At 36.4% G+C, this 72,089-nt stretch overlaps 2 protein-coding genes and 1 non-coding gene across 14 annotated transcripts; all 3 read left to right on the forward strand.

Annotated features, from left to right (window-relative positions):
• Positions 1-10,661: 10,661 nt before the first annotated feature.
• LOC133529548 (octopamine receptor beta-3R-like) lies at positions 10,662-39,812 on the forward strand. The gene is made up of 3 exons (XM_061867293.1): positions 10,662-11,859; positions 37,756-37,867; positions 39,471-39,812. The coding sequence occupies exons 1-3, from the start codon at positions 11,022-11,024 to the stop codon at positions 39,685-39,687; spliced, it is 1,167 nt and encodes a 388-aa protein (XP_061723277.1). The 5' UTR covers positions 10,662-11,021; the 3' UTR covers positions 39,688-39,812.
• Positions 17,838-17,909, forward strand: Trnaa-ggc (transfer RNA alanine (anticodon GGC)). Its single transcript has one exon. It is a non-coding gene; the product is annotated as a tRNA-Ala (tRNA).
• On the forward strand, positions 29,650-35,916 carry LOC133529540 (uncharacterized). Of its 12 annotated transcripts, none has more exons than XR_009801154.1 (4): positions 29,650-30,796; positions 31,405-31,524; positions 34,982-35,052; positions 35,491-35,916. XR_009801154.1 is itself a non-coding variant. In XM_061867276.1 (4 exons), the coding sequence occupies exons 3-4, from the start codon at positions 33,169-33,171 to the stop codon at positions 35,764-35,766; spliced, it is 2,160 nt and encodes a 719-aa protein (XP_061723260.1). In that variant the 5' UTR covers positions 30,941-31,237; positions 31,405-31,524; positions 33,137-33,168; the 3' UTR covers positions 35,767-35,916. The 12 variants fall into 12 exon arrangements, 8 of the variants coding, with proteins under 8 accessions (XP_061723265.1, XP_061723260.1, XP_061723261.1 ...); XR_009801156.1 differs by having other exon boundaries at positions 31,405-31,500; XR_009801157.1 differs by lacking the exon at positions 29,650-30,796 and adding an exon at positions 30,926-31,237 and having other exon boundaries at positions 31,405-31,500.
• Positions 39,813-72,089: the final 32,277 nt, after the last annotated feature.

Consider the following 72,089-nt stretch of genomic DNA (forward strand, 5'->3'; position numbering starts at 1 on the left):
TGCTTTTCACATCACCCATGAGGAAATTATTATGTTTAAAATATTACTTAAACAAAAAATAATAAATACAATGCAAAAAAAGCAAAAATAACAGAACTACCCATAGAACAAGAAGGCCCACTTTCATCCCTCATACGGCCGTGTAATACATGTACATATATAAAAAAAACACCTATTTTTGAGAAATCAAGGTACTTGGTAACGTTTTTGATAAACTTTTGATAATAGAGTGGCCATACTCTATTATCAATAGAAAAAAAAATAACCGTACAATACAAATATATACAATGTATTTACTGACCAAAACTTGTTTTTTTGTAATATATAGTAGCAAAAACAAGTATAAGCTGTTTTGAACACTTACAGTGTTATGTCATATAAGTAGGTACTCATGTGAAATGTTACTTATATTTTATTTACTAATACCTATATTACTAACACCTTAATTTATGAAACTAACATTCACATAATTAGTATCTCTCGTAGTTTTTAAAAAGAAATCAGGCAATAATAGTACATTTCGATGTTAGTGCGGATAGTTCCGCACGTGTAGCGAACGACGTTTTTTAATACAGTTGCGAAAAAAAAAGAAAAAAAAAAGACCTTTTTATATGCATGTTCTATATGACAGAAACAATTGTAAATATAAAATATTATAGGTACTATTATTACCTAAGTATCGTTATTTACGATTAAGTGTGGTGGCTGACGTAGCCTATTTTCGCAGTAAATGTATGACCACACTCACCGCAAGTCAGCACCCCTCCGACAAAATTGTAGCTTATGACCGCAGGTGGTCGGGCCTTTAACTCGTCATGCTCGCCTCTGCTCTTCAAAGACTCATAGTCATAGGTATAGTATGCAATTTTTGTATGTTCCAGTAGGCTGTTCTCCCAGCGCTCTTGGCCCGTTTCCAAAATGATACGAGTATGTATGCCAAATGAGGGTCAGATTTGACCTTCACAGGCGGGTCGATAAGGAATTTTCACCGGCTGGCTGGCAAATTAAGTTTCTGAAATCTGTTCAATTATGGAATATCACTTGATGCCTATTTAAGCTTAAACTGCAGTAAGTTAAAGAGCATATATGCAGTGAGTTTAGATCCTTGCTCGCTGAGTACTTTGACTTAGCTACGGATGGCCGTGCGTGCCCGGAATTGCGGTTATCAATATTATAAATAAATAACTGCATATGAAGCCGAAGGCCCCGGGTTCAAATCCTGGCAAGAGCATTTATTTGTGTGATGAGCCTAGATATTTGTTCCTGAGTCATGGGTGTTTACTATGTATTTAAGTCTTTTTTCTTCTCTGTATTTATAAATATGTATATATTGTATATATCGTTGTCTAAGTACCCACAACACAAGCCTTATTGAGCATACTGTGTAACTTAGTCAATTTTAAAGAAAAATATACATTAACTATTACAACTTTTTAATATTGTATGTACAAACTTTTATTTATTTAATTATTGCACAAAATATTTACAAGAAGGTACAAATAGCGGCCTTAATGCCAAAACGGCATTCTCTACCATAGGGCCAAACAGAGACACAATTGGTGCAGAGTGAGAGAAAACAAAATCAATGAATTAAAAGGAAATCAAACGAATATACTTATAAACTACATATATTACACACTATTATACATATACACACTTTTCAATACATTGTATCGATATAATATGTGTATCGGAAGTCAACAAACGAGAACTTCAAAAATGCCACACTAATTTTGGTCTCTCCTGATAATAAATATACGTCTTAGTATTTCATGAAAAATAACTCAAAAGTCAGCGCTCTATAATATTTTTCAAGGCCGAAATTATTTACTGGGTGTTGCCAGAAATTTATGTCATTTTCGGCAGTAGGGCATAAATTAGGGGTGATTACAGCCGTGGCCGTCAGACAGCAATTTTGGGGGAGATTTATTAGATATTACGAAGGTTTTTACAAGCTTCTGTTTTTTATCAGTTTCCGGGTTTCCTCTATAAACTTTGTTTATGGACTTTTTATTATATTTGGTTCCTTTCATGGATATAGGTACTTAACAAGCTATTGATTTAGAGTTATTTTATAAGTAGAAACATGTTTAAAGGGTCTAATATTTTTTAGGGTTTCGTAGTCACCTAGAAACCGCGGCTTTGCTCCGTGATATTTAGTGCTAGAAAGCTGCAATTTGGCATGAATACATTAATCACGCATGTCGACAGAACGGTAAAATGAAAAGTACAAACAAAATGTTTTAGAGTACCTCCCATACAAAATGTTTTATTTTTCTTTGACCCAAAAGTGTGGCGTATCGTTGGATAATAGGTCTTACAAAACGAATAATAGGGTATATTTTCGGAAATAAAGATCTAAACAAAATGAACTTCGTCTACATAGATGATTGAACGAAACTATTCGATGTCTTTCCCTGGATCTTAAACTATTCCCATACCAAATTTAATCTCAATCGGTTCACTGGTTTAAGCTTCAAGAGATAACAGACAGTCATACTGAAACACACTTACCTACAGGCAAAGTAAATTATGTACCGTGACATACGCGTTTGCGTTAAGTCTTATTTTGTATGGGATTTTGAGTTTCCAAAACGTTCCGCTTGGGGCGCTGTTCCTAAATCCCATACTACATGTCACGTCACGAAATCGAATAAATGTACACTAGGGGCTCTGGAGACCTAAAGCCTTCGAATTATTTCGCAGATATACGCGTTTTATCGTAGCCTACATTTTAAACCGATTTTGAAACAAAAAGGAAGTTTTCAGGAAAAACCTTAATCTGGCCAGTTTTTTCGAACCTTTTGCATGTTACAGCCCGATTCGAACTTTAAATACGTCAATTTAATAATTAACTAATGCTCTAATAGGATACGGATCGGATATGTCAGTGTCAATACTGACGTTTTTGTTTGAAGAAACGTCACGTTTGACACTAACATATCCGATTCATATCGTATCTAGACCTAATATTTGACGTATCTTAGAGTTTCAATCGGGCCATTAGAATCGACAAGTTACAGCAAATATATCTTAAACAGACGAAATACAAAGACAAACAAGCTTGCTTGCTTGCAAAGCTTGTTGGTAGAAAGTTTACGCTTTAAGCATTTGTACGAAACTCGTCTTGTGAATCTTCCGGTCCTAAACTAACATTGAGATTATGTTGGTACTTGTTTTGGCTAATTAGTTGGCCAAAACATGTACCAACAAAGTCCAGTGGGCCAACAAAGGGCATAGAGGATTACAAAATAGTAAGTAATCCCTTAAGGCCGTCCCATATTTGGATGATCTCGCGCGTTCGAACTCCCTCGACCCCCCTTCCTCATTCTTCACCTTGACAACTTAAATTTCCACGAGCAATAGTTATTTGTGCAACAAGAGAAGAAAGTTGTTTTTTCTTGCGAGGGACTCAAAAACATGAGGTGTAAAATAACTTTGCTCTCGTGTGACACATACAACTTATCACCTCAGTAGTGAGAACATTTTAAATGTTAAAAACATACATCATCAAGTAAAGTTAACCAAATACATTTATTTACATTCATGAATGAAAGGCATCATCATTACGACGAAAGCTTCTAGAAATATTCCTGTATTCATGACCTTCACTAATTAAAAAAGCTATTTTGTCTCACTCCCTGAAGTGACGAAAGTAGGCTTGTTCGAGCTGCTGAGGTGAAAACAAATTATTGCGTCCATTCGCTCACTTAAAACACACTCGCTCACTTTAAATTTAAATAAGCATGTCCTATCACTCAAAACTCTCAAAACTCAAAATCAAAAACAAACTTTGTATTTTACTCATTAATAATGTTTAAAGAGTAACATCGATAGCTTTTTATACAGTAAACTAATGTGGTAGTGGGCAGTGAATGGAGAATTAATCTTGAAACGCGTTTAACAACCATTTTGGAATCAACGGCCGGTAGTCCACGTGCTACTTGTAAAGTCCAGCTATCGTTTTACAAGAGCTGATAAAATCACCGTACACTGTCTTGTACTAACCGTACAATTTTAGTCATATTTAAAGCTCATAATAACTTGATACTGGCGAAATAGTCCCACTAGACTGAACGTAAAAATAATAAATAATTTTAAAAGAATGAATGAATGATTGACATATACAGCGCCCGCGTTAAGGCCGCAGAAGTAATGTCACAACAGTCATGGAATATTTACCATCTGCACGGATAAGATGGTCGGCTCTTTATCATTTGTCACCATGCCTGTCACGTTCTAACAAATATGTAAGTGCGACAGTGACGGGCATAGTGACAGGCAATACAAATGGAACCATGCTGTCACCACTGAACGTCATTTTAGCATAAAAAAATGAGTTAAGTTTATATAAGGTAGAAGTACTAGTGCTCGACGCTGTACCAGTACTCGACATGGGCACTTTATGTCAAAGTGACAAGGATTAAATTCGAATCCAGAAAAATCTTCGTTGTTCTGTATTTCCGTGAAATAAAGTGCCCATGTCGGTGACTAGTGCAGCGTCGAGCTCTAGTATTATAGTGTCTAGTATATTTGAAAACTTCAATTATTAATTAATAGTGGTCAATGCCATATCGAAACATAATCTGTTTACCGTGTGATCAAAGTCTAAATATTTTTTTAACTACCTTTACCTGTTGTAAACCTGACAAGCATTTGCTTCTTACTCTGATTACCTCACGGAACATCACGTATTAGAACGGCTGTCAAAGCATTTTACGTCAAGCATTTTCACCAAATAAATTAAATCATAGCTCTGAGAGCATTTAAAACTGCTACTATTTTACTACAAATAGCAAATTTTCTCATCACAGTCAATTGACGCTCCATTTATTAGTTGATTTCTCTGTTTATCTCGTTTAATTTCTGTGACACTTATACCGTCTAATTAACTTGGGCAGAATTAGTTATTATTTCAATAAATCAAAAGACTAACTTTAGAATTCTCGGCACTTAGGTATCAAAGCTATTTGTCATAGTTTCGTTATCTTGTTCATTCCCTTGTCATATCATTAGCTAAAATGCTTCATTTGGAAATCTTTACTCAACTTTGGTGTAATCTTTTATGAATAATAATGAGGGTCCTAAAATACACCCCTGAGGTACACCACTCTCTTTTCAAACCTGCACGATTTTCCAGTTTCTTTTGATGTAAATGAAATATGACTGTTAATAAAAAGGTTTCAGTGCAAATAATTAAATATAAATATTTATTTTAGCCTATATGTTACGGCCTATGGACAGTAGCCTAGTCGGTAGTACCCTGCCTAAGAAGCTAGAGGTGAAGAGGTCTCGAGTTTGTATCCAGTTAAGGTTAAGGTGTAATCTTTTAGGAATAATAATGAGGGTCCTAAAATACACCCCTGAGGTACACGAGGGTGGTTTCAAAGCTACACGATTTTCCAGTTTCTTTTGATGTAAATGAAATAGGACTGTTAATAAAAAGGTTTCAGTGCAAATAATTAAATATAAATATTTATTTTAGCCTATATGTTACGGCCTATGGACAGTAGCCTAGTCGGTAGTACCCTGCCTAAGAAGCTAAAGGTCTCGAGTTTGTATCCAGTTAAGGGTATTTATTTGTGTGTTAATCGATATCACGAATATTTGTTCTTGAGTTATAGATATTTTCTACATATGTATTTAAGTATTTATGCATGTATCATATATTATACATATAGTCATCTAGTATTGTGCTGTGGGCAGCTGAGCACAAGTCTTATTGAGCTTACTGTGGGACTATGTCGATTTGTGTAAGACTGTCATTTTTTTTTGATCCCTTTGATTGACATAATTATTGAAAGTCATAATGTTATGATAGTCAGATTATCATCAGTCATAATTCTGAAACCGTTAACTTTCAGGATTTTCGTAAAGTTATCTCATAGATAGGTTAGGTTAGGTTAGATGTGTTTCATGCCAATCCTGAAAAGTTACGTCTCTGAGAAAAACCCAATGACTAAGGAAAATGCGCACAAACAATACATTATGACTTGAAACTTCATGGAAAACAATAGAGACCCATTTTTTTTTATTTACCAGCGACCCGCCCTGACTTAACACGGGTAAATATTAACAAATTATATACATACACTTTAACCTTCCTCAAGAATCACTGTATTGAAAGGTGAAAATCACATAAAAATCCGTTGAGTGTAGTTTCTGAGTTTATCGCGATAATACAGACATGCAGGCAGACAGACGCGGCGGGGGACTTTGTTTTATAAGGAGTAGTGTTTTTAACTGTAGAATCTAGCTAATGCTAAAATTAGATTTCTGATAAATCAATTTTATTATCTTTTACGCAAAAATACTGTTTAAGAAAGAATTCATGAAAACGCTTTGGTCTTAATATTTTCAAAGTCCGTAAACGCTAATCCATCAAACTGATTATTTTTTAAAACCTTTGTCACTGCTTTAGTAATTTTAATTCCGTCAATATTTAAGTTTTAATCGTTTTTCTTGTAAATTTAGCTAAAGTATCATCTAGCAATCTCAAGCTATATTGATACTAATCTCTTTCATGAACTTAAAATTATTCTAATTTCGAATCCTTTTATAAGTCTTGTTTTTCCAAATCACCTTTACCGAATCCTAAATCGAAGATTTAAAAACATTCGAATTTGCACGAAACGTTCATGTACAATTTTTTTTTGAGGGTCCCCGGCAAACGTAGTTCTCCATACAAACGTAGTTACGCTCTCATTTGAAAATGACTAGCTAGTTTGCTCTGAAATTTTGTTCTTACAATAGGATAAGGTATATCCAGTCCTGTAGTTTTAGTTTATGTAGCTTCAGATGCCATCGTTAAAAAAATACAGCGAATTTAAATTTTTCATACATCACTTGTTTTTGCTATATTTCGTTTGTTTTATAAACTGGAGCTATATAAACTAATTACAGGACTAGATATACCTCATTTCATTATATGTGCAACGTTTTAAAATGAGAAAGATACTCCGTTTGTATGGGAGAATGAAATTCGGCCGAGATGCCGGGGACTTTTAAGTTGTCTATAAGGAGATTGTCTTCCAAACTACCTGACAGGTTTTGCATTGTCATCATCATGGGCTTTTGCGACTATTGCAGACGATTTATGGTGTAACGCTGAAGAGACACCGTTTTTGGTGGCTGAATAGACCAATGCGAGACTGACATGGTCTGCCACAGGTCTGACAAGGGAAATTTGCGGCACTGAGACGCCTTGTCAGCGAGTGCAGAGTCAGGGAATTGTAAGGTTTGCCACTTTTCGATTCTATGTAATGGCATTAAGGTTCAAAATTGACAAACTTTCTAATGACGTTACTGTACAACAAATTTAAAACTAGGTATTCATTAATTTTTCTACTTTTCAAAGAATTCTTTCATTCATTCTTTTAAAATTATTACTTCTGTCCAGTGGGACTATTTCGCTAGTATTAAGGTTATCGGGAGCTTTTAATACGACTAACATTGTACGGTTAGTACATGACAGTGTACGGTGATTTTAATAGATCTTGTAAAGCGAAGATGAAGCTGGACCTTGCAAGTAACACGTGAACTACCGGCCGTTAACTCAAAAATGGTGGATAAACGCGTTTCTAGATTAATTCTCCATTCACTGCACACTAACACATTAGTTTACTGTTTTAGCTACCATCCATATTGTACTTTAAACAATATTAATGAGCAAAAAAAGAAGGAATTAATTATTAATTCCATTAATTCAACGAATTAAATGCTTGAGAATTTTAACTCTGGACTTTATTTTGGTAATATGTAGGGTACAAATTCGTACATATTACCAAGTCACTTTAAATCTACTGAAGCATCTCATTCTGTTTAAAAGCGACTGTGTGTCACACACTTTTCATACGTAACAATTTACTGAAATCAGTTCCTTCCATCCTTTCCTTCCTTCGCATTATTCGCGTAAACATTCTGTTTCATTTTATTTTACCCTGTATTTGGACCAATAAAGTGTTTACATACATACAATGACGAAGTCAAGTAAAAAAAGTTTTTGACAGAATTGAAAAATTTTGGTAAATTCATATTTTAAAAAGGCATCTAGATATTTAGTTTCAATTGTTCTAGTATCTATTCCATTGTGCTGTATTCAGAAAGCTAAATTAACTCAGACCCTTAGATTATGAGCTTAGGTTGAATCAGTGGCCCGGCGGTTAGGAGAATTCAGTCATTTAGAATGAATTAGGATTATACCTTAGAGTCTAGAGTAAGACATTTAAGACATACAGATGTAGCAATATCTTAAATTACCTTAAATAGTCTAGAGAAAGACATTAAAGACATATAGAGTGTATCAAAAATGATGAAGAACCGTTTAATTTTCGTATCGTATACTAATTAATAAAAAATAAAATAATTTTTTTTCACGTAAAATTTATTTTTATGATCCAGCTCGTCTAAGTCGGCCAACCCTCCTCCGGAGTTGCAGGCATACATAGGCTACGGAGACTGCTTACCATCATGCAGGCCGTATGCTTAATTGCCAACTCATGATATAAAAAATACCCTTCATATAAAGACCAAAGAAATCTTTGCCTCAATTTTTACATGAATGATTAAGACACGGTTAAGATCTTGAAAAGGTCTTTAAAAGATCGATAACTAAACGACATGTCAGAACTGATATTTATTTCGATTTCGCTTTAATCCCAAGCCTATCTACAATATTTCTAACCTCAAAGTGACAATGGTTGCCCGAATCGAGCTGCTTCTGTCAATTATACGACATATAAACGATATCCAGATGAGAACTTATCTAAACCAGAACTTATCGTTATCGTATCTCATTCTTCGAATCGGGCCGTTAACCAAGACTAAATATGCCCCTAAACGGATCCTCATTATTTTTTGCGCCTTGTATATACATAGCGCCAATTTAATACTCATTTCAGTATTTTAACGTTCTTATAAAATATTAACTTCTGTCACGACTTCGTCTACGTGAAATGATGGTAATCATTGATAAACTAGTGTTTATCAATCATATAGGGTAGTCCCTATATCATTATTTAGGTATTATTCCTTGGTAGTTCCCAAGGAATAATAGTTTAATATTATTATTCCTTGGGCCTCACAAACTATAAACTTTTATTGTAATAATATACTTTTTTTACTGAAGGTAAATTCAATCCAAATGAACGCTTTTAACTTAAAATAATTATATAATTATAAAAACCTTAATGTATATTAAAATTTAGTTAAAGATAAAATATTAAAACTTAGTTTAAGATATATAAAATTGTATGCCCGAAAAGCGTCAAACTGTTGATACTCATCAAAAAATTTACCAAAAACTGTAGTTATAGTTCTTGTATCTACACAGCTTACACAATAAATATTTCTGATTTCTGATTTAAACACTTATTATTCAAAATCATCACTTATGTATCTATTCTATCAGCTGACGTAATTTAAATTTTGTATAAAATTACTTCGTCTTGGTGTCTTGGTGGCATTTAATATTACTCTTAATTAACACACACATACAACACACACACACATTTAAATTAACACAGCGATAAAGATAATATTAAGAACGATTTTTTTATATAAAGTTGAATTCCACTTCCGTCTTCCATCGCATTCTTTTGTTCAACATGGCTGCCAACCTATTACGAGTAATTAACGATTCCTGTCAACTTTGATCCGGCTTAATTGAAATATAATTATAATTTATATCAAGGCCGGATATATCCGTGATAACGATTGCAATTCGTGGAAGGTGACATATTAAGATAAATATTGTTTGAAATTTTGATCAAATATGCTGACAAATAATAGAAGCTGAATTGATCTTATGGAATACCTGATGGTATATGGACAATGTTTCGTTTGATAATTTCCTGTTTTTCCTCTTATTACTCGTACATAAAAACCTAAAAATCTGGAATATAAAATGTAGTCTAGTGACATGTTTAATATAAAAACCGGCCAAGTGCGAGTCGGACTGGCACACGAAGGGTTTCGTACCATTACACAAAAAACGGCAGAAAATCACGTTTTTTGTGAGGAGCCCCGCTTAAATATTTATTTTATTCTGTTTTCAGTATGTGCTGTTAAAACGGCAACAGAAATACATCATGGATGCTAGGTGCTCTACTGTCCCAATTTAATTGTTTTATAATTGTTAATACTTATAATTATTAGTTAGTTTAAGTTTCGTGACGCATTGGTTCAACTGTAATGTCATGTAAACATTTTTATCAATAAAAAAAAAAAAAATATCATCTGTCAAAATATCACATGCCTAGCTGTCACGGTACATGAGATACAGCCTGGTGACAGAGAGACAGACTGACGGTGGAGTCCCGTTGTTACCCTTTGGGTACGGAACCCTAAAAATTCATTGCCAGTAAATAAGTATTCAGGCACAAGCTAATAAGCCAAAAAAGAGTACATTGTGACATTTATTTAATTTGTGTATAAAATGTGACAGAATGTTGCACGCCAATAAATGGCTGAATGTAAATTAAAATCAGAATTATCATCCTAATATCTTGTAACTATGTACCTACCTTCATCTTGCAAATAAACATTTATCTTATCTTTATCTTAAGGTCCATCAATAAAATTGGGGGTGATAATTTTTCTTCATTTTTACTGTTTTTCTATCAAACTATAGCCCAATGCCCGTGCCCAATTAGCAATTAGCAACTTGCAAAAAAAAAATCGAAAAGTTGGAAACACTTAGAAGATTGACGCTGTACACAGTAGATCAAGGGCTTATATTTATCTTTTTGTCCACAGATGGCGCGCTTCGCAGCGAGGTAGAACTGCGCGGGCGCGGCACCGAGCCAGCGTTCCTCCACGAGCTGCACTCGACGCTGGCTCCGCCCGCCGCGCCCGACCACCACTGGCACCTCACTCTCGTCCTCATTATCAAGGCCCTCATCTTCAGCACCATCATCCTCGGCGCTCTCTTCGGCAACGCACTTGTCATCATATCAGTACATCGACATCGCAAGCTCCGTGTCCTCACCAATTACTACGTCGTCAGTTTGGCTGTCGCTGATATGCTGGTCGCGTTATGCGCGATGACGTTCAACGCCAGCGCTGAGCTCACCGGTGTTTGGCTGTTTGGACCTTTAGTCTGTGATATGTTTAACTCGTTTGACGTTTACTTCTCAACCGCTTCCATATTGCATCTATGCTGCATATCAGTAGATCGCTATTACGCTATAGTGAGACCTTTGGAGTATCCAGTGACGATGACACATAGAACAGTATGTTTTATGCTAGCTAATGTCTGGGTATGGCCAGCTTTGATAAGCTTCGTCCCTATATTCATGGGATGGTATACGACGGAACAAGATCGTCAGTACAGAAGAGCGAACCCTGATGTATGCATATTTAAAGCTAACATGATCTATGCTATGGTATCCTCAAGCATTTCCTTCTGGATTCCAAGCTTAGTAATGATATCAATGTATTGTAGGATCTTCAGAGAAGCAATAAGACAAAGAGAAGCGCTGACGCGCACGTCATCAAATATACTTCTAAATTCAGTCCATTTAAGGCATACGTCCCATGCAGCACATCATTCGCACTATTTGCATCCAGATAGACGTCCGTCAGACATCAGTCCAAACTACAGTACATTTACAGAATGTCCGGAAGAGACAGAGTTTGGAGAAGCAGTGATGACTGTTGGAGATGTGTGTACGAGTAAAGAAGCAAGTCCGAGGAAGTCTGTGAACGTGAGCTGTGACACGGCAAGCTCGGGGTACTGTTCTGGAGGATCGAACAAGAGGTCGTCGAGTGGACAGCCTCCCACAGGATGGAGGCCGAGCTGTTCTTCGGCTGTTGCGTCGAAGGAGCTTGCGAAGGCTGCGACGGAGCTCAATTCACAAGGTATTTAACTTATTTATTTTAATTTACCACAGTCAGCTCCGGGGTGATCTGACCTCTTTGGATCGACTTTTGTAAACATCAGGAAAAGGGGACCAGATTTCTCTACATCTTCCGGTAGGCATACTAAGAGCTTAATCTCATAAGTATATGTTGTTCAAACCCCGCTAGTTCAGAAAAAAATGTTCCAGGAAAGGTGCAAAAATATCTCTATAAATTCGGTGTATCATACACAGTCAATATGTTTAATGTTAATTAGTTTCCTAAATATGAACCAGTTTCACCTTAAATATAGGTATATTTAAAAAAGTCCACAAATTTACTTTATTAGGATGCTCGCCCTAGGCGTCGTATGTCTAAAGACTATCTATGATCGTAGCGCTTTTACGCCGTACTGTTCTCACTGCATAACAAGTATGTAAGTATGTAAGTACGAAAGTGACGCTTGACACGATAAGCGATAGAATTCTAACCCCCATAATACGGATAATCTTCCTCGCTACAATTTTGCATAAATCACTATATCTAAGTTTTGCTTTGAAATATCATTTTCCTCTAAATAATTTTGCATAAATCTCTTGCCAGAGATACTAGTGAAATACTCCCACACACAGAATTATTCCGGCTTTTACCCTACACAGAATATGCAATTGCAGCTCAGGAATGCTTTGCAGGCAATAAACGTCAGGCAAAGTCGATCTAATTTCACAGCCAGGCAGGTTTCCGGCAGAATTCAAATATCTCCCCAATATCGGAGGTAACCTTTTACACTGATCCTTTAGGCAAATACATGGTTGCCCGAGGGCGAAACGTTGGGAGACATTCGTGAAATTGCTTACATGGCGTTTACTTGTCGTACCCGAGGAAATTCGGGTGGCGACTGCAGCGGCGTTAAGGAAAGAGGACGGCCGATTCTCCGTAGAAACGTAGTCCCCATTTTCCACTCTGGATATTGACATTTTGGAAAATATTATTATATTTTACAAATTTAACACATATCAGTGAAATAATGAGGATCAAAGTCAAATGGCGTTCAAAAAGTTTTAAGCATTTGTCTAAAGATAGCAATAAATTTACTGTGTCTACAAAATTTTCGTTGACAATCCGTAGTCGGCAGTGGCCCTGCATATGACCCGTCTTGGGCTAAATCCTGGTAAAGGCATTTGTTTTCGCGTTCTACAAGTGCACAGAGCCCAAGTTTATATCATATAAATAGCATACAAAGTTTGGATTTTTAAGCTCTGAATAGGCCTCTAGAAAAAAAACCGTAAGTAGATACAATTCATTATTAAAGCCTTTTGTTTTTGATTTTGAAAAACATACAAAGTGCAAATTCAATAACGGCAGTAAATCAAACCCGACATGTCAACAAGCGTTGGCAGTTACAAGTAAAAAGGACGTATCTCGTAACTTGTGGGTTGCTTTACATAGCGGGCCGAATTATTTGTATATTTTCAATATTTCAATATAATAATATTTTCATTGAGTTCCTAAGCAAAAGGACTGGTATCTCAATATACTTCTTAGGACCTATGGTAACCAGCGTTTCAAGATTTTCCCGTATTGAATTGATCTATATTCAGGATTTCATTCCCTACGCATTAATCACACGTCTTTATCTATTGTTTCAACTGTATCTGTTTTTGATTATCATTAATTTGGACATTAAATTATGTCACACCATATTTTTTAATTCACATTCTAAACTGAAGTTTATTTAAATGGAATACGCTCGTTTTTTGCATAGTTCGGTTATGATATTACGACCTTCATTGTAAATTCAGTTATTGCGACGATTTTAGATGATAGGCAATTATTTTTATCCATTCTTTGTAGAGTCTTCAAGCGGCTACTTGAAAGGAAGGTCACGGAATTGGAAATGGAAATCGTTTGTAAACCCAACTTTGTTTATTCACTAAATCTTGGGATGTTTTTGGGAAATAGAAATAGGTTGACTTCTTATTACTTGGCGAAAGGATTATAAAACGGGTGTGTGTGAGAGGTTCTCTGCCCGACCATACAAAAAACTTTACTGTAAGTGACATTCAAAAACTCTTTTAATAGGGATGATGACACATCATGTTGAATTTTATACACCCATGTGTATGAATGATTAACAAAACACAATACCTCAAAGATTCATATGCCAAGTTTTTGTTTATCTTCCAAAATGAGAAAAAGTTTTTTTTACATATATAAATACAATATGTTATCGTCAAAAACGCAATTATCTTGTTTCCACACTTCAAGATCACTTAAGATCACGGACGATCATTTAAGGATCGGCCACACTGTCGGAGGAGTCGAAAGAACCCCATGCAAAGTATACTTACTTACGAGTAAAGTTAATTACTGCAAAAACATCAAACCTGCATTTAAATAGTTCAGAATGTTTTTTGACAAACAGGCATGCTTTTTATGTACATATATGTTGGCGACAAAATACTAAGTTTTAGACTGGCCTGCTTTCGGTATAGCACGAATGCACTTCTTTATCTAATAAAAGCCCTAATTACGTTTATTGAATTACCCCAGACCAAGAGCCCATAGTTCAACAATGATGATGGATAGCCATGATATGCCGTGATAGAAGCTTCAGCGGAGACACTCATCCTAAGTTTTTTTATGGCAAATACGAATCTGTCCAACTTCATGCACATAAAATCCGCATGAATCAAAATTTACATTTAATTGTCTTGTTTGGGCATTGTATGACTGAAATTGAATAAAATGAGTTTTACTAAAGTTAATATTGAGATTATTGCGACTAGTCCATTGGCATATTTCAGCTAAACGGCCCGATGCGAAGAATGATTAAGACATGTTTAAGATCTTGGAAAGATCTTTAAAAGATCGATAACTAAACGACATATCAAAATTGACGTTTATTTCGATTTCGCTGTGATCCCAATAAGATCTATCTACGATATTTCTAATGTCAAAGTGACAGTCGAGCTGCTTCTGTCAATTATTCGACATACAAACGATATTTAAACCAGAACTTATCGTTATCGTATATCATTTTTCGAATCGGGCCGAAAGCCTTTACCGACCGACAGGTTACGATGCCTCACAATTTTTCTTAGCGCTTCAAAATTCCTTGCATAAAAAATAATTCGCTAAACATAAACTAACTTAAACTTCCTCAAGCGGACAACTTTCCCATTTTATCTCAACCCTTAAGAGTTGAAGTTCTTAATGTCAATTACGCTGAGATACTGAGATACTTTCCCTTAGTTTCCTACAGAAAGACCTAACCGACAACATTAGGTCGGTTACACATTTTATTTATAAATAAATATTAGACATAAAAAAAGTGCATAAAAATTTAAAAAATGAACCAACAAACCGTATAAGCAGTTTGGCGAGTAACTTTAAAATTAATTATGTACCTTTGAAAAATAAATGAAAAAAAAAAAAACATTACACAATTTGATGATCCAAGATCCCAGACACAGACGACCTTACTTATTTTCTCATGAATAAAATTTATGAGATAATATAGTGTTAGTATGTACTTTTAATGTCTGCATACTTGCTATATTGACCCGAGACGGCCATTTGTCCGGCACAATGTGCTAAAGGTAGTTAAAATAATACTAATAGAGCAAGATCCCAGAGTCGCCAGACCTTACTTATTTTCTCACAACTAAAATGTATAGGATAAATATAGTGTTAATATGTACTTTTAATGCCTGCATACTTGCTATATTGACCCGACGGCCATTTGTCCGGCACAAGGTGCTAAAGGTAGTTAAAATAATACTAATAGAGCAAGATCCCAGAGCCGCCAGACCTTACTTATTTTCTCACGACTAAAATGTATAGGATAAATGTAGTGTTACTATGTACTGTTAATGCCTGCTCACTTGCTATATTGGCCCGACGGCCATTTGTCCGGCACAAGGTGCTAAAGGTAGTTAAAATAATACTAATAGAGCAAGATCCCAGAGCCGCCAGACCTTACTTATTTTCTCACGACTAAAATGTATAGGATAAATGTAGTGTTAGTATGTACTGTTAATGCCTGCTCACTTGCTATATTGGCCCGACAGCCATTTGTCCGGCACAAGGTGCTAAAGGTAGTTAAAATAATACTAATAGAGCAAGATCCCAGAGCCGCCAGACCTTACTTATTTTCTCACAACTAAAATGTATAGGATAAATATAGTGTTAGTATGTACTGTTAATGCCTGCATACTTGCTATATTGGCCCGACGGCCATTTGTCCGGTACAAGGTGCTAAAGGTTCTTATAAAATTCTCATACCTGATTTTGATGTATGTTTGAGAAAATATTGTTAACAATTGATAATCAACATTGCCAGAGCATTTCCGCTGGCGGAAATTTTTAACAGACGCTTTAAAGCTGCCAAAAAAATATTGTAACCTTACTCATATTTGGTTGTTAATTTGTACTTTGTCCCGTTGAATAAACCAACCAGCCTAAAACTTTACACTTGCGCCCTTCCCGTATACCAGGGGTGAAACTTTCTTTAGTAAAAACGGATTAACTTTCTTATTATTATTAAGATACTTAGGTAATGCGTTCTTTTAATGTTTAGAACTTTACATATCTCGAGTATCTCGCTTAAACTTGTTGGAATGAGTTAAGGAAGTCAAATGTATGTCATTTTACTTTACACGACTTTGTTACATTTAGAAAGTTAAGATTTATGACATAACTTATTTATCTAGTTGGATTCTGAATTTAACTTTTAACATACTAACTTTTTTCCTCATCTGTTATATTTTTAAGGGCCTTATAGCTTTGCGATCATAGCGAAATAACGGTACTTTTTTATGAAATTTCCATTTCGGGAGAAGACAGTTTACACTAAATAAATCTTAATAATATTATTTTGATTATGATGTCGATCGCTTCAACATAATATATTCTAGGTTTCTATTTTATTTAGGAGTCTGCCCATTTTATTTATATTACGTCAGTGGCAAACAAGCATACGGTCGCCTAATGGTAAGCGGTCACCGTAGCCTATAGTCGCCTACAACTCCAGAAGTGTTACTGGAGCGTTTCTGACCTTAACACCCGGCACCCTCGTTGAGCTCTGGCAACGTTACTCACCGGCAGGAACACAACACTATGAGTAGAATCTAGTGTTATTTAGCTACGGTTTTGTAAGGTGAAAGTAATTCCCCAGTCAAATATAGTCTAGTTTCCTTGTGATATTTTTCATGTCACTTGTCCTTGATTTAAACATGTAAAAAACAATAGTTATAAAAAAATAAAAACCATAAATTCGCGTTAGCCCCCTTTAGATAACTAATAATTAGCCTCATCAGCATATCTGAAGGCCAACCGAACCACGTTCGACGTGTTGCCTCCCTGTCACACTTACGTACGAATTTTCAAGTGCGACAGAGAGGCAACACGTCGAACGTGGTTCGCAGTAGGTCTTCTGGCACTATCGGCCCGGCCCGCCTTCGAACGGGTTACACAAAACCTCGACAAATTATACACTTAAACATGCATGCATGCATGTTAATTATAAGATGTAATGTTTTGAAAAGATGTGTCCCGCCGAGATTCTTGCCGGTCCATATTGGGATACTCTCCTCTAATTGAGGGGGGATTTAAATCTTGGGTCAGAGGTGTAGGGTTAGAGTCGGTGTAGCTTTATTTGACGTTCATAAGCGCATTGTAATATGCCTACTTGAATAATAAACTATCTTTATCTTTTATCTTTAAAAAGTATCACTCTATTGATAAATGAATACCGCATGAAAATCCGTTCGATCGTTTTTGAATTTATCGCGAACATACAGACAGACAGACGCGGCTGGGGTCGTTTTCTATAATATGTAGTGATACATATAATAAAATAAACGTAGTTTTGTAATTTTAATAACTAATTTTTTTCACGATAAATATTTTTCCTTTTTGTTGTAAATCTTAAAGTGCAGATGTCACTAGTAAAGTTGTCGCAGTTGCAATGGTTAAATTCGCAGTGAATGACGGATGGTCAGCTGGCGCAATTGGTAACACATTGGACCGGCAATCCAAAGATGTGGGTTCGAGTCCCACGTTGGCCTTCGTTGATCATCTTTGTTTTTTTTTTCTTTGTGATTAACATCTGTAGGTATATATATATATATATAATTTATAAATTATTTCGTAAGGACCCGGGTACGTCCTTAAACTACGTCCAAAAGAGAGGTATGGGCATTGTTAATATCATCTCGCTTTGTGTGGTAGGGTACAGTACAGCGGATGTCATTCCAGTACCCCTAGTGTAAATAAATTCGATTTCCAAACGTGACGTACGCGTTTGCGTTTAGTCTCATTTTGTATTGGATTTAGAAAGAGCGCGCCAAGCGGAACGTTTTGGAAACTCAAAATCCTATACAAAATGAGATTTAACGCAAACGCGTTCGTCACGTTATGATGTCGATCAAATTTACACTAGGGGTACAGATCTAGAGCAGGGCCCAACTGGGGAAGTACCTCCACCTTACAGAAAACCGCAGCCAAATAACACTAGACCCTACTCATAGTGTTGTGTTCCTGCCGGTGAGTAAGGTTGCCAGAGCTCAGCAAGGGTGCGGAGTGTTAGGTTCGATAACGCGCATGTAACTCCTCTAGTAGGCTACGGAGACTGCTTGCCATCAGGCGGCCCGTATGCTTGTTTGCCACCGACGTAGTATTAAAAAAAAGTTGTGCACTATGTAATTTTGACAGAGATTATAACGTCTTTTCAGTCTAAGTCCCGAGCGCTGGTAAAGAGCTCAAAACTTCAGAATGTATTTTAAATCCCATTATACGCGATATAATCTATTTAAATAGTTTTTTGAATAATTATCGCGGTATCTGAATACTAAGAAAACCGTCTATTCAGTGTTAAATTTTGGACAAATTTTAATAGATTCTTTTAGTAGAAACAATTTTAATAATGTTTAGTAAGTACATTAGTAAACAGTAAACATTTAATGAAACCGCAAAACGGGTAAGGGGTTGTAAACATTTCTCGGACTTATAAAACATTACTTTTGTAATAGCGTCATTAACTGAACGTTTCGGCGATTGTCCGAGATTGTGCGGTTAAAATAGCCTTCAATTTATTTTATTCAATCAATTTGTTATTAAATATAATATTTAATTTTTATTTCGGCAAGTTAATGTTTTCTTCTTGTTTGTGTATCAGTTCACACGAGTACGAGTATCACAAATGATATTTGTGGTATTTTTTTTTCGAGTTTACTCTTAAGAATCGATTTTCATATACCTATAAGCCCGGGGTATGAAAATTTATGGGAAGTAAAATCAAACGTTACCACACGTTATGTTCCGTGCGCAAATTATCTTTTTATTCAATTTTATTAACACTTTTTATTCAATGTCAACAAATAACAACCTGTCAATTTACGGAGTTCTGATCTCTTATAATGTATTTTACAGTACATGGTGCTACTTTTCCGTACTAGTGCGTAAATGAGCACATTATGTAACTATGTCGAAAATTTAAAGGGTCATGTGTACCGTAAAACGTTGTACAATACATGTGCGAATAGGTAATTCGTGTCGATTTAAAACGCTCAGTCGTGTTTTAATGTATTGCCACTCGTTAGGAATTTCCTATTTTTCGCACTTGAATCGTAAATAACTATTATAACCGTTTGTCCTTACAAACGATTATAATAGTTATCCACGCGTGCGTCGGAGCTGACTCACATACACTTTTTTGGTTTATTATGATTATTGCTTATGTTAAATAATACAAACACTATTTTGTAGGTATCACTACTACTACTAGAATGTGGATTATTTCTGTGATATTACTCGTTAACGGTTTGGGTATTCTTATTTTGAAATTGTGATTTTAATTGCAGATCCATTAGGTCAAAAAAAATACACAGAATCGTTTAATGATAACTTTAAGACCAATCTATAGAATATATAGTTCTTGAGTCCAGAGCTGTTGTATTAAGTCATATCCTGTGCTATAATTGCGACAATTTAATACGCCTCCTGGCCTGTGCTAAAAGTAGATACAGGTAATTACACTGTTTAGTAAATGAAAAGTGATGGCAATTATTGTGTTAAATAACAATGAAAACAGTTACCGCATTGCGTAAACCGCTTAAATAAACAAATACCGCATCATCTCATACGGTTTCACGACCTTCAACCGTATTTGTCTTATCCCACAAAAGGTCCTCTATATTTTAAATTTAAATTCGCCCAAAAGTTTTAGTTTTGTACATTTAAATTGGATTTTGTTTGGGCCGCTGAATACATTATCGTTTATAAAGGAAGGCTCTTAATTGGGTAAGCAACTGGGGTGTGATTAAAATACTAAAGGTTCCTGTTTTGTTAAACAAATCACGTCACAATGGGTACTTATTCGGGAATATAATTGAATTCCAATATATCCTTACTTGGACAGACTGTGTGGCGTAGTCTGTAATGGTACTGCTTGTTCATGTTCTGAAAATGGCAAGCTATGGCTAGAGTGGTGCCGTTTTCGAGAACGTTCTCCCTTTTATAGTGAGAATGTTCTCGCTCGAGAATATTTCCCGTATAATTGAGAATGTTCTCGAAAACGGCACAGCTGCAGTGACGACCATAATGCAAAAATATTTTAATTCTGTGTGGTAGGTGTACTTATAGTTTTTCCAAGAAAAACGCAGATCTTTGATTTACTTAGTCAATTATTAGTGCGTAATGTTTGCGTATTGTCATAGTACTCTAGGGTCAGCGGGGACATGTAAAAATAATAATTTTGATGTTAATTTAATAGGTCCAAAACGGAAATCGAAAAGCGAAATCGAAGATAATACATTGTTATCCTAAAAACGTTCTATTCCTCAGCTCTCCTATTGATTCAAAAAATTTAAACGATTTTTCTAAGAATTGTACCGAAAAGCTTACCTAACTAAATTAGTTTAAAGAAACTTAGTTGAATAGAACGAAGTATAATTTAATACATTTTATCACTGAATTTGACGGATTGGATTATGTTGATTCGTTTAAAACTTTTTAATTTGTTGAAGATAAGGTTAGAGTTGTAAAAAGTTTTTAAACAATTCAATATTCGGTAAAAAAATTGCATTAAATTATCCCAATCTAATTTTGAAATAAAAAAATATAATAAGTATAAGTATTCCGCAGCGCTACTCATTATATTGATATAGCGACTTATGTTTGCCATGAAATTATTAGTAGATATTTATTTAAACTTTACTGCACAATAAAATTAAGAACCAATGGCGGAGTTAATGCCTTAAGGCATTCTCTACCAGTCAACCATAGGGCAAAACAGAAATTCTCGAATGTGGGTGCAGTGAGAAAAACAATTCAGAAAAAATTACACTTATAAGTAATTTTGTATAACTATTTACAATTTTGGACATTAATAACATTATTTTTTTATATTTCACTTATGCAAAACAAGTAAAAGTCAATTGCCGCCACAAAAAGGCTGTTTTGTTTGCCTCTGCTTGAATTTCTGTACTTTCCGTATTGTTTTTGCTTGTTGAAGTGTGCATTAAAGAGTATTACTCTTGTATTATAGACTTATGTATAATACGTATTTATTGTTATTTTTCTATTCTTAAGCTAAAATTAATGGAAGTCAGATTACATTGAAAAATTACATTCAAAACTTCAAGAACAATAAAACATCAAAGATTTACTACAAATCCTCAGCGAAACTGAAACTTAATAATGTGAACCACGGTTTCATTAAACTTGGCAACGTAACGAGGGGTTCCGTCAGCGAACTGCCAAAGTGATGGTATCTGAATAATGGATTAGTCGGTCTGTCCGTAGCAGCTGTTGAGTAACATGGCAACTCGATACTTATTTTTGGATGGAATTGGAAAAATGTTGGTGACCTCTGAAGACTTGATGACGTTCCAAAAATAAATAACGTATTGGTATAAACTGGGAAAATGTTGGTGATTCCTGACTTGATTACGTTTTTATTTTTAGATGTTTGTGATTTGCTGTATTGGATGTTTTACTTGTATTTGACCGAAGCGTAAGCGAAGGTCTACGTTTTGACTCGGGCAATCTGCTTTTTCTAACGATTCACGTGAAATTTTGTGTGCAAGGTAGATATTTATTTATTTTCATCACACTTGCTCGAAAAAGTTCTTATTTCATGCAGGTGAAGGACAAAGGCCTATTTAGTTCCCGCGGGAGTTATGGATTGTGAAAAAAAAACTATAACTCCCTAGGTTATTATAGCATTTTTTTTTTATTATGGCACTTATTCATACAAACCAAGTAGCATAAATGAGTTTCACTTTTAAAATACTTTATAATTTAATAATTTGGTTAATTTAACAGCCGTTTAAAATATTTTTACATAATTATCAATTGTGGCTGAATGTCGAATAGGTCTGTGCCCTCGATGCTAACCTGTCAAGAAATTACAAAATGGCGGACGAATGGTTGATATTATGTCACCGTATTTAAGAATTATTTCGTTTAAAATGTAGTTTTTTCTTCGCAAGTGTGATGAAAAACATTGTGTGTAACTAAGGGGGTAAGAATATTGTAAACTCGGGTCTTCAATTCACTCCAACATGCGGCTGTCGGGAATTACCCGCCTCGTATCCAAATTGTGTTTATTTTCTGCAAAGGTAGGTAATCATTAGTACCTACGTGTTACATCTGCGAAAAGTAATCTATGCGCCAAAGAAAATGGCGTACCACCGCGAGTGTTTAAAGTGACGTTTCAAAATAATCTAAATGAGCTTAAAACAAGTGTTTCTTGGAAGTGAATTGTTAATATATTGCTTTTATTAAAATTAAATTAAATTAAATTATCATTTATTTCGACCATCTGGGATTATTATGTTCTTTGATATTATTAGAATACATTTTCATAACGCACAACGGCATTTTTAATTTTTTTGTCACATGCGTGGCATCTCGCCAGTAGTCGGAGACATACTAAATGCAGTGAAGCGCCGGCACTTCAATGATGTGCGGAAACATTTTGTTAGATTTGTAGAACTAGAGTTCTATACCTCGATGTTACGACGACCAGTTTGGCCTAGTGGGTAGTGACCCTGCTTACGAAATCGGGCCCTTGCCTACGGGTTCAAATCCTAGTAAGGGCATTTATTCGTGTGATGAGCATGGATATTTGTTCCTGAGTCATGGGTGTTGTCTATGTATTTAAGTATTTATATATTATATATATCGTTGTCTAAGTACCCTCAACACAAGCTTTATTGAGCTTACTGTGGGACTTAGTCAATTTGTGTAATAATGTCCTATAATATTTATTTATTATTTATTTATTATTTAATGGACTTATCAGATGTGATTTTGAATGTCAATATTTTGTAAGGGCACACTTACTCTTGGTGTAATTAGTAGTATAGCATGATAAGAAATGCAATTTTATTTTCTCATTTACTATAATATACATATATTGAAATACTTGAGGGAATGTATTCGCGAATTCCCTACTTAAGTTTGTTGTATTCCCATGACAACTTTACAATAGTTACTTGGATGGAAAATAATTTATTATCGATTTCATTAAGACATATTATTCTGCATCACTTGACATTGATTCAGAATTAACTTTACAGTTACAGTTAGTTTTGAAATAATGTCAAGTAATGCAGAAGAATTATAAAAAAAAAACATCTAATATACAGTTTATTTATCACATTTATTATCATAAGTACGATATTTGCTCGTATATTTATACTAATAACCTGTCAGAGCGTCCTTATGGCAAGCGACAATGTGGTACCTTTTGCTTGAGAACGACACAATTGTTCTAAAGTTATAGTTTTCCCCTAATTTTCATTTTCTTATTGACTATTCTTTGACACTTGGAGAGCCTTTTCACCTCCAAATCTTATTATTAATGTCATTATTATTGTGAATTATTATCTTTCTCAGACCGTGGAGACCTTATACATCTCCAAACTTAATGTGTTAACCGTGGAGACTATACGTCTCTGTAATATTGTATAATATACTGGACTTGGTACATACTAGTTATGTATTCTGTAGCATTCATTTATGAGACTGCTAGCTTAACAGGCCGCGTAGCCAACGTTACAATCGTTCACGATCCGTAGCGTATCGTAGCTATCTCTCTCTGTTGTCTTCCATATTAGTGCGACTGTGACGGTTGCGTTTCGTTCGCCACGGAGCGTGAACGATAAGCACGTTGGCTACGCGGCCTGGCCAGACGCGAGTTATTTATTTAGTACAAATTTTATTTTGACACTTGGAGATACTTTATACTTCCAAATCTTATTAGTATTAGTACTCTGACATTGGGGACCTTTTACATCTCCAGATTTAATGTAATTTTAATCATAGAGACTATACATCTCTATTGTATTATAGTAATTATTTATTTTAAGATTATTATAATGTAATGTTTACCCAGGTATTGGCTGTTGTATTTATAAATGTTATTATGTAATTTGCATGTCACTATATGATGTTACTATAAATGTTGTATTGACTTGTAAAAGAGCCTTTGAGGCCTACTTGCAGAATAATTTATTGAATTTTGAAATTTGACTGCTATTAAATATTGCACACAACTGTTGATCCATTAAAATATGGGCTGTCTTTCGTTCCATTCCATTTTCTCGAGCGTATTTTCTTCTTTCCTAAATTTTGACGAAGAAAATTATCAAAAGAGCATTTATCATTGTCACGCCAGTCACCAGAGGCAGTTTTGACTTGTGTTTATATTAGTTTGTGACATGGCGACCAGCTGCTCACCGTTTGTTTACGTTTATTTAGAGTAAAGTTTGTCATTATCTGTGAGTTGGTAGATAAGATTTTGTAAGGCGATTTCAGTTCAAAAATTTGTTAGAATTTCTTACTCAAGATGTTTATTTGATATAAACAAAAGTGTAAAGGTTTTTCATAATGTAACAATTCAGTACGCAATCTATCACTATTTCGTTTTTAGGCTTCCGTACCCTAAGAGTAAAACGGGACCCTCTGTATTGAATTTATTTAATAATGTATTTAAAAAAAAAACAAATAATTAAAAAAATAATAGAAAGAGAACTTAAACTAACATATCATAACTATATACATGTACAACCTTAATATATATAGAGGAAATGTATGGGGACAATAAAGTATTTTTTTTTATGCTACGTCGATGGAAAACAAGCATACGACCCGCCTGATGGTAAGCAGTCTCCGTAGTCTATGGATGCCTGCGGCTCCAGAGGTGTTACATGCGCTTGCCGACCCTGACACTCCGTACCCTCGTTTCGCTCTGGCAATCTTACTCACCGGCAGGAACACAACGCTATGAGTAGGGTCTAGTGTTATTTGGCTGCGGTTTTCTGTAAGAATAAGGTACTTCCGCAGTTGGGCTCTGCTCTAGATCTAGAATATAATGGAATGTCTGGAATAGAATCGCGAAAATCAAAGTTTCGTTCTCTGCCTCTTTATCGCTCAAATATTCAAGAGTGATAGAGAGGCAAATAACGAAATTTTTCGTGTTTTGCGGTAGGCCCTCAGTATATACTACAGGCACCCCCTACGCAGAGTTTTGCGTAAATAATATCCCCTATTAAAAGTGTGTACCGATATATTTGGTTAATTTGGCCATCACTATATTTTGAATGTTGACTGTACTTTTAGAAACTGCTAATATAATTATCAAAGTTCTTACGGGTCCAATAATAAGGGTTAATTTGGCTTAATAAGATTTATAGCTGGCCATTTGTTACCAGTATCTCCAGTTTACGAGTTGGAGAGTTTGCAACTAAGCGAAATTTAAATTAGGGATTTGGAGCTTTGTGCAGTGATCAGTAATATTTAAGGTATTATCGGGGACTTGCTGTCAGCTAAATATTTGTTTTAATGGAAAGGCACGATCTTTTTTAGAATTGAATACTTTAATTCAAAGTCAAAGAATTAATGTTTTCATGGAACAATTTTACTTGGGGCTTATGCATAAATCCATAATAATTTGGATCTTTTTAAATCGAGAGTGAATAGACATCTTTTAGGTAAGCATGTTCCATCCTAGACTGCATCGGCACTTACCATTAGGTGAGATTGTGGTCAAATGCTTACCTTTTCCTAATCAAATACGTATAAAATCCCTTCATGCCCTTGTGTTTTGTATCGTTCATTCGTAGGTAATCGTAGTAATTGATAAAATTTAATATACGTGTCATAAACATTGTATTGTATGTATGTATGTATATATATATACTTTATTGTACATAGAAATAAAAACACGATAAACACAGTTACAGAGTAAATTAAATGCAACAAAGGCGAACTTATCCCTGTATGGGATCTCTTCCAGTCAACCTTGCCTAAAGGTCGGTATATATCTATAGATATTGAGCATGCCAGACACAGTAGTATTTTTTCGACTGTCGGCGTCTGTGCGGCGGTGTAGCGATAGATATGAATACGTTAATTTTTAGACACTGTATAGAAGAATATTATGACTTCTCTACACGATGGGCCATCATACTGGCCTACTAAGATGGGCCAGCGAGTAGAGAAGGTAGTGATGTCGGATGGTTTATGGCGCGGCACATCAAAGGTGCGATGGTGCGTACGCATTTACACGTGGCCCATTCTATAGTGCGTGCTTTCAACCATCGCATGGCCATATCGCCGGTCCAGCGCTGGGCCATCGCGTAGAGGAGCCATTATCTTGCCTGCCACGGCACGTGTCTGACACTCTCAGTGACTGTAGATATAAACCAGACTTAACTCGTACGCGTCTTTTCTGTAGAAATTGAAAAAATAATAGAATAAACTAATTTTTATGCTGCACCCTTAAGGAGCCTACTGTCAGTTATTTGCGATTGTCAGCATTTGCGAATAACTGACAGGCCGATATCGTCCGGCGAACTGGTAATCAGTGAGCCCCTTTACAGGTGGGATACATTTTTCTATGCTTAAGATCAAAAAAGAAAACCTTGATATAATGTAGATTGTAGGTCCCCGAGTCGTTAAATTGTACCTATTGTATTGTCCAAGGAAGTGACTTTTTATTAGATGTATTTGACACAATATACAATACATTTGATTCAGAATTTTTTATCTAAGAGGCTGGTAATGGTGATTAAAAGTTAGAACCTTTAATAACAGAAATATATATCTAGTAAGCCAAGCATTTCCTGTGGCATTTTTTTGTCATTAGAATCTAAATCAATATTGGCAAAGATAATTAATTCAGTAGAGGTGTATTGTCAAAGAAAATTTTGTAGTCAACTAAATTTATTGCCATCTTTAGGACTAAAACTCTTAAATTGACATATGGCTATCTGACCCATGTTTTTCCACTGATATGTGTTAAATATCAAACGCTGTCGCCATCTACTCGAGTATAGGCCCAAGGTATATCGCCACCTTTATGAGCATACATTTTTCTTGATTTTTTAGTGCACGATTTTTGCTGAGTATTCTTTATCTTATACAGAATATCTTATAGGATTTCAAGCGTTCGACTGCAGTAGCGAGTAAAAGTAAATATTGATGCAATTTTATAAGAACCAAGACTTTCATACCAAAAAGTAAAACTTGATGTTAAACGTTGGTTTGAAATTATACACGATAAAGTGCTTTTAAGATAGGATGTCGTAAGAAATACCCTATTTTTATACGACTTGCTTATTTCTATAGTAATTAAGTATACCTACTTGTAATATTTTCATATTTTTATGTTGGATTATCGGAAATAATATTTGTCCACGGTAGAAATAATTGAATAAAACGATAATATTGTCATTATTATTATACCTAAACCTAAACTAACTGGTTTTGCATATTTTTTTCAAAATATGAATTTTTTGATCGAATGAATCTTGGCAAAAATCCTTACGTATGGTTGCATTTAGTTTTTGAAAATTTTCAAAACGGTGGTGCCATAGGGGTCCGTGAGGTGTACCATAGCGCACAGAGCCGCTAACTCTTATAAATAAAAACAATTACAAACAGGTTTTTTACCATTTAGATAATAGGTCTAGGGCTCAACTGGGAAAGTACCTCCATCTTACAGAAAATCGCAGCCTAATAACACTAGACACTCATAGTGGTATGTTCCTGTCGGTGAGTAAGGTTGCCAGAGCTCAACGAGGGTGCGGAGTGTTAGGGTCGGCAACGCGCATGAAACTCCTCTGGAGTTACAGGCGTACATTGGCTGACGGAGACTGCTTACCATCAGACGGGCCGTATGCTTGTTTGCCACCGACGTAGTATAAAAAAAGAAAATAGTATTTGTTTATGCATGACGAAAACCCTGCAATTAAAATAAAACAGCATGATAAAAAACTTTGACAAGCTGCAGAACCTTTTCTCTGATCGCTTAACGAAAGAAAAAAGTAACTTTGAACAGATTTAACAAATTTAACTGTAATTTGGTCCTGTTTTCATTTGCAGTGACGAAAAGCCTTGATTTAAAGGGATTTGGCTTGAACCTTTCACTCGCGTTGTTTTATACTTACAGAGTACTTTGCGCATAGATGGTACATTAAAACAACTTACGTTTTTACATGTTAGCGCGAGATATAGTATGAGTATAGTTGTGACTTGTGCCGTTTCTCGAGAACGTTCTCAATTTACTATGGTAAATATTCTAGAGCGAGAACATTCCCCATACAGAAGGGTAAAACTCTGAGTATGAGAACGGGACCGCATAATTTCTGTTGCATCAACGTTTACGATTAGGGGCCGATTTCCGAATTTCGATCGCGATTCGATTCGTGTTTTCGCTTTAATAATATCTCCGCTACTAGGCATTTAAATTCTACTAATAGAATTGAAAACGAGTGACCAATACCACTTAATTCTCAATTTCTTATGCACGTATTTCAAAAATAGCATTTCGCCGTTTAACACCGATTTTCGAGAGACGAAATCGAGCGCTTGTAATACAAAAACTCACCGCGCGGGGGCCTACCCAAGATGACAATCGACGACGCCAAACGAAAAGAAAGATAGATTGATTGGGAAGATGGATGCTATGAAAAGTCACGTGACTATTTCCATACATTGTTTTCCTACACGCGAAGAAGAAATTTGAGCCTTATGCAATTTTATTTCAAGTTCAAATTTCTTCAATTTTATTTCTGGATTTATCAACTTCTTCCCGCCGTGTACCGATATATGATTGGCGTTTTGTCATCTACGATAGGCCCCCTGCACGCGTTTAAATAACAAATATCAACAAAAATTTGTTATAAACTGGCCTGTTATAGTGGGTAACTGTTTAATTATTAGTCTCTTAAGTCGCTAATGCAACCTACAAATGAGGTTGGAGCGGTAAATAACTCAAGGGTAACTATTAGTTAACGGGTGTAGGAAGCCACTGAATAGTGATGCTTGCTGATTTGTACTTTACAAATGTACTAAAAATACAAAACGCGCTTAATATTTAACCACGTGTTTTTCTAAACTAAGTTTCCTAGAAGAACTACGTAAGTATTTATAAAATTTGATGTACCTATTTTTTTTAATGCATCCTGCCTAGATTCTTACGCCGCGCCGGTCTCTTCTCGTTGCTGTGGTATAAGGTTAGAACCAATCGTGTCGTGTCGTGTCGTGTCACATTCATAAGTTCAATGTGATCAGAAAAGAATAAACAGTTTGACTTTTACTTTCACTTTTAATTTTTAGTAACGAAACGTGGACTCTATTAAATGTAGTCTATGTTTAGACTCGTACTTTAAGCAGTTTAAAGATTTCGACGTTGATTTTGCCGAAGCGTTGCGCTGTTTCTGAATTGTTGTTTTAGGGTAAAATCTGGCGAGGCCTGTTTCAGACACGGAGTTAGTGTTTCTTGCAATATTGTTATTGTTAAGACCTATCTTAACAAGTTTAGGTATTAGAATACCTAAATACCTACTTACCTAATCTAGATAGATTAAGTCTCTCTATCGTCGGTAGGTGGCACCACCTATGAAATGTACCTAATTAAGGTGACATCTACCGAAACCTTGTGTACTTGCTATCTAAGCTTAGCCATATCAATGTATGCAATAGTTCATAAACAATCCATAGTGTGGCGCTGTACGCGACTATATAAGCTTCTACATGTGTGTAGATTAAATCACTTTTCTCAACTAGCCTTCTGTTAACATTAAATATAACTATTGTAATTCTCTGCTTTGGTATTCGGTCTCCATCACCTCCAACGCTGAACATATGGTGACCCCTAGTTTAAATCGCGGTTAATCTTAGTATTCACAAGCGAATCGCTAGTAAATTTAGTATAATTTGCAAGCCGGTACGTCGAGGAATCGCCGCGTTTCCTGATTTAGGCCGGGAGAGCAACGTTACCACGTAGGCAGCGACCGCGTGGGGCTCCGCCGACCTGAAGAAGCTAAAGAGGGGACTAGGAGGCGACCACACCACTCGATCGAGCGGCCTGAGCCAACGCGAAAGGCGCCGACCGAGCCACCAAAGCGGAACCACGTGCGTGGCACGCGGCCCGCAGCAGGGAACGACGACCGCAACTACCAAAGGGACCACGTGGGTGGTACCACATCCAAGGCAGAAGGAGTGCCCAAGCGAGGGCAATCACCAAGTAACACCACGCGCACGAGCTTCAATCGAGAAGGCAAGTGAGCTGGCAATTCCTAACCTATTTACCTAATCTCCCTACCAAATTTAATTGTAATCGTTTAATCTCCCTACCAATTGTAAATTGTAATCGTTTTCTTAATCATGAGTAATGACACAGAAAAATCCAAAATAACTCTAGGGGAGTTAGAAATTAAACAGTTAAAATGTAAACGAGGTGTCTATAAGCGAAAATTAACTATATTTAAGAAATTCATAGAAAATATCGACACAAGCGCATTGACGGCCGAAATAATTTTAGACGTAAGCTTAAGACTAGATCAATTACCAAAGTTATACCATGATTTCTCTGAGACACAGGACCGGATCGAGACACTGTGCAGCGAGGAAGGTGACATCGAGGCCCAAGAGGCCGAACGTGAGTCTTTCGAGGACACATTTTACCGACTTAGCGCTAAGGGCAAGCTGCTGGCGAAAGTAAATACCGAATCACCACCAATTGACCATAGTCCGCAAGCCCCGCAGCAGCAAACCCTCGGTGAGTCGATAAAATATCCCGAAATTAGCCTCCCTAGCTTTGATGGAGACCTAACGCAGTGGCTGCAGTTTCGAGACACATTTGATGCTCTAGTCAATCAAACTAGTTTGGCACCGATCGTAAAATATAAATACCTACGCAGTTGTTTACGAGACGGTGCACTCGAGGTAATTAGTTCGCTCGATTTCTCCGAGGAAGGGTACACGCTCGCATGGCAGATGCTTTGTGAACGTTATAACAATCCTAAACGTTTAGTTTCCAACCACATGCGAGCCTTGTTCGACGTGGAACCGGTACCGTCAACTCCTTCGGGTCTTAGAGGTCTGTGCGATAATATTTCCAAACATTTGAGATCTTTGCGTTCATTAAATGTACCTACCGAAAATTGGGATCTCGCAATTATTCACTTACTAGTTAAAAAGTTAGACAGCCGATTGCAATCAAAGTGGGAGAATAGTGTTGATTTGAGAAAATTGCCTTCGTTGCAGGATTTCAAAAACTTTCTAAAGAACCGAGCTGACCGGCTGGAAGCGACCAGCCCAGCAGTACCATCGGACGCACCCAGCACTTCCAAGAAGGCCATGGTAACCACGTCCGAACCTATTAAGGTAACCTCAAAACAGTTGAAATCCAACCAGTGCCCGTATTGTTCGAGTACACATTATATTAATCAGTGTCCAAAGTTTATTGCATTAAACGTTATCGCGCGAATCCGAGCCGTGAATAAATTACGATTATGCTTTAATTGTTTGTCCGGAACGCATGTCTTAACAAACTGCAGGGCCAGTACTTGTCGAGTATGTAAGGGCAAGCATCATACGTTACTACACAAACCAAATACCAACACTCATGTAGGTAGTAACCCCATACCAACGCGATTACCAATATCAACATTAATCGACGAACAACCGAGTTCTAGTCAAATCGAGACTACCCTGTCGAATAACACTATAATCGAAAAACAAATAAACAATGCGCGAAATAGATCAGTTTTCCTCACAACAGCCCAAGTGCTCGTTAGGGATAAGCATAACAATGTGCATAAACTAAAAGCATTTTTAGACAATGGCTCCCAAGAAAATTTCATTACCAAAAATGCGGCAAAAAAGTTAAAATTAAATAAGGAACAAAATGCCTTAAACGTCATAGGTTTCAATGAAAAAGTGTCTAGCGTCGTAGAATCGTGTGACGTAACATTCCATTCCTTAGACGGTAACTTTACAACGAATTTGTTCTGTTTTATTACGCCTACAATTTGTACTACCAATATCGAAATACCAAACGTGCAACGTTGGCACATTCCGTCGCGTTATAAGTTAGCTGATGACGAGTTTAACTTAGCTCAAGATGTAGATTTGCTTATCGGTGGGGAGATATTCTTCGATTTACTACTTACCGGTAAATATTCGCTCGGGCCCGGATTACCGGTTCTGAGGCGCTCGCGACTGGGATGGTTAGTCACGGGTCCCGTACATAAAAAATCCGAGTCTGCTATTCAATGTAAAATTACAGTTGAAACGCAATTAAAAAAGTTTTGGGAAATAGAGGAGGGTTCCGCACCAAATTTACCTTATGATGAAAAACAATGTGAGGATATATTTCTGAAAACTCACACTCACAACTCTGAAGGTAATTTTGAAATTGAACTTCCATTAAAGCAACCACCTACCAAACTAGGTCGATCTAGGCACATAGCATATCGGAGGTTCAAAACTTTAGAAACCAAGTTCGAGCGGAACCCCGAATTTAAAGATAAATATGTGAATTTCATGCGCGAGTTCGAACAAGCTGGCCATATGATTAAATTACGAGATAATTATGATGGCCCATGTAATTTTCTACCCCACCAAGCGATTTTTCGCGACTCCCCCTCTACCCCTATTCGCATTGTTTTTGACTGCTCATGCCGCACCGATAACGGCGTTTCTTTGAATGATATCCAGTACAAAGGCTCAATAAAACAGGACGAACTCATAAATATACTTCTACGGTTCCGAAAGTACCAATATGTTATTAATGCCGACATACAAAAAATGTACAGATGTATTTATGTGAAACCAAATCAACAATACCTACAATGCATATTTTGGCGGGAAAATACTCACCAACGACTCCAAATTTATATGCTGACCACATTAAGTTTCGGCTTAAAGTCAGCACCACATATAGCAACCAGATGTTTGTTACAATTGTCAAACGAGAACCAACACACGTTTCCAGCAGCTGCAGAGGCCATAGCGAACCAGTTCTACATGGACGATTTTATCGCCGGCGGCGACGACGAGAATCAGGTAGCTGAAACTGCAACACAGGTGAACGAGATCCTGCAGGGCGCCAACTTCACGCTGCGGAAATGGAAGTCCAACTCCGAAGCTGTCATAAATCGGGTGAGCGGAACACACACACACCAAAACACATCTGCAATCGAATTTGGAGATAAAACACATAAGGTTCTAGGCTTAGCGTGGTCTAGTGACACAGATAAGCTTATGTATACTATTAAAGAAAACCAAATTTCACACCCAATCACCAAAAGAAAGGTACTAGGGGTAATTTCGTCCATTTTCGACCCCCTAGGCTTGACGGGACCAGTAATTGTAGTAGCCAAAATATTTATCCAAAAATTATTTAAGGCTCAATTAGATTGGGATACCGAATTAACACAAGACTTGATTCAAGAATGGAACACATTCTATCGAGACTTGTTTTTATTAAACCAATTGAAAATTTCGAGATGTACAGTCATACCTAATTATGTAACGATACAAATTCATGGGTTCTGTGATAGTAGTATTAAAGCGTATGGCGCTGCTATATATATACGGTCGAGCGATAGGGTAGGAAACATTCAAGTTCACCTACTTTACTCAAAATCCAAAATTGCCCCAATTACGTCCCAGACTATTCCAAATTTGGAACTTTGTTCAAGTCTACTACTCGCGACACATGTAGACAAAGTAAAACGAGCGTTAAAATGTGACATTTCCAGAATCAACCTGTGGTCAGATTCAAAAATAACATTATGTTGGATTAAAAATAGTAACCTTAAATTAACTTGTTTTGTTAGTAACAGAGTCACAAAAATATTGTCACTTACAAACAAGCACGACTGGTCCTGGGTCCGCTCGGAGGATAACCCCGCCGACCTTTTGTCCCGAGGAGTAGCACCAGGCAAGCTGGAAAACAACCAGTTATGGTGGTCCGGGCCGGCGTGGTTAACTCAAAGTTCGGACACATGGCCGACCCAGGATTCTGAGTCACTGGATCATGCACCCGAAGCCAAGAGCGACGTTGATGTAACACTCACCTTGGCTATTAACACAAAATCTAACGATACGATACAATATCTTTTCCACAGGTGGTCAAGCGATAAAACACTTATTCATGTATTAGCATACATACTTCGATTTATATATAACACAAAAAATAAAACACGCACAATTAATCCAAATAGAAAGTTAACAGGACCATTGTCCGTAGACGAGTTAAAAAAATCGGATCACACATTAATTAGACATGCACAAATGCAATCATTCCCACACGAATATAAATTGTTGCAAAACAACAAACCGGTTCTTAACAAATCAAAAATATTATCTTTACACCCATTCATGAAGGACGGACTCATTCGCGTAGGCGGACGAATCGCTCTTTCACATTATGCATATGAAAAAAAATGGCCTTTAATATTAAGTCACGAACACACGCTTACCAAACTACTGATGGCAAACGCACACATACGTACTTTGCACGCTGGCCCTCAGTTATTACTCTCAACTATTCGCGAGCGCATCTGGCCAACAAAGGGTAGAATGTTAGCCTCGAAAATTGTAAATAAATGCGTTCCGTGTTTTAGAGCAAATCCAAAGACTACTAACCCTATAATGGGAAACTTACCCCCCTCGAGGGTAAACCCGTCTCCCCCATTTGCTATCACTGGTATAGATTATGGAGGACCTTATAACATTAGAGATAGGACAGGACGTGGTTACAAGGTCTATAAGTGCTATATAGCAGTATTTATTTGTTTTGCAACAAAGGCAATTCATCTCGAATTAATTACAGGGCTCGAGTCGGCTAATTTCCTGGCGGCGCTGCGACGTTTCATAGCCAGGAGAGGTAAACCGAAGGAGTTGGTGAGTGACAATTCAACAACATTTCACGGGGCTAGTAACGAGCTGAAAGATTTACAAAAATACCTACAGGACAGCTCGAGCGAACTAGTATCTCATTGCGCAGACGAGGGCATAAAATGGAGTTTCATTCCTGTCTATACACCTCATATGGGGTCCCTATGGGAATCTAGTATAAAACTTACCAAATACCATTTAAAAAGAGTGTTAGGATTATCTTTGTTAACTTATGAACAATTTGTAACTATCCTACATCAGGTAGAATCAATTGTAAATTCAAGGCCATTGTGTCCCTTACCTAGTTCAAATCCTGACTATCCTGTCCTCACGCCAGCTCACTTTTTAATTGGAAAAGCACCAAATTCACTTCCTGACGAAGACTATAACCATGTACCAAAAAACCGATTAACTCACTATCAACTTTTGCAACAAATCACCCAGGACTTCTGGCGGCGCTGGTCACGTGACTACATCGGAACGCTGCAGGAACGCACGAAATGGAGGAGCGCGCGCGGCCCAAGCCTCGCAGCCGGCACCGTCGTCCTGGTACGAGAGGAACGCCTGCCCCCCTGCCGGTGGAGGCTGGGCAAGATCGTCGCGACGCAGCCGGGGCGGGATGGCGTCACCAGGGTAGCCATCATCCGAACCACCAGAGGAGACATCCAACGCGCGTTCAATAACATTTGTCCATTACCTACTTCGGGTCAAGTTATATAAATAGTAAATACCTACCAACCTAATGTAACATTCAAACAATTATAATTAAGTACCTAATAAGTATGATTAAGTACCTTAAATACCTTACTTACCTAATACCTATGTATAGAATTAGAATACCTACTCCCTATTTAAAATAAAAAACATGTCCTATTGTTGTTTCATTTATAAGAATGGGCACAGCTCTAATTTTAATGTAAGTTATTACCTAACTATAATCCATAACAAAGAACTCTGCCCATACTTACTAATAGGTAAATACATATGTACAAAGCCTATTCTTTGAAATACCTAATGTTACGCATAAAACATTAACTATTTCAAGGGGTGGCAAAATGTTAAGACCTATCTTAACAAGTTTAGGTATTAGAATACCTAAATACCTACTTACCTAATCTAGATAGATTAAGTCTCTCTATCGTCGGTAGGTGGCACCACCTATGAAATGTACCTAATTAAGGTGACATCTACCGAAACCTTGTGTACTTGCTATCTAAGCTTAGCCATATCAATGTATGCAATAGTTCATAAACAATCCATAGTGTGGCGCTGTACGCGACTATATAAGCTTCTACATGTGTGTAGATTAAATCACTTTTCTCAACTAGCCTTCTGTTAACATTAAATATAACTATTGTAATTCTCTGCTTTGGTATTCGGTCTCCATCACCTCCAACGCTGAACAGTTATATTCTCTTGGATTATACCAATATTATTGTACTTATGTACGAAATATCATTTGATATTTACCACTAGCTTTTCGGTGAAGGAAAACATCGTGAGGAAACCTGCATACATCTGCGAAGAAATTCAAAGGTGTATGTGAAGTCCCCAATCCGCATTGGGCTAGCGTGGGGACTATAGCCCGAGCCCTCTCGCACATGAGAGGAGGCCTGTGCCCAGCAGTGGGACGTATGAATTATTATTACTATATTATTGTATGAAATGTTAATTTCTAGAAATATGGCATGCTTGGAATACACTGAACAACAATTTAATTAACCGAACAAATTGAGTCATTCAAAAAAATTTTTTTTTTTATACTACGTCGGTGGCAAACAAGCATACGGCACGCCTAATGGTAAGCAGCCTCCGTAGCCTATGTACTCCTGCAACTCAAGAGGAATTAAGTTAAATAATTGAAATTAAGTAATAAATAAACAAATTTGGATAAATATCCTACAACCGATTTTATTGTTACACACCGAATAGGGGGCCCTAGCCAAGATAACAATCGTTCGCAGAGAAACGAAACGACACGCTATCTAGTCTAGACAGATACCCTTAGATCTAGAGAGACCCTTTGAACTAATATGTAAGAGTAATAGAGAGGCGTTTCGTTTTATTTTCTGCAAACAATTGTCGTATAGCTAAGCCCCCTGTTGGCCACTGAAACATATTGTTCGAAAGCCCCAATTTTTGTGTAAGTAGTAAATAACAGAGTATTTCTTTACTGTTAGGCAATAGTTATTTATACAATCTTGATATAAGAGAGCTTTTCTTAGATTCCTAAGTAAGCTGAGTTGCCTAATTAAGGTACAAGATTGAAAAGCTTGATTATATCACTTTTGTATACAATACTTTTCCTACGAGTCATCAAGTTTTTTTACTATAAAATATAAATAAATAATGCAAATTGGTAAGTATCTCAGTAGACAAAAATGTAGTACAAAAGAGATAAACGTGCGATTATTGGCACTCGTTTAGTCTTATCTATGGGAGTACGGCAGCACGTGATTGGTCTATTTTTTAACAGATTAGGGTCCGAGACCAAAAAAGTCATTTCATAAAATTCATACTTTATGTAGTTACACAATTATTGACACTTTAAAATAATCTATTGAATCAGGCGCTACCTACTTTGCTTTGTTCAGGTATTGTACCGTGGGAAAGCAAAGCATATTGTTTTACTAATCAAAGCCTTAATATAAATCTGCCGTTTTTGAAATGTCAATTTTCTTTTTTGTAAAATTGTTATTTTCTAAACAGGAGCATCGTTACGCGCGGCGGGCAAATCGTGGAGAGCTGAGCACAAAGCTGCCCGAACGTTAGGCATCATTGTGGGTGCCTTCTTGCTTTGCTGGCTACCGTTTTTTCTTTGGTAAGTCATCTAATCTCCCTCTTTAACTTTTCTTCTAAGCGTTCAACTTGTTAGCATCCATAGTTCGCTTGAGCGGAATCGCCAGCGGGGCATCCAATTTAAACAAATGCAAGTGACTGTATGTGAGCGACGTCAGTGCAGGCTGCTTAAATCCCTCTGGGCATTGGCATATACGGACCTTACGGTCAATAAGAATGGGGTCAGTACAGGACTGGACTGGATGTCGTTCGATACCCCCCGTCAGGGCAACATGAGCCGCCCAATTCCTTTTTAGCTTAATATCAGACCAAAACTTGTTATTTTAAAAGTAGGACTTTCAAAAAATTTACATTAAGACTCAAAATAAAATTATTTACCTAGAGGAACGTCGTAATTCTAAAAGCTTAACAAATTGTTCCTAAAACGTTTACATTATGAAATAACGCGTTAACACCTTGCCTCGTGAGATAAAACAAAACGTTTTCACTCACCCGAAATACACCTGCTACATTGTACAGTTACGGGAATTATATTCTGTCCTTTCATAATGATGACTGATGGAAATAAAAAATGACGAATAAAATGCCTTAATTATGTACAAATTCAGATATTTATTAGGTATAAATTATATTCAATACGGCTTTGAACAAATATATACTTTATTAATTCTATTAAGCATCTGTTATTTTATCTTTATAACTTTAAAATATTCATACTTGATAATTAAACAATATTAATTTAAAAACTTATCTACCTTTAACTTGGCATTATTGGAAAAAAAAACTCGAGACGAAGCGAAATTATTAAGTTGGCAATAATGTACTTAAAAACTGAAGATAACTACTAAAAAGATTTTAAATGAATAAGCTGGAAATTAGTATCCTGTTTGCCTTGAAATATTAACCAATGATAATATATAACACATTTACTGAGTAAGAGTAATTATAAAAGCAATGTAAATAAAGCTTTAAAAAATGTTTCAAGTCAGAGTACATTTTATATTATTAAAGAAACTGTACGTATAATATTAAAGTGGAGTAGGTTAGATCATAATATGGTTCAAGGGCAAGAACCTGCTCCCACGAACCTTAATGGTAATATTCTATTGTGAATAACTTTTTTTTTTTAATAATATTAAGTGACTCCGACTGTACATGATCGTGTGCAATGTTCTGCAATAAGGACGCGTTTTATGTTTTGCCACTTGAGTTATTCACGCCTGTATTATTTCTTGAACGGTATTATGCTTTACAATGACTTCTGAGTTATCTATATATTCTTGTTACATGTGACAAATTGGAAAAAGTGATAAAGCATAGATAATATCTTAACTATGTTTTATCTCATCATCTGGTATATCTTGTTAGATTGATCTATGTTTATTTATGCCGACTGCTGAAGGACGAATAATGTGTCAAAACCTAAGGTTATTTAAAGGACTAAAAAATACGAAAAATCAGAATAAAGACCACAAAAAAAAAGTTATTTAAATTTATTTCTGAATTTAATAAATGCTACTTCATATCATTGCGCTTTCGATAGAACTTTTGATACTTGACAGGATTGTACACATTGCAGATGTGTGGTTTTCATTACACCATCTCATTTTATCACTTATCCATAGGTACGTGACAACCAACGTCTGCGGTGAGCCCTGCGAGACACCCGACGTGGTCGTCGGCGTGTTGTTCTGGATCGGCTACTTCAATTCCGCCCTCAACCCGTTGATCTACGCGTACTTCAACAGAGACTTCCGTGACGCCTTCAAAAATACTCTCATGTGTGCGTTGCCTTGTTGCTTCAGTTGCTGGAAGGATACTAGTAACGCGCACTTTGTGTGATAAGACTTTTACTTTTAGTTGAAATTTAAGTATCATTTAGTTATACGCTTTTGAAGTCCTTGCTTTCGGATCTACATGTATTCCAGCCAGAACACATTTAAATACTATCATGTGTGACCGTGCTGCTTTAGCTGTTAGGAGGACACCACTAATGCGCAATTTGTGTGATAAGACTTCTACGTTTTGTTGAATTTTAAGTGTTAGACTTATTTAGCTACGCTATTTTCACTACGCGCTCAAAGACGTTATTGATTAACGTGTATTTCAATACAGACTTTCACGTCACCTTCATAAATAACTTTATATACATTGATGGCTTGTAGTACGTCAATATCACTCGGCTGTGCTGTAAATTATAAAAACGTTTGGTTGTTCTATGATTAACATTGCAAACATCAGTTTTAGAGGTTATAATAGAACTGTAGCTTACTCGTATCAAAATTTTAGATTTTATTATTCTTCTTCTTCCTCGTTTCCTCTTGACTAAGGGTCGCGACCATATAAGATGCATCAACGCTCTCCATTCTGTACGATTTTCGGCCTTCCTAATAATAGTCGCCTTTGTGGATCCCGCAGGCCTTCTTTACAATGTCTATCCAGCGGGTCCACTACCCCGTCCTCCATCCACTATATCAACCATAATACGCTTTTCAAAGAAAAAAGAAGACATTCTAAATACCTAATTTTACAAATGTAGTCAAACCAATCTCGTAAAGTGCAAATTCATTCAAATTACAAGCAAGAAACTACCACTAACATCAACTTGAGCGTACATAATTAGTCTCAAAAGACCCAAAGTCATCTGCATTAATTGGACTGCCAATTGGACATCGCTCCCATTCGACCCGAGGGATATAAGTTCGAACTTGATGTGATTAGATAACTTTACATGTCAATATATCATTGTACAAGTTGCAAACTACCATAATCTCTAGCAGGGTCTGGAGAATAATTTTATTTTATTTTATTTTATTTTTATTTTATTTTGATAGGTACAATAACACAATGCAGGCAACAACATTTTAAAATATTCCATATATAAGTATCTTATACACTACCCACACCACGATTACAATTGTACACAACACAACCACGGAACAATTATTAAGCTAAATACAATTTTTCACTATAAAATCTTGTTATTAAAGGCAGTAAAGAATATAGTAAAATATAACAAACTGTTAGTACGATAAGATATTTACTTACAATTTTGGGACAGCAAAACATTTTTGAACTTAGGTAAAGACACGTTCAAAATATCTAAATCAATATCTAAATTATTATATACACGACACATTCTAAAGACAGGCGCATTATTGGATACATTGTTATTAGAAACCATAGGCAAGGCAAACAATTCTAGATTCCGTGTTCTCTTATTGTTGGCTCTAAGTGAAACATAATCCATGAGGTTACTGTCGAGACCACCATGCACAATTTTATGAAGTGTAGAAGTATGTAAGAATAATATATATGCAACACACTTATATCATGTTCGATATGTTTTTTAGAGGAACTACTTACGCATTACGTATTCTTAAGATATTATCTCTAATTATTTGAAATAATGAGATGCGCCGCGCCGAGTTTCTTGCGGTATCTTTGCGGTGTAAGTTTAGAACCGGTGGTAATTCTGACAATCATAAGTGCATTGTCATATTTATGCCTAAAGTGAAGAATGAAGACTTTTAAAGTCAGTTTTTGCTGTAAGATATAACTTTAAACTGGAAGCACGTTTTATTCTTTACTGAATCTTTTACTGACTTTGGATTAAAAATAATTCTAGGTTGCAAGTAACATTGGTCTCGTATGACACATAAAGCAACGATTTAGCATATCTGATTCTAACGCTAACGATTTACGGTACGCATTGTGACAACAAACTTTGATTTCTTGGTGTGGTGGACGACCATATGATGGTCTATTGTTATTCGTCTATTGTATCAGAATTTCGATGGATAGGTATTTAATAAACATGAGAACAGCATTGTAAATAGTTTAATTTTTTCGTAAACATAGTTGATTTAAATTTTGTATTTAATTTATTTATTTTGCAATTTATTGTAATTTTTGGAGTGCGTTTATGACGGTTGTATATATTTACGTAATTAATAAAATATCTTCAGGAATTGCATCGAATATCTTGCGATTTTGAAAATTAAGAGTCGCGGTAAAGTATACTCTATTAGTTGTAAGCAAGTGTACATAAAGGTAGTTTTAGCGTAACAAAATATTGTTACAATCATTGTGATTCACTACACTGTTAGATAAAAGTGCAGTCTAATTAAAGCCTAGTTGATTCTTGTTATAACGGCCAAGCCGTAAAACTATATTAAGAAATTAATTTTGCCAAAATTGGTTAAAATTATTATCTATTCAATATCTATATAAAAAGCACGAGTGAATTTTCCGCGTAATGTTGGATAAAATTTCGAGTTGCTGGCATTTTATTCTGGTCCTTCATTATAGAATTTTCATATAGCTTGTGTAAGGTGACAGCTGCCATCTCCACACAATTTAGGTATAAACTTAAAACGCAAAAGTAATGAAATTAGAACTGTCACCGTAACCAAGCCATATGAAAAATATTATAGTTAAACTGTAAATAATTTACTTAATTGGTAAATTTTTTAAATAAACAAATATAAAACAAACGTATTTACGAACGACCTCTGTTTAGTTAAAACTATGGCCAAGATTATTACAATTCTGACAAATACGTTTTACTTTAAAGCCGAATTGGCTCTAACGTATTTTTTTTTCTAGCAAAAGAAAGTCTATATCTAGACTTCATTATTCAAACCCATGATTTAGATTCACTTTTAGTCTTAGTACTCGTAGTATCATTATATTCATAAGTTAAGCATTCTAGGTTTTGTAGGAAAATGTTCATTTGTAAATGTTTAGGTAATGAAGACGTCCCAATGCTCGTCACTCTCAGTTCATGACATCTTTAATATTAAATCATTATCAGCAGAGGTGACAGCAGAGTGTCATCTATTGGGCATTAGCGTGTCAAACACTGGGGCGTTTACCTTAATCGTAGCTTAAAGAGGTTGTAAAAATAGTTGCTCAATGATCGAGCCAAGTCCGAATGAAGGCAATAATGAATTGCATGTTTTGATGTCGTTTACCGTTTTGTACTTGGGTGATATGTGTTTTGCTTTTAGCTTAATAAGTAGCTGGTCGAAAGAGTGTTTGCAAAGTATTATTAAAAATATGATATGAGATAATACGCTTGAATAGGTTTGTTTTTATAGCTACATAATTAAGTAAATACAAACAATATAAAACAACTAGTCATGCTGAATTTTTTTATCATTGTAATTATATTTGTTATATTTAGCATTATCCGCAATATTAACTGATAATTTTCGACCTTATGCAAAGACAATAGGGTCTATCGATGGTCAGTTAAAATTGTAACAACAAAATATGTTTTACGATGAACAAATCCACGGAGCAAAACCTGGAACCGTAAAAAATAGCATTCAATTATAGTCTGAATATTATTGTAGCACTGTGGAATCTGTAGGACGATTTGTTAACCAAACAGAGTGAAACCATAAATTTTACATTTCTATTCAATCCGTCCCTTCCATTTCTATTCATGTCTCATTCTTTATTTAAATATGTATTTCTTTGTAAAATCCAATGTCTTTTTCAAAATGAAATAACAAGGATTTTGCATAAAAATAAAAAAATTTGCAGTCACGGAACGATACAGATGTAATCGGATTTAAGTGCAAATAGACACGCCATATGACGTGAGTTCGGAGTATCTGAAACGGTTTGATAACAGAAAATTGGTGTGGGTTTATAGAATAAAGAGTTGGATGTTGTTTTACGCTTGACCGCGGACTTGTTATATGGGTATATCGAATTTAATTTAATTACCTACTAATAAAGCTAATCTATCCCACTGAGCTTTTACTAGGACATATACCGGCCTTGTTTATTGTCTTGGCCTTGTCTATAATGTATATTATAATGTATAACGCATCTGATATATTATGACCGATACGATATTCTCAAACCTTCAAGAAAAGAGCTTACCTCCATCTTAAATGAACGACGGTGATTGCTTACAATCAGGCCATTCGTCACCTCGTTTCCTCCTATCACAAAAAATACATGCATTCCTATCAAAATATTCAATTAATATAAATATTATGTATTTTCATTTCAGTATGGTTAACAAAAACTATACAAGCCCTAGAACATTGCTTCTATCTACAGGATATGCACTTTGACGTTTTGAGAGGAGCTTGAAGTCTTTATAATTATGAACTTATATAGACTTGGCGCATTGCACTACCGAGTTCCCTAATTTATATTCAATTTCGTCCGTGTGGTTTTGCCATACGTCAAATTCCATAGTATCTCGGTCATATCACCTAGGTTTTGCGGTGATCTGTCAAAGTATGATATTCGAATTTATTTCGTATGCCTAACAGATAACGTAGACCGACAATTCAGTTGTATCGAAAATATTTTTACACATATTTCAATCGTGGCTGAATGCCAGAAATAGCTGTGCCTTCGATGCATAACCTGTCAAGCAATGACAATATGGGGGAAAAATATGGTTTAAAACGTCAACGTATTTAAGAATTATTAAAAAAATATATATTATAGGACTATATTACACAAATTGACTAAGTCCCACAGTAAGCTCAATAAGGCTTGTATTGAGAGTACTTAGACAACGATATATATAATATATACATATTTATAAATACTTAAATACATAGAAAACACTCATGACTCAGGAACAAATATCCATGCTCATCACACGAATAAATGCCCTTCCCAGGATTTGAACCCGGGACCATCAGCTTCGTAGGCAGGGTCACTACCCACTATGCCAAACCGGTCGTCAAATCATTCCGCTTAAAATGTAGTTTTTTCTACGCAAGTGTGATGAAAAACATTGTGTGTAAGAATATTGAAAACTCGGGTCTTTAATTCCCTCCAGCCTGTGGCTGTCGGGAATTGTCACCCTTTACCCCTCTCGTTGCACAATCTACCATCAGATAGCAGCCAAGGTGTTCACAAATACCTAACAAAGAACAAAGCTTTTATCAACAAGACATTAAAGTTAAAATATGTTTGAGCCCTGGCCGCTCCGATATATTTGATGGTGACCGTATTATTTTTACGAAATATTTCAGGTAAGACCGAGTTCCCGTAATATATCTTCATCAAACCCCATTACAATCAAATGAATAGATAATATCCACCGGAGATATCATTTGTTTTAATAAACGTGTCCCCATTTAAAAGCATCCTCTAATTCCAAATTTTCCTGCATTTAAATAAATCCCCTATCTCATTTCTGGCATTAGGGAAATCTTATTTCCTTGCTATGTACGAAAATGATCCCACATTATGACTGGGCTATATTTAGAATGCCTTTGTTTCATTCTTGGCTCTCCGGGGTATAAATGAATATTTTGTTTTACATGGTTACAAAGGATGTTACATTCTCGGTTGATTTGTCAAATATCTTCATCTGTATTCATCTTAAACTCTATATGTTTTGTATCGCTTTAAAGTTTGACAACTTCGAACTTAAGCTGACTATTTTGTCGGTTGTAATGTAAAACTCCGCTCTGTAGGGCTAAGATATTCGGCTCTTTATCATTTGTCACTATGCCTGTCACGTTCTAACAAGTTTGTAAGCGCGAAAGTGACGGGCATAGTGACAAGTGATAAAAATGGAACCATGCTGCTACCGCTGTACCGACAAGTTTCTTAATATTTGTTTAAAAATTAAAACTAATGTGGAGATTATGAAGAAAAAATGAATCCGCAATTCGGCAATTACAAAAATATTGTTAAAGATCGCAACAAATATTTTGAATACAACAAAACATTTAAATAAAGAAAAGGACGGAGGATTGCGTAGCAAATAATATTTTGATATTAGGCTTTGACATGATCGGTTTTTATTGGACATGAGTGACATGACCTACGCACATTATTGCCATTTGGAAGCTGTTTCTAGCAACACTAAATACGATCCTGGTGGTCCTGGGTTCGAATCCCTGTAAGGGCATTTATTTATGTGATGAGCACAGATATTTGTTCCTAAGTCATGGATGTTTTCTATGTATTTAGGTATATGTATATTATATATATTGTTGTCTGAGTACCCACAACACAACAATTTGTGTAAGAATGTCCCTATATATATTTTATTTATTTATTTATTTACTATGTCAGGGCCAAATAGAATCTGGTTCTTGTCATCATGGTGATGTTATTTTACTAAATTAGAGATTAAATTTACTTGTGTTTATCACTTAATTTTAACACCGTAATAAAATCAGCTTTAGTACAAAATCTTCAAATCAAAACATAAATCAAACACAAGTGATATTGACAGTGACAAGTAATAAATAAATCAAATTTAGTGAACACTATAATTTCTCAAAAATACCAGAGCAAACCCATTAATTCTCTCGTTAAATGGATTTTAAATTTTATAGAACCGTACAGTTAATTGCTATCTCGTCTATAATCCTCTTTGTTTCTATCTTGAAAGCTTGACAAAGACTTCAATTAAATAGGATGAGTTTTCATTCAGTTGGATTAATTATATTGCTTCTCTGAAGGGCTTACCCGTAAAGACAGGTATCTATAGTTCCTTTTTTGCTTTATTAATTCCTTGATGAGTACTATTGATGAAATAGATCTAAGTGCTTTTTACAAAGTCCTTTGACTAGATTCAGATAATTATACAATAGTATCTTATCTGCCAATGTATGTATGTACTATCTGCAATTTCCTATACAAATCATTTAAATTAATATCCTTGGTTGGGCCTTGAAAAAGCAGTCCAAGATTTAAAACTTGATGTCCTTTTTTTATGGAGGATAGGCAGGCGTTTGGCCACCATCTCACCTGATGGTAAGTTATGATGCGGTTTACGGTGGAGCACGATTACCAAAGAGATACCCATTTACTCTAGCCTTAAAGAGATCCCTAGATTGTTATCATTCGGAAACACAGACTCGGGCAAGGCATTCCACTCCACTTCCACTCCACTTGACTTAACGTTTATATTCCGCTGCTGGGTCTTTCCCATCTTTATTCACTCTTTACGACTTAGTACTTGCTTCTGCCAGTTCCTTGAGGTCATCTTGCTATTGTTTGCTCTGCCCTGATAATTTTACGTGGTCAATTTAGTATTTAATATAGCTTATCTTTCCAGTGTTTCACATCATGGACGAATCACAAATTATCAAATCGTCTAAAGCGAAAGTATCGCATAGGTTTAATTTGTAGTTGTAACAAACATTAATTATCATTATATTTAGAAATCTTCAAGTGATAATACGCGTACTAAATTATTACAAAAAAATAGCTACTAAAAGCGAATTAAAATGTAACTGTTATTAAACTAGAACTAAATTATTTTTACTAATTTGTGACTACTCGCATTTGACTATTTCAATTTAAATAGCTTGTTACGTTGTGGAAGTTTTTTAATAAAACTTGACAGTTGTCCACCGGGTCGCCATGTGATGAATTATAATTAAATATTTTGAGTTCATAGTTATGTATTTGTTTTTTGCAGACCGAAGCGTGTATTAGGGTGGCTCTGATAAGTAAATGTGGCGTTTTCACTCAAAAGTGACCACTTCGTCACTTTTTATTACAAAGAAGCACTATAAGCATTAGGGTTGTTAGTAAATGTAATTAATTACGATTCTATTTTTCCAACTGTTACATACCTTAATCTTTTTAAATATTTGTAAATAATGTAGTTAAAAGTTTGTAAAAGGGGAAAACAAATACGTAATTATTAAGTGTTATGTAATTTAAGCTAATGTAAAGTTATATATGTGTTGTATTAATTATGGAAATTAATTTAAGAGTACTTTAAGTTTGATTTCCAGCTTTTTCAAAGAGTTAATATTACCACTATGTAACTTTCTTTGTTATGTCAATGTTTTGGTAACAAGATATATAAAAAAAAATATCGCATTGTCTAATAGTCAAATCTCTTGAAAGGTTTCTAAAACCTACTTACCAATAATATCATATTGTGTGATTTCTTTATATGTCTTTTTAATTATGTCTACCTTGCCTTTTCTTTTTTTATTAACTAGCATGCCGCAGCTAAGTATATCGAAAGGGTCTTAACCTACTCATTCACAAAAGGGCCCTTCTCTTAATAGCCTATTGAACAATGATACTCATTTCCATTCCTTTTCCCATTCTCAATCAAACATTAAAGGTTTGTTCCCTGATTTTCTAAGGCTCGAAATAAAATGAGATTTTTACACAATAGATTTTTTAAGACTTTTCGACATTGATAAACTGTCATGTCTGTGATATCAAGAAAATTTATTTAAGTATGTTCGTACTTAAATTGACTTTCTATGACTTCAAGTGTGTTGGAATAAGATCGGTAGTTCTAGATGGAAATATTAATTATCTGGCAATGTTAAATCAACCAAACCAACTGAATAAATGTTACCTCACTCAGTCACAAAAATTTTAAAATAAGTTCAATTTAGTTAATATGTTGTATTTTAAATATATTAAAACGTCACTCATGTATTTTTAAATATATTAAAACATCACTCATGTATTTTTTAAGTCGAAGAATGCTTCTCTGCGTTGGTTCGTCAACGTGTGTAGTGCGTAGCTTCTCGTTATGGAGCGAAATATGTCGAGAAATGTTCGACATAAAAAAATACGTCAGTGCCCTATTTTAATATATTGAATATGTAGGTTATGTCTCACAGAATTTTTGTTATTGAGTATTTTGACTGATTTAAATGCAATGAGTAAGTACTTAAGATTTTTTTTAATTAAAGTGTATAATTATTTGATTTATTTTGTATTACGAATATAAAAAAAATGTTCCAAGTCAACTTCATTCTTATTTGAATTAATCTAAATCAAAACATGACAACGCACCAACACGGTAGGCGTTTCTAAGTATTAAAGTAAGTCGAATAGATCCCTCTTGCCCGCGAAAGCTTGTGATCTAATTCGATCGGCGATCGACTTGTGTTGTCATTTATGTCAATGTCACTTGTTTATTTTTTTTGAAACGATTTTGTCTAGCCTTAGTTGAAAAAACCTCTGGCGCTTTTAAGATATTACAAATTATTTTTGTAACCTTTAGTTTTTTTTTTTTGCATTGCGGTTGAGATACACGAAACCCGCGTATTTTTTAACCGACTTCAATTTCATAGGAGTAGATTCTGTATTCGGTTGTACCTATTTTTATGTACGTTCATTATTGTTTTATGTATGTGAAGAAACAGTCTTTCTTAAAACCTAAATAAATTTATAATTTTTTCGCAAATCAGTAAAGTATTTTTGTATAAAATAAATGTTTTTATGTATTCTGTGATAGCATAATTGAAATAAAATATATGTATTTAGAAGCACATTGCCAACAAATTATGTAATTTAATAGTTGTTTTACGTGTAAATTTATCATAAATATAAGTGATAATATAATTGAATATATAATAATTGTTAGACTAAGATAAAATTACACGTAGTTGCAAATGTAAATATTGTGAAAATATGCTAAGTAACAAACAGCAATAATATTAAATGGCCATAAGTGTATTAGAGTTAGTCGAATATTAAAATAATCGATATCATGTTGAAATAAAGCTCGTTAATTGTTAGTTTTGTGTTTAAAATTAAACTTTAAACACATTGAGATAGAGCTGATATTAAAAGGGAATCGAATAGTGACCCATTTCAGTACTCGAAAAAATGGGTTCGTTCTATCTAGGGAATGTAAACCGGTTTTTGATTGTATGTAAAAACCGGTTTACATTCCCTTGTTCTATCTAAAGACATTATAATTTGTAATATTAGGTCATGAATTTGATGCTATACTACGATTCCAGCTGATTTTTTACACATTATAAGGGCCAAAAATGTATTAATGATGAAATATTAATACATTTTTAATTCATTTTTGGCTATTGTAATCAATAAATATTCAGTTGAAATTCGTTATTTTTCGTTCATTCTGAAAAAAGTATCATCTTTGATTATAAGATTTATAAGGTCTGGCCAAAAGCCGAAGCCACAAAATTAAAAACAAAATGTTACGTTTTTGATACACTGACGTTTGGAATCATTAATTATTTTCTTATAGTTTAATATTTATAAGAATATGGTGTGTCTAACGTCTAATCTAACACATGATGTTGCCGATACGCAAATTTTGAAAATACTAATACTCTTAATAAGTAATCAAATACAGTGATTTGTTATTGTTATTTTTAATTATTATGAAAGGCGGTAATAAAATGTTTGTGTTCAATGTTAAAGTAATAAACACATTAATACCACTTTTTGTAATGTCTATCGTAACTAAAAATTGTAAAAAGAATAATAATAAAAGTTAAAATGTAATGTTTTTTTTATTAATTTCTATCCTTTTTCCATTTTTTTTTTCGCGGTCTTTCTATCCTGGAAGGCGACCCGAACTTTATAATCTTGTTACGACATGATTATGTGTATGATCACTGTTGACAGCTCATATTATGAAAGGTAAAGGCAAGGCACAGAAACTCCTTAGGCAGAATTGTTGCAAAAGTGTCCAGCTGTCAGCTATAAATAGTTCCAAATCTCTCCAGAGTAGCGCTAGAGTAGCTAAGAACCTAGGCGTTATTGACGGAGTGAAGGGCGCTGTCTATGATTAGATTTTTTCTCAAGTTTTCTAGGTATTGTAGCGCCATCTATTTCTGGTTTTTTGTCGGACACTTTTTGGTATATGGAGATTTTGTTCCTTGCTTCTACCTTCCATAGCTCATATGCATAACCGTTACATAAAAAAATGTTCTAGTCGCCTTCTTGTGTTTAATAACGGCCTCTGGTTTTATTCTAAGCTTAAAGGGAAGCATAGGATGTACTCGTCTACACAAAATAATAAAATGTTTTTCCACTTCTAATTATTTTCCATGCTCCATAATTTTATTGACGCAATGAAAAACTAGGTTTATAGTTTTCCTTTTTCAGGGTTCCGTACCCAAAGGGTAAAACGGGACCCTATTACTAAGACTCCGCTGTCTGTCCGTCCGTCCGTCCGTCCGTCTGTCACCAGGCTGTATCTCATGAACCGTGATAGTTAGACAGTTGAAATTTTCACAGATGTATTTCTGTTACCGCTATAACAACAAATACTAAAAAACAGAATAAAATAAATATTTAAGGGACCTCCCATACAACAAACGTAATTTTTTGCCGTTTTTATAGATATTCAATTCAATTCAATTCAATTCAAATATACTTTATTCATGTAGGCCTAGCAACAAGCACTTATGAATGGTAAGACAGTATTACATATAATTATCTTAAGCTAATTATCAGAGCAATTTATTGATGTTGTAAATATTATTCCATATAATAATACTGATGAATATAATTCATAGATCAAATTTAATACTAAGAATTTCACAAAATATCGTCATACAAACAAAAAAAACAATTGTATAAAAAATACTTGTCCAGAATGTTTCTAGAATAAATTCTAAATGTTAAACAAATGAAATAAAAAATAAAAACAACAAAGGAAGTACATGCATTGGAATATCCATTTCATCATTATTATTCAAATATAATAAATAATTAATCATTTCGAATCACAATTAATCCCACGTTGTTTTATCATTCATGTAGTCTTGTGTATAATAAGCTTTAGAAATAAGTTTACGCTTTACATGATTCTTAAATTTATTAATTATGGTACGGCCGTGCCAGCCGCAGGCTCGCGCCCGTGCCGCACAAGCTGGCCAAGTCGGACAAGCTCATTCACATATTGGGCCCAAAAGTACACAATTGTCTCCCGGATTCAATAGTAGTTGCTAAAAGCGTAGCAGTATTTAAACACAAATTAAAAACTTGGTTAGTCGAGCAGGCGTTCTACGACCATAAGGAGTTCTTTAAATTAGGAACCTAGTTATAAGATACAACCTACATTATGTAGTTAAAATACAAATCTACAATCTTTATATACTGTATAAAATGTGACATGTGATTTATATTATCAATAAATATTATGATTATGATAAAAATAATGAAATGTTTATTTGGTAAATATACTAAAAACTAAACTACAAAACTTAAAAACCTAGATCTAAAAATAAAATCTTTGATTATGATTATGAACCCTTCGTGCGCGAGTCCGACTCGCACTTGATCGGTTTTTTCATAATTTGCAAAAAAATTTTTTTTCAAAATGCGAAACCTATAAACCTAGAATATATTATGCTGAAGCCATCGACATCAAAATCAAAGTGATTTGTTAAGATAGTGTAAAGCGTTTTCTCCCGAAATGAACTTTCATGGAAAAAGTAGCGTTTTTTCGTTAGGATCGCAAAGCTATTCTTCCCTCTTAACTTGGCCCTTAGGAGTAACAAATTTAATAGGTATTAAAATCCCAAACGGAAAAAATACCGTGAGACAATCTACTTAGGATTCTAGGCTCTTAAGAGTATTATAAATTAATACAAATCTCAACCCATTTTGAACAATTGTTTACTAAACAAACTAGGATAATGCATGTCCCATCAAAACTTAGTTACCTACTTAATGAAGCCTTCATAATACATAAGTGTTAACGCGCCCTTAATCACATTAATATCTAACGAGTATCCTTAGACAAACAACGTTCTATCTCGCTACGAGAATTATAAGCAGATAGACCCTTGTCGCACTGAATTGATCCTTACTAAGTTCTGCGCCTTGTTTAGAAGTCAGGGGCAGATTAGTTACGTTAAGTAATGTGGAGTTAGGAGGCTAAGAAATTTTTCGATCAGTCTGTGTTCTATTCAGAGGGAAATATACCACACGATCGTCCATACAAAAGTAGAAAACGTTTTTCCACTTCTATTTTCCATCCTCCAAGATTTTTTTGTATGTTATTAACACAATGTAAAACTTGGTTTCTTTTTTTTTTCAAAACTTGCTATACAAAAATATTTTTTTAAATCGAAACCTTATAGATTTACCTAGAATACCTATATGATGCTGAAGCGATCGACATCAAAATCAAAGTGATTTGTTAAGATTTAGTTAGTGGAAAACGTTTTCTCCCTAAATGGAATTTTATAGAAAAAGTACCATTATTTGTGAGCGGCAAAACGACTGGTGATCAACAATTTTCTCTTGCATGAGGCGTTAAAGGTTAAAGTCTAAACAAATATTTATAAATATTTATTTGATGTCATGATCATTTGATCATCACGATAGAGGAGATGTACATACGTATTTTACACTGTGGTTTTTTTAGAGACCTTCAAATATAATAAACTCACTAAAGGCCGTCGAACACGTGCCTAGATAATCGCAGCAGCCTTTAATCAATTAAAAAACCATGTAACTGTGACTTTGAGATACATGACCACTACGTTTGAAATCGTCATCAGATTTATCGAAACGGCCAGTGAATTGTCAAAGAAATCAACAACGCCTATCTTCACAGACCGCATCGTTTCTGGTACAATCATATAGGGATATTCTGTTCCTGTCTTAATCTAGCCTGTCCAACTTGTTGAGGATCTTTTGTGTACTCTGGTACATTCAACCTATCCCTGTACTACTAGCCTTACCGCTCTATTAGATCCCAACCATCATAAATATCCAATTAGCCCAGGCATCCATTATCCCTCAAGTGCTTACGACAATACACTCAATTACTTTTCTCACTCAACATACAATAAACAATAAGCCTTATAACAATCACAATAAGGTCCACAATTATCAGGAGTTTTGTCCAACTGGGTCAGACTTTTGGAGCGGAAATGACATCTGCCGAAAGCCATCTTTGATGTTATTACAGAGCGCTGGCGATGACCAATAAGTTTTTTTTTAATTTATATATATATTAAAATTAAAACTTATAATATATTACATATTTATTCCCGCCAAACTTGTAGCGATGCTACATATTTGCCTAGGATAAATACATGTTTTTCCATACAAGATAACCGGTACAACATGACTGTCGCATTTCCAACAAAATAACATACACCAGAGTATGACACTTATGTAAAACTATAATGTGCCTTCTCAGCTGTAGGTTGATTAGCATATCCTGCTTCCTGGTTAACTGGTTTCGAAGAAACAAGTCTAAAGAGTATGCCACTTGAACGGAACTTGTCACCCGGATTGCGCGGAGGTTGTTGAACCAAACCTGGCTTCATGCATATCAAAATGATCCTCCTGGTTTACCCTAACTGCTCAAATAGGTCACATCCTAATTTAATTAGTATTTTAGAATCATTTTCGGAATTTTTATGAAACATAAATAGAGATTATGAAAGTGTCAAAAGGTTGAAATTTTTGACAGGAGAACTGTCAGAGAGTAGACTATGCGTTTAGTTACCGCATCGGAAAGAAGGTATTCTGAATGAAACAAGGTAGAAAACGTATGATAAAAATATAATTATTAGTAATTATTATTAACCACTTAAAATATTACAAGTATTAATGAGCATTGATATTTTTTCGAGAGTCATATGATTTGGAAAAGGTTTAAGTTGGTTTGACGTTTGATGCGTCGATATGGATCGAAACGGAGGGCGGGGGATTTTTCTAGAATCGACGATGGATGTGTCAGTTGGTACTGGGGCACGCTAGCAGTTATACAGCTCCCAATTGAATATCGAAATAAACCGCCTCGCCCCCTTCCGCCGCCTGCCCTGGCCGGTGGAGGATTGGGATATATGTAAAGTGCGCCGTGTGTGTGTGTGTTGTGCGCGAAAAGGGCGTAGCCCACTGAGTGCTTTCCGTGCCGCCGGCGTGCGCAAGCATGGCCGACGGTCGTGTTGCTCCGAGCGCCGTTGCGCGCTCCCTGATGTGCTGAGCGTCGTGGGGACGCTGGTTTTCACCGCGGGGCGCAGTCTTCAAGGCCTGTGGACTGCGTGCCGCCCGGCGATCCCGAGGTGCTTCACACAAGCCTCCCCCTTCACTTGCGTGGCCTGTCGACTCCGAGGCGCGTCACGTTGGCGCCACCATCAAGCCGTAGGGCACGGCCCTGACCCGCGAGCCGTGTGTCGGACAGCCGAGCCGCGGTCCGACGACCCCAAGGTCTCATCGCGCGGGTCCTTCTTGTGGAACTCCTGAGCGCCGCGGGTTGTTCTCGCCCGGACTTGCCAAAGCCGGAGCTTGAGGAACGCCTGTCGCCCACCGTCAGCGATCCGCCTGCTGCGTTAAACACCAGCGGGCCTGTGGATGATAGCTACGTTCGGTACCCGTGAGTGCACTAGACTTTTATCCCAGGTTTTGGCCAAAACCCCGCGTCTCGTCCTTCTCGCGATCGTAGATTAAGCTTTACTATAGTGTCACCCCACAACCGCCGACAGTTTAGGGAAACTGATTGTATTCTGAGCAGCGCCCGCCCTAAAGCGGAGTGCATTGTAGTAGTTAGCGAATTGTATTAAATTGCATGTCATATATTTGGTCTTATCTTTTCAATATCCTATCAAGTTCCCATTAACCAGGTTAGAGTAACAAGAGGACCCTTGCACTCCAAAAGTGAAATGTTTTACTGCGGATCTTATCCGAGGCATCACTTCCATTAATCATAAAGACATCTTAAAAACCTCATTATTTCTCATACACAACAACATTATTTTTTATATACGACAATGGCGCCCGAAAAAAAGTTTTAAATATCAACCTGGTTGCTGTGAGCTTGGGAGAGCGATAAGATAAATGTATAAAATTAGTATCAGTTAAAAAAAAAAAAAAGAATTAAATGCAATTATTGGTCTTAAAAAATACAATACTATTTAATTTGTAACTTTACTTGTGACAGAGTAGCAAATTTATTATTTATTGTAATTATTATTAGGCTACACTATGAATAGTTAGCATAGCGTTTAGCCACAAATTATTTTTTCTACCACGCTCCAGTCGAGAGCATAGTGGTAGTTTACTTCAATACTTCACATATCTACCGAAGTGTTATTAGCTTATAATACTTAGGTGCACACCCTGACACAAGTAAAGCAGCAATCTTACCGACATGTCGGACGAGGAAGGGGACGAATTCCATGATACAGGTGCGAGGGAAGTCAAACCCCCCACCACTACTCGTGAATTAACAGGATTCAATCCTTCGTATGTCAATACACGACCGCGGGGTGCTGCTGCAGACGCCCACCCACCCGGCCCATCCACGCCAAAACCACTAGAGTCTATTTTACCATATTTGGGGGCTCCGGGCCTTGTCCGTCAAACCAACTCAACCTTAACAGGGGCAGTCACTACAACCCCTACGACGGGGACTACAGGCAGTACAGAACGCATCGTGCATGTATTGCGCGAGGACCATTTGCGGTCGTGGAATTTGAAATTTTCAGGTGACTCAGATGTCACCGACTTCTTCCTTAGGATTGATGACTACAGACGTAGCCGAGACACTCCGGAGCGCAAAGTGCTTAAATGTTTTGCAGATTTACTAAGCGGTAAAGCCTTAGATTACTATAGGCACATACGCGACGGAGTCTCCTCGTTGTCGGAGTTGCAAGATCTTTTCAGATCGTTTTTTACATCGATAGACAATGATTATACTTTAGAAAAAACTATTCGAGAACACCGACAATCACCAGGCCAGTCATTACATTTTTACATATTGGAGATGCAAACTATGAATGCGCGGCTGACAACAAAATTATCAGAAACAACCTTACTGCAGATAATTAAACATAACATTTTGCCATCATACGGGCACCTGTTGGCTGTCGACGACTCGAATAGCATCCAAAATCTTATTGCTATAGGCAAACGTTTTGAAGCTTATTCAGGCTTACCTGGGTCTACAAATAATTCCAAAACAACAAAACAAATAAAACAAATTAACGAAATTAAAACTTATAATCAGAGAAATTTCAAGAGCAATAATACACAAAGACAGGTAAATAATAAAAACAACCAACTTACTTGTAAAAAATGTAAAAAATCGGGACATTCATACCAACAATGCCGCACTATTCCAGGCATTGTTTGCTTTCAGTGCGGTCAGAAAAATGTGCTTACAAGCACTTGCCACAAATGTAATCCTGCCAAGGGCAGACCAGCGCCGGAAGCAGACAATGCCCAAAAAAACTAAATAGACCAGGAGCCATCAAAACAATATCAAACACACTATATTTAGGTGCGGTGACTCCTGGTGTAAAGGCGGTTGAAGGAGATAACCGAATTTACATTGATTTTGAGGTACGAGAACGAATATATACAGGTCTAATGGACTCAGGAGCAAATTTAAGTATAATAGGGAACAATTACCATAAACATTTCTTAAATTTAGGATTTGATTTAATAAATTACACTACAACTGCGACTTGTGCAAACCGTTCTGTCGTTGAGGTCATAGGTAAAATCCTATTACCAATCAATTTCAGAGGGATGCTTTATAATATAATGTTTATGGTAATCCCAGAAGTATCTGATGACTTCATTTTTGGCATGGATTCTATATTAACACTAGAATTAATAGATATTTTTAAATTAAAAGATATTCACCTTCTAAAAAGGAAAACATCACTTAGGCCGGAGTCACTAAAAACATTATGTGCCATAGTGCCAAAACATGATCTCTCCCCTCTCGAATCAATTCAATTGGACAAAGTAATAAATGAATTTAAGTCAATCAGTACAGAGGAGCGAGGTCTGGGTAAAACATCTCTAGTAGAGCACAAGATCACAACAACGGGGCCACCTATAAAACAACGATATTATCCGCTTTCACCGGTTAAACTGAAGGCTTTAAATGACGAAGTAGACCGGATGCTTCAGCTGGGCGTGATAGCACCATCTAAATCACCATGGTCTAACCCCGTTGTTATGACCCCAAAAAAAGACGGTTCCTGGAGATTTTGTTTAGACGCCAGGAAACTTAACGACGTCACAGTCAAGGACTCATATCCTGTACCATACATTAATTCAATTTTAGATAATTTACGTGGCACACGTTATTTAAGCTCAATCGACTTGTCGGCGGCTTACTGGCAAATTTCTTTATGTGACTCCGACAACGTCGACGGCTCCGGCACGTCATGTCAAAAATGTGCATTTGTGGTACCAAACCGCGGACTATTTGAATTTAAACGCGTCCCGTTCGGTATCTCGAACGCGGGCTGTGAATTACAACGTTTGGTAGACTCTCTTTTTCACCATAAATACGGCGAGAAGATATTTGCATATTGTGACGACCTTCTCATAGCCACCAATTCGTTTGAAGAGCATATCGTTATTTTAAATGACGTTTTTCAAGCTTTAAGCAAGGCAGGTCTAACTATAAATTTTAGTAAGTGCGAATTTTGCAAATCAGAGCTTAGGTACCTTGGATACATAGTCGGTTCACAAGGTCTACTAACAGATCCACAAAAGCTAGATAGCATTAAAAATTTCCCGCGCCCAACAACCGCTAAGCAACTACGCGCATTTATAGGGCTCTGTTCTTATTACCGACGATTCGTGGCAAATTTTTCAACTATCATAGCCCCGATGACAACTTTAATTGGCAAGAAGAAGGGTAGAGACACCGTAGACTGGACAGTGGAAGCAGAGAGGTCATTCCTAGCGCTTAAAGAAGCCCTCACCCAGGCTCCGGTGCTCGCCTGCCCTGATTTTTCCAAACCATTCCAGATCCATTCAGATGCATCAAGCGTCGGCATCGGGAGCGTACTTATTCAGGAATTAAGCGGTATAGAACACCCTGTAGCTTTTTATTCTAGGTTGCTTACGAAAACCGAACGAAATTACAGCACAACCGAACGTGAACTCCTAGCATTAGTGGACTCAATAAATCATTTTAGACCGTACATAGAAGGTAGCCGCTTTGTGGTGGTCACCGACCATATGTCGCTAAAGTGGCTCAAAACGCTAAACAACCCTTCAGGTCGTTTGGCGCGATGGGCAATGCAGTTATCTTGTTTTGACTTTGAAATTAGACATAAAAAAGGCTCCATGCACGTAGTACCAGACGTTTTGTCACGTATTGAGGCAGTAATATTCGAAGGAGGTTGCAGTTCTAAAGATAATTGGTATAATAAATTATTTAAAAATGTAGAAACTAACCCAGTATTTCATAAAAACTATCAAATAAAAAATAAAGTACTATTTAGATATTCAAAACCAATATCAAATTTACAGACCGAAAATAATTGGAAAATAGTTTTGCCTAGAGAATTAATACCAGAATGCATTAAAGAAAATCATGAAAAACTAACAGTACATCCTGGCACATTTAAAACTTTATCAAAAATTAAAGAAAACTATTTTTGGAAAGGCATGTATGCAGACGTGAAAAATTATGTGGCCACGTGTGAGAAGTGTAAAGCATACAAACACTCAAATCAGCCTCCACATGGGCACATGACAAACCAGAAAAAGGTTAATAAACCTATACACACTCTATCTATCGACCTAATAGGTCCTTTAGTACAATCATATTCTGGTCACGTCTACATACTATCTATAGTTGATGTATTTACAAAATATTGTTGGATTCACCCACTTAGAACTGCAACAACTAAAACAGTAACTACATTTATAGAATCAGAAATTTTAAATAAAGAGGGAATCCCATGTGTTTTAATCTGCGACAACGCAACAATATTCCAAAGTAAACAATTTAAAGATTTTTGTGCCACACACTCAATACCAAGGATATTTTATAACGCATATTACGCACCTCAATCTAATACAGTAGAACGCTTTAATCAAACTATTGAGACCTGCCTAGCTATTTTAGTAGGACAAGACCAAAGGAACTGGTCCAAGTACCTACCGCAAATCCAGCTATCTTTGAATAGCACTATTAATATTGTAACGGGGCATACACCATTCTTGTTGGCAAAGGGGCGAGAGATGATGACGGATGGCATGCTGCATTCCATTAGGGGCGGTATTTCAAATTCGTTAGACGACCTCCAAATTTCCAACCGGTCCGACAGAGCAACTGCTCTCAATGAGATGGCAGATATCTTCCAGCGCGTCACTGATGCTTTGACCAAAGCGTACAAACAAAACGCGGTACGATATAACCTGCGCCGTAAGGAACTACGGTTAAGCGTAGGCGATATCGTATGGAGGCGTAATTTTGTACAGTCAAATGCAGCACACTTCTTCTCCGCAAAATTGGCACCGCGCTTCCTGAAATGCAAAGTCATTAAGAAGCATTCGGATGTCGTATATGATCTTCAGGAGATAGACACGGGTAAAATTGGAAAGTATCATGTCAAGGACATAATTAAAGTCCCACAAGGTGTATGTCACACGTAACAATTTATTTTATATTATTAGGGCATACTAAGATTTAGCCCATTCTTTTTTTTCAAGCATACATGCTTCTTTGACCCAACTGGTCAACATTTGTTCCAAGCATTTCCTAGGAAATCAAATTTTATAAGTAACTACATACCCTAAGGGCCCAGGGTGACTCAATTATGGTGGATATAATACACTAAGTAGAACATGGAAAAGAAAACCAAGTTTTTCTTTTTCAATTAATGCAAGCCCATTGGCTGCATATAGGAGTTTGATTTAAGTGCGGGTTACAAGTAACTTCCACTATTGCTAGTAAAAGTAATAAATAAAAACTACCAACTAGTAACCACATTATATTAGGGTACTAGTGGCTTTGTATTTGTAGGAATATAGGCATAGCAGAGCATGCTATAGTAAAACATAACTATTAGTATATCAATAGGTAGCATTACATTAGGAATAGAAATACATGTAATATACTAATTAATTAGAATAAATTAGCCTAATCAAAGATAACTAATATTTTTGTTAGCATTAAAAGATATCAATTAGCCTCAAAATGAGAGTTAGCTCATTATTAACTATAGCGACTACATTATACAACTTAAGACTATTTAAAAGGAAATCTAGGTTATATTTTTTAGTTGGGTAGCAGAAACCACAGTGTGGTGGCCACACGCTGTGATTTCTAATGTGAAACACGTGATAGTCATAATCTGACCACAGCATAGTGTTAAGAGGTATACGTCTACGTTATAGTTCTAGAACATAATATAGGTAAATTAAAGATAAATATTAAGTAGCATACTAAATAAATAAATATAGGTTTAGTGTCAAACGATAATAAATATGGAGCGCATGTATATGTCTGCATGTATAGTTAACGTCCTACTGGACCAGATGATTTTTTGGGAAAAGATTTTTTTTTTTTTTTTTTTCTCTCCGGTTACCCCGGCTGCCTCGGTTAAGCCGCGCTTAACCTCTTTGCCGAGAGAGGGGATATTGTAGCGATGCTACATATTTGCCTAGGATAAATACATGTTTTTCCATACAAGATAACCGGTACAACATGACTGTCGCATTTCCAACAAAATAACATACACCAGAGTATGACACTTATGTAAAACTATAATGTGCCTTCTCAGCTGTAGGTTGATTAGCATATCCTGCTTCCTGGTTAACTGGTTTCGAAGAAACAAGTCTAAAGAGTATGCCACTTGAACGGAACTTGTCACCCGGATTGCGCGGAGGTTGTTGAACCAAACCTGGCTTCATGCATATCAAAATGATCCTCCTGGTTTACCCTAACTGCTCAAATAGGTCACATCCTAATTTAATTAGTATTTTAGAATCATTTTCGGAATTTTTATGAAACATAAATAGAGATTATGAAAGTGTCAAAAGGTTGAAATTTTTGACAGGAGAACTGTCAGAGAGTAGACTATGCGTTTAGTTACCGCATCGGAAAGAAGGTATTCTGAATGAAACAAGGTAGAAAACGTATGATAAAAATATAATTATTAGTAATTATTATTAACCACTTAAAATATTACAAGTATTAATGAGCATTGATATTTTTTCGAGAGTCATATGATTTGGAAAAGGTTTAAGTTGGTTTGACGTTTGATGCGTCGATATGGATCGAAACGGAGGGCGGGGGATTTTTCTAGAATCGACGATGGATGTGTCAGTTGGTACTGGGGCACGCTAGCAGTTATACAGCTCCCAATTGAATATCGAAATAAACCGCCTCGCCCCCTTCCGCCGCCTGCCCTGGCCGGTGGAGGATTGGGATATATGTAAAGTGCGCCGTGTGTGTGTGTGTTGTGCGCGAAAAGGGCGTAGCCCACTGAGTGCTTTCCGTGCCGCCGGCGTGCGCAAGCATGGCCGACGGTCGTGTTGCTCCGAGCGCCGTTGCGCGCTCCCTGATGTGCTGAGCGTCGTGGGGACGCTGGTTTTCACCGCGGGGCGCAGTCTTCAAGGCCTGTGGACTGCGTGCCGCCCGGCGATCCCGAGGTGCTTCACACAAGCCTCCCCCTTCACTTGCGTGGCCTGTCGACTCCGAGGCGCGTCACGTTGGCGCCACCATCAAGCCGTAGGGCACGGCCCTGACCCGCGAGCCGTGTGTCGGACAGCCGAGCCGCGGTCCGACGACCCCAAGGTCTCATCGCGCGGGTCCTTCTTGTGGAACTCCTGAGCGCCGCGGGTTGTTCTCGCCCGGACTTGCCAAAGCCGGAGCTTGAGGAACGCCTGTCGCCCACCGTCAGCGATCCGCCTGCTGCGTTAAACACCAGCGGGCCTGTGGATGATAGCTACGTTCGGTACCCGTGAGTGCACTAGACTTTTATCCCAGGTTTTGGCCAAAACCCCGCGTCTCGTCCTTCTCGCGATCGTAGATTAAGCTTTACTATAGTGTCACCCCACAACCGCCGACAGTTTAGGGAAACTGATTGTATTCTGAGCAGCGCCCGCCCTAAAGCGGAGTGCATTGTAGTAGTTAGCGAATTGTATTAAATTGCATGTCATATATTTGGTCTTATCTTTTCAATATCCTATCAAGTTCCCATTAACCAGGTTAGAGTAACAAGAGGACCCTTGCACTCCAAAAGTGAAATGTTTTACTGCGGATCTTATCCGAGGCATCACTTCCATTAATCATAAAGACATCTTAAAAACCTCATTATTTCTCATACACAACAACATTATTTTTTATATACGACAAACTGTAACGTTTATTAGCGAGAGGCGCTCAGTTCTTTATACAATTTAACAACTTAATCTATTAAACTTATGATATTAGCATGCTCTCATGGTCTCTAGTACATTAAGACAAATCGAGGAGACACTCTTTTAGCCTGTTTTTTAAGTGTGACATCTCGACTTGTAAAAAATAGGAAAAAGGTGTCAAATCGTCCATTATAATCATAATTAATGTCAATGCAAGCATTTTACATTCAACTACTTAGGTACAAGTTCCTCAAAGCCGTTCTGTTGATGCGCGAAACTAACTTACCGCCTGGTTTCAACCTCTTGAAATCCCCCTCCTCCTCACCCTGCAAAAATATTTCATTCGCGATTCAAATGTGACGTCTTTTTCTTCTTCCTCGCGTTGTCCCAGCTTTTTAACACCTTAATGTAACCATGGTTCTGCAACAAACGAAATGAAATAAAATGAAATGAAAAGATTACCTTACTGTTCTTGTACTGTGCTCGCGTCGTCCCGGCCTTGTGCCACGGCTCATGCGAGCCTGTGGTCTGCTTCACAACTAATCCCAAGATTTGGCGTAGGCAATAGTTTTTACGAAAGCGACTGCCATCTGACCTTCCAACCCAGAAGGTAAACTAGGCATTATTGGGATTAGTCCGGTTTCCTCACGATGTTTTCCTTTTCCGAAAAGCAACTGGTACGTACGAGCCGGGCTTGAACCTGCGACCTCCGGATTGCAAGTCGCACGCTCTTACCGCTAGGCCACCAGCGCTTCAAATGTGACATCATTCAAGGTTTTTGCGCCTCAATGGACATACCAACAGACCAAATCCAATGTACTCCAATATCAGAATGATAATTATCTAACTGATGCCATTGAGTTATCGTGCATTTCTCACGTACTTGTCCGTACATGTATTAAAGCAGGCGAGACGCAAGATAACTAAATAACATAATTCCAATTGGCACGTGTGCTTACAAAAAAGAGGCTTATACTAGTCTTGAGTCAGAAGCTCGGTGACCAATGAGAATGATCTGTTTTGGTCATAAAGGATTATGCGGCTGTTATGCAAAATGACTTAATTCCCTTTTCAATCGGCCTAATTTGGTTAATTAGTCCCATTGTTCTATCTGCTATCGCTTTTGTATTTTGAATGTCTGGTTTGATGACAAGCATTTATTGGAACCCTGAATTGTATTGTGGTAACAGTTGTTGTTTTTTTATGATACAGAAGGAAACGGACAGACGATATCCTGACGGCAATTAAAATGGACACCTGCAATACCAGATGGGTGGCAATGGCAATAGGTCCTCCGAAAAAAGACTTACTAACTAAACATAACTATTCTGGCTCAGTGATCCAAAAAGAATCTTTGCCTCCGAAACGAAAGCGTGCCACCTGTCTTGATCCTGCGCAACTTCCTGCCAGTTACTGACGTGAAGCTGAACTAGATCCGCCGCCACACTGTCTTCCCAGCGATACCTGGGCCAACCCACCGGACGGCTACCAGTCAGTCGTCCCAAGAATGCCCTCTTGACAGCCTGATCCTCAGCCATTCTGAATAGGTGACCGAACCAGAGAAGTATGTGGGCTTTCGTTTCACTGATGATATTGGGCTCGGCCACTAACTCCTCGATCTCGGCCTTTTTCCGGATTCTCTAGGTGCCGTTATCTTTCTGAATAGGTCCCAGGATCTTGCGAAAAACTTTCCTCTCCACAACCAGGAGCTGACTTTCGTCTTTCAGTGTTGGAGACCAGGCCTCACAGCCTTACATAAGGATAGGCTGTATCCGAAAAAAGACGAAAAGGTTATTTAACATTCCCTGTCACATAAAGATCTAGTAGATGAGATACTCTACATATGTGTACCTATACTTACTTACTCCGTTGGCTCAGCGACACAAAATGAGACTTGGCCTCCACGCGCACTTGGCGCCACATGAAGCGACATGGTGTAGGCGGATCTGCACGAACTTCGAGTCAACAAATGGCGAGAAGTCGCACAGGAACGAGAAAAAAGGCGCTGTCTTGTAAGTGTACCTATAATAGAGTCGAATAGAAACGAAACCTGTTGTATAATTTCATCGTTGGTTTTATGAAACCATTGATTAAAATTGCTTTTATAGCCAACTGAACCTGTGTTGCAGTTATGGGTCGAATTTTCACATTTTAGAAAAAGCCTGAGTTTAAATGTACCATATGTCTTTGATTTGAGTCTCAAGTACTGAAAAAATATATCCCGCCTATCAATGTGCCAAAGAAAATTTTCTAAATTTGCAAAGTTCCCATGAAAAGTTCTCAGTATTTATCCCTATGAACTGCGGTAAAAAGTAATGAAATAAACGTAATTGTATTTTGTATTTGATACCGCTGGAGCGACAGTGTACAGGCGGATCTGTGCCAACTCAAAGCCGACAACTGGCAGGAAGTGGCACAGGATCGGGACAGGTGGCATTCTCTCGTTTTGGAGGCCAAGACCCTCTTTGGATCACTGCGCCACAATAGTTAGTTAGTTAGTATTTTGTATTTGTTTTTTTTTTTTCTGCACGTTTATTACCAAACCTTGTCACAGTTTAGGTATCAATTTCAATTGAAATAGACGGCAATAGGTGGCGTTAATGTTACATTAAACTATCGCCAACATTTAAGCCAATTTGTAAAAAAACACCCTGAATATTTCACAAAGCGTTCATGCAAAGAAAATATCAGATCACAATATAAGTACAATATGGTACTTCCGAGAACTAGCACCTCAATATATAAACAAAGTACGTTCATATCTGCTATTAATGTCTTCAACCATCTGCCAAACGAAATAAAAAGCCTCGAAGGAAATACTTTTAAAAGATGCTTAAAAAACTTTTTAATAGACAAAGTTTTCTATAATTTAAAAGAATTTTATAACTATGTAAACCTAAATGTATATTAAAATATAGTTTAAGATAAAATACTAAAACCTAGTTTAAGTTAAAAATAATTGTATACCCGAGAAGGGTAAAACTGTTGATACTCATCAAAAAATGTACCTAAGTCATATTCTTGTACCTACACAGTTTGCACAATAAATATTTCTGATTCTGATTCTGATTCTGATTCTGATTAAGAACATTGAGTAATAATCCCTAATTTGAACGGGAATTTTCTGAGTAGAAACTTCTCATAAAAACTTTCATGAATGTTTCCCAAAAATTATGGAATAAAACTCCCGTGAGTTAATTAGTTTCAACTCACGTATTATTAAGTCGAATAGACGCTCGACATGTTTCGATACATTTTCAAGGATCCTCTTTACGGAGCAACGACTCGCCTTCACTGGTCGAGGGCACGCTGCGTACTGCAGGCCAAAGCACGACAAGCACGCGGCGGCGCCGGCGACGTCACCGTTGCGAGGACGGATCTACCCTCTGCGTTACATTTGCCATTAAGTACTTCATTATTCGACGACATGAAGTGATCTTTGTGAACCTTTTACTAACTTTCCAGCTTTAGAACAACTCAAATAACGGAATATAATATCAAGTTATTGGAGTAAAAGCTAATAGCTACTTTTGGGAAGGATGGAGCCAAAGTTATCTCACTCATATTAAAACTTCTCATAACGTTCCGAAGTTCGAGTAAAGGCCGTTCTTTAGTCTTTGTGAAAGAGTTCCTTCTGGTAAATAATTAAGCTAGTTAAAATCATTTTCTTGCGTTTTCACCAGAGATCTACATCCACAACATACATTCATTCACGCCTATTCCTCGTAGGGGCAGACAGAGACCACGGATTCCCACTTACCACGATCCTGACATACCTCTTTCTCTTTCTTCACTTTCGTAACATTCCTCATACACGCTCGTTGGTTTAAGTGCCTCTTGATCTGGCTTTTCTTTAGGATTCTACAATAACACTTTCGCTTAAATATAGGTATAAGATACAAGAAATTTATTGATAAAAGTCAATGTTTTACAGGTCAATTTGAGCTAGGTACATATTCAACTAATAGTAGGTAGGTACAGCATTTTTTGGATAAATGTCACTTATTATAAAGTAAAAACATGTTTAAAGCAGAACAAATACATAATCAGTAGCCAATAGGGTCGCATATATATCTTTCAAGTCATAATTTTATTTATAAGGTAAATTATTAAAAAATGTGCTCATTTATAAATTACTTAGGGTTAGTGCACGATTCAACAAATTCGTCGACGCTGTAGCATGCTAAGTCAGTTAACATTGCTTTAAGATTTTGGTCAAACTTTTTAGTCGTTTTTGCTAGTTTTATTTCCTCAGATAGCAAGTTATACAGTTTTACGCCTAAGATCTCAAGTGAGAGCAAATATAATTATTGAAGTATGTAATTATTGAAGCCATCAATCAGCTTATGAACATTTCTTTATTGCGTATGTACAAATAAACGTAAACTTAGCGAATTGTTATACATTAATGTATTTGCTGATTATACCTTGAAATACACTGTTACGAAGAAAAATATTTACCCAATCACATATTTTTTATTTATTTAAACTTTATTGCACAAACAAAGAAAAATGTACAAATGGCTTAATGCCAAAAGGCATTCTCCTAGCATTCTATATTAGCATTTTAGAGCTATTTTTTTTTTGTAGATTTGAACTGTCAGCTTCCAAAGTGACGTTTCATACTGAAAAAATGTCACAGTCATGTAACTTTACTAAGGACGATAAAACACTACCTATATTTTAAAAATACTCTCGGCCCGAATCGAACTTTAAGATACGTCAAATATTAGGTCTAAAAACGGTATGGATCGGATATGTCAGAGTCTAAATTGACGTTTTTGTTTGAAGAAAGCTTTATTCGGGAGGCGGCCCGATTCGAACTTTAAGATACGTCAAATTTAATATTTAGGTCTAGATACGATATGATTCAGGTATGTCAGTGTGAAAAGTGACGTTTCTTGACACAAAAAGATCACTTTTTATACCTAAGGTTTGACGTATCTTAAAGTTCGGATTGGGCCGTCTCTTGAAGAAAGCTTTCTTTGAAATAAGAAAATGAATAAAAACACTAAAGCAAATTATACTTACATGTTTATACAACCTTACAACTCTTACAAGCCGTGATAACGCTTCAACCGAGAAACAATCTTAACTTTTATCGCCGCTGACTCGGCTATCGGCTCGGAATTGCCTGTTCACACACGGCTGCAGATTCTACGGAGAATTTTAGGAATATGCTGAGACTACTAGGCGATTTCTGATTTTAATAACAGGTTAAGAATTATCTATATGGATTTGTCAGTGTCAAAAGTACCCCTAGTGTAAATTTATTCGATAGCGAAACATGACGTATGCGTTTGCGTTAAGTCTCTTTTTGTATGGGATTTAGAAACAGCGCGCCAAGCGGAACGTATTAGAATCTCAAAATCCCATACAAAATGAGACTTAATGCAAGCGCGTACGTCACGTTTCGATATCGAATAAATTTACACTAGGGGTTCTGATCTATATCGATGGCAAAAAGCGGAAACGTAGTAACTGCCAAAATGCAAACTTTGCACCAGAACCACCTTTCCAGTTTTTCGATAAAATAATCACGACTTCTTTGTTTTTTAACGAAGTTACGTACATCAGATTTGGAATAAATATAGAAAGATAAATAAAACACTCTTTATTGGCATACCTCAGTTAAAGATACAGCTTAAAGCAAAACAATTGATTAATAATAGAGGCCGACAACAGGTGGTCTTATTGCTAAAGAGCGATCTCTTCCAGACAAACTTTGGGTCGCGGAAACAAAACAATGAATCAAAAAGAGTAATAATCCATATTGTATATTAAAGTTTGAATCGGGCCGAAAGTAATAGTATAATTATTATTAATAAAGGTTCTCTTTTCTAGACTTTAAAAGTATGTATGTATGTATGTATGTCACTTTATTGCATAACAGCACAACATAAAACAGACAAAACAAAACAAACAAAAAAATGTTATGTACAAAGGCGAACTTATCCCTAAGAGGGAAATGTCGATATCTAGTCGATGTCCCGCCCTGAGACACTCAGGGAAGAAGAGCGTCGGCTTCCCCAATATATATGTAATTATGGTGTTTCCCAGTACTTTAGATAGAATAGTAGTTGTATGGATGGCTGCTTGCTTTTGTATAAGTAATGTGTAAACAGTACATAAGTTCGCGTAATTCTTCTTCAGACCACTTTCTTCTACCATCATCGTTAACTTGGGAACTTGTGGTCAAGTCCGATGTACCGGCAGAGTTGGTGGGACTGGCCCTACTCTGCAAAGTATCATCAGCGTCACGGATTAAGTCGGCTGTGGCATTTTCGGGTTCCCCGGCTCCCGCCCGCGTGTTCAGCGAGGAGCCACTGACGATCTGCATGCTGTCACGTTCAGCGTCAGCTCCAAACGTGCCCCGGCGATCGCCCCCGGGTAGCGGCCCATTACGTACATTCTTTAATTGTTTCTCCATATTTACGAGGTCCCTAGAGCTCCGTTACTCATTGGTAAAGTAATCAACAATAAATGTCCGCCCCTCACGTGGCAAAGGTGGTCATGCACGGACGTGGAGTTAGAGTTATGAGGGGCATAGTATAATTATATTATTAATATATTATAAATTTTTTATTAATTTATTATTCATTTCGACATTTTATATGAATTAGAATATTTTATTTCCGTTAAAATTCCAATCAAAACTCACAACATGAATAGTAAACTAAAACCAACTACAATTAAAATAACTAAAGCTATATGAGTTCAATATTACCCTTGGAGGATTTAACAACCGGAGTCGCCTATAAGACCTCGGCCAATGGTCATATGTATTGTATGGACTGACGTTTATCTGACATGTCTATTTGTACGGTAAGTACAAATAGCCATACATTTGACGTGCCCCTCCCCCGCAAAAATCGGCAGACTGTTTTATACAGAAAATTACAGACAAGACGTCTCCAGTTGTTAAATCCTCCAAGATATTACTAGTACCTGTGTTTTGATATTTTTATATTCTTGTTATTATGAGAACTTTAGGTTACTTCACACAGCGCTAAAAACGGCATAAATAAATACGCCGAAAACAGACGCCTAGTACACAAAATCGACAACAATAAACGTACAATTTCATTCTCATTTCGTTTCCAAAATTTCGTTACGACTGATTCAGTTTTTGAGGAGGAAAATGTCGAGAACGAAAACGATTTCTGAGTTTTTCACGCAGGATTTTTCGCCTACGCTGTAGTTGTCCACCGCACTAATATGAGGACGACATAAAAACGACAAAATACTCGTACCCCCCCGTCAGCGTAACGGAGATAACTTACCTAAAATTCTCAAATCTGAAAAGGCTTACTTAGAGACTTAGAGCTCAGCTATTCCTTTCTCTTATACATCAACTCAAGCCGTACTTGTACAGAAAGGACACGTTGAATTGCATTGGAATATGCAATCTTCTTGCATGTTATTCGCGAAATTCCCCGAGGTCGTCACGACAGACACGTCGAGTAGGAGAACAATTTCGATCCAATATACACAGAGAGGCCAATTCGAATGTGCACTGACATCAAACCGATATCAGAAAGATATTGGAATCATATGAAGCTGCGTAGCCAACATGCCAATCGTTTTTGCTCCGTAGCGAACAAAACGCAACTGTTGCACTAATATGGAAGGGTGATAGAGACATACAACTTTTTGCCATTAGCCTATTATTATTATTATTTTTTATACTACGTCGGAGAAAAATAGGCACAATGGTTTTCGATTTGCGGAAAATGCCCAGAAGCACTAACTAACTACTACGTCGGAGACAAACAAGCATACGGCACGCCTGATGGTAAGCAGTCTAGCAGTGTACGCCTGCAACTACTGAGGAGTTATATGCTCGTTGCCGACCCAAACCCTGCGTATAACCTACGCAATAAGAAACGACATGAATAAATTAAAATAATTATTATTAATAAATAAAACAAATCAATTCAATTAACCGTTTATCAATATATTGTTGACGTTCACGTTTTATGTCAAATATCAGCTGGCAGCCCTGGACTCGATAGAGCGCCGGGCTCATAGACTTTTTGGCGATAACCCATCTATCAAGTCAAAATTACAGAGCCTTGAGCATCGCCGTCGAGTCGCTTGCCTATCGGTGTTCTATCGGATACATTTCGGGGAGTATGCACAGGAACTGCACGATCTGATCCCACCTTCCCCTTTCCATCATCGGACATCCAGGTGTGGGGAGCGAATGCACCCGTTCGTGGTAAACATTCCATTTGTTCGCACTAAACGGTTTGCCTCCTCTTTTTTGTTACGGACGGCTAATGAATGGAATGCGCTCCCGCCCTCTGTATTCCCTGATAAATATGACCTCGGTCTCTTTAAAGCAAGAGTGAATAGGCTACTACTGAACCGGTGAGCTCCATCTTAGGCCCTGTCTTCACTTTCCATCAGGTGTGACAAGAGCCAATCGCCGATCAGTTTTTTTAATAAAATTAAAAAATGTTCTTAGATTTACTGATAAGATTTTCTGTCCGTTATTTTCGTTTTATTTCATTAATTGTTACTAAGTAAAATGGTATTATTATGTTACCTAATAGAATGGTCTAGAATAGAATATAATACTATTGTGTGCTCTTACAGGGTGTCATGATTTTATATAATGTAACACCTATTATGTACATAACAATACAGTATTTAATAAATTGAAATTTAATTGAAATTGGAAGTGTTTCTTTGTCGTAGCGCAAGCGATTGGCATCTTGGCTAGGCACCCATAGTTGCGTCGTTCTCGAGAATGTTCTCAATTTACTAAGGGAACAATTCAATACAAAACGGAGAACATTCTCGAGAACGGCACAACTATAGGCACCCAGTTAGGTTTCATCCGCGCGTACAGTAATAATTTTGCGGACAAATAAGAGCGACATTAACGCGCGGATTGCAGCTAACTGATATAATTCTAATATCATTCTAATATCGGTTTCGTGTCAGTGCACGTTCGTATTGGCCTGTGAGGCGATGAATCTGAATCCAAATACATGCAAAAGGCAATCTGCTGCTGGGATGAAAATAAATTTACAATAACAATTAACATAATGTATATATTCAGAGGATTAATAAGTAGCTTAACGACACGTTTAAGATCTTAGAAAGATCTTTAAAAAATCGACAACTATGCGACATGTCAACATTGACGTTTATTTCGATTCCGCTGTGATCCCAATATCATCTATCTACGATATTTCTAATGTCAAAGTGACATTTCCATAATTAATACTATATATTTATATAGCCTATTGATTACATAATCGATTTTTATCGACTTACGGAAATGTTACATGAATCGGAACAGCAGACATGTACCCCTAGTGTAAATAAATTCGATTTCGAAACGTGACGTACGCGTTTGCGTTTAGTCTCATTTTGTATTGGATTTAGAAAGA

This window comes from Cydia pomonella, chromosome 21 (genome assembly GCF_033807575.1).
Source record: "Cydia pomonella isolate Wapato2018A chromosome 21, ilCydPomo1, whole genome shotgun sequence".
Lineage (NCBI taxonomy): Eukaryota > Metazoa > Arthropoda > Insecta > Lepidoptera > Tortricidae > Cydia > Cydia pomonella.

What these genes read in the sequence shown, in the direction of transcription:
- LOC133529548 (XM_061867293.1), top strand. Translation starts at nt 11,022, where the DNA reads ATGCTGGTCGCGTTATGCGCGATGACGTTCAACGCCAGCGCTGAGCTC. An exon ending in GACGGAGCTCAATTCACAAG is followed by an intron (nt 11,860 to 37,755) that starts GTATTTAACTTA and finishes TTTTCTAAACAG; the next exon opens with GAGCATCGTTACGCGCGGCG. An exon ending in TGGCTACCGTTTTTTCTTTG is followed by an intron (nt 37,868 to 39,470) that starts GTAAGTCATCTA and finishes ACTTATCCATAG; the next exon opens with GTACGTGACAACCAACGTCT.
- LOC133529540 (XM_061867274.1), top strand. Translation starts at nt 32,686, where the DNA reads ATGCGCGAGTTCGAACAAGCTGGCCATATGATTAAATTACGAGATAAT. An exon ending in GAGGTAAACCGAAGGAGTTG is followed by an intron (nt 35,053 to 35,490) that starts GTGAGTGACAAT and finishes CAAATCACCCAG; the next exon opens with GACTTCTGGCGGCGCTGGTC.